Source organism: Scomber scombrus, chromosome 24 (assembly GCF_963691925.1).
Source record: "Scomber scombrus chromosome 24, fScoSco1.1, whole genome shotgun sequence".
Classification (NCBI taxonomy): Eukaryota; Metazoa; Chordata; class Actinopteri; order Scombriformes; family Scombridae; genus Scomber; species Scomber scombrus.
This window is the reverse complement of record NC_084993.1, coordinates 294605-348917: the sequence shown is the minus strand read 5'-3', so window position 1 is coordinate 348917 and position 54313 is coordinate 294605. Positions and strand designations below refer to the sequence as shown.

General features: G+C 39.3%; 3 protein-coding genes and 1 non-coding gene across 4 annotated transcripts; 2 read left to right on the top strand and 2 right to left on the bottom strand.

The window, feature by feature from the left end:
- Window positions 1-12407: 12407 nt before the first annotated feature.
- Window positions 12408-22074, bottom strand: LOC133976570 (adhesion G-protein coupled receptor G7-like). The gene is made up of 15 exons (XM_062414793.1): window positions 21988-22074; window positions 21231-21335; window positions 20946-21055; window positions 20351-20491; window positions 19970-20058; window positions 19026-19174; window positions 18540-18653; window positions 18054-18241; window positions 16982-17134; window positions 16173-16285; window positions 15043-15377; window positions 14509-14590; window positions 14111-14269; window positions 13837-13993; window positions 12408-12604 (listed from the first exon to the last, which is right to left on the bottom strand). The coding sequence occupies exons 7-15, from the start codon at window positions 18589-18591 to the stop codon at window positions 12413-12415; spliced, it is 1431 nt and encodes a 476-aa protein (XP_062270777.1). The 5' UTR covers window positions 18592-18653; window positions 19026-19174; window positions 19970-20058; window positions 20351-20491; window positions 20946-21055; window positions 21231-21335; window positions 21988-22074; the 3' UTR covers window positions 12408-12412.
- Window positions 22075-28578: 6504 nt separating this feature from the next.
- LOC133976641 (adhesion G-protein coupled receptor G7-like) lies at window positions 28579-35468 on the bottom strand. The gene is made up of 13 exons (XM_062414902.1): window positions 35319-35468; window positions 34725-34865; window positions 34344-34432; window positions 33359-33507; window positions 33158-33265; window positions 32714-32901; window positions 31555-31704; window positions 30887-30999; window positions 30276-30610; window positions 29677-29758; window positions 29293-29451; window positions 29019-29175; window positions 28579-28850 (listed from the first exon to the last, which is right to left on the bottom strand). Exons 1-13 carry the CDS (start codon window positions 35466-35468, stop codon window positions 28659-28661), a joined length of 2013 nt encoding a protein of 670 aa, XP_062270886.1. The 3' UTR covers window positions 28579-28658.
- Window positions 35469-41506: 6038 nt separating this feature from the next.
- Window positions 41507-48148, top strand: ftcd (formimidoyltransferase cyclodeaminase). The gene is made up of 14 exons (XM_062414505.1): window positions 41507-41627; window positions 42940-43123; window positions 44040-44168; window positions 44473-44561; window positions 45128-45307; window positions 45384-45521; window positions 46158-46289; window positions 46367-46428; window positions 46665-46791; window positions 46881-47042; window positions 47122-47165; window positions 47340-47478; window positions 47596-47691; window positions 47866-48148. The coding sequence occupies exons 1-14, from the start codon at window positions 41574-41576 to the stop codon at window positions 47947-47949; spliced, it is 1620 nt and encodes a 539-aa protein (XP_062270489.1). The 5' UTR covers window positions 41507-41573; the 3' UTR covers window positions 47950-48148.
- Window positions 48149-48805: 657 nt separating this feature from the next.
- On the top strand, window positions 48806-48877 carry trnat-cgu (transfer RNA threonine (anticodon CGU)). The gene has a single exon. It is a non-coding gene; the product is annotated as a tRNA-Thr (tRNA).
- Window positions 48878-54313: the final 5436 nt, after the last annotated feature.

The following is a 54313-nucleotide window of genomic DNA, read 5'->3' as shown; positions in this document are numbered from 1 at the left end:
ATTTTACGCGTCTGTTACTCTACGCGCCTGTTACTCTACACGTCTGTTACACCGAATAAAAGCATGAGCACATCATGTGTAATGTGTAATATACTGAGTCTCACTTTAAGGATTCGTAGGTTGGTATCCAGCTGCAGAGAAGGAAAAAGGTGTATTTATTACGTAACGTGCAGTGAAAAGTCAAAAGATGAATAATCTAACGCGGCGCTGCAGGTGTTTCGTGGGGGGGGGGGGCGGGCACATGATTAAAAACCCTGATGTTGATCACGTGACGTTCAGGACCGAGCTGCTGCTGCTGAAACTCCAACAGTGAAACGCTGCGGAAACAATTAACAGCTAAACCTCGACGGACAGATAACTTCCTGTATTGAGGTGGAGGGGGGGTTTGGGGGGCAGAAAACACTTCCTGATCTGAGCTTCTTTTGTTTTAAGGAAAACTCTGATTTGGCCAAGCTGTGTAAACATCTGGAGAAAGATTTGAAGAATTATTTTGAACGTTTCTGAAAACAATCTTTAAAATAACGACTCTTCTCTTTCAGTCCTGAGCATGAAGCCTGGCAGCTGGTCTGGGGTCAGAGGTCAGAGGTCTAACATGTTATTTGGGTGTTTGACTGTAAACTTGACGTGTTATTAGCGTGTGTGTGTGTGGGGGGGGGGGGGGAATTGGGGGTTTATGACTCTGGCTGTTAAAAACCAACCGTGTGTTTAGTTTAAAGCTCACAGACGTCCTGCAGAATGTGAAGCAGAGCAACTCAGCTGACACACATGGAGCTGATTTGTGAGCGTGTGTCGATAACGGAGGGAGGCGTTCAGGGGAAAAAGAAGAAGAAGAAGAAGAAGGAGCTGTTATGTCACACATGGCCGGAGGAAAAGCCAGAATCCTGCAGTCACAAGAAGAAGATTTATGTCCCGCTGGATGAGTTTGTTTTAGTCTCCGGACTGGAAATAAAAAGTCTTGAACCTCAAACACGTCCAGGTTTTTAAGCCCTCATTGTTTCAGTGTTAACCCTTCACCTACTGCTAAAAAATGGTCATAAAATGCTAAAAAAGAAAATGTAAATTTGCAGCTGATACACATTTTTATATGCAAATGTACAAGTTGGACCTGCATTTATTAAAATAGTTTACAAAAATCAGCATTCAAACATGTTACATTCATTGTATTCTATAAAAAGTTCCCCTGGATTATAAAATAATGATTGTGAATCAAAAAGATGGATTACTTAAACATTCATTAATAACTAATGGTGAATTTATGAATGTGAATTAATGTAGAGACTAATTACGAGTGATAATATGAACAGTGTGTGAGGCTTAAATGTTATTATCCTCTGACACTGATGAAGAACACTGACCACAGTTTAGTCAATTTACTGTAAAATTGAACCTCTTTAAAAACCTGAGTGGATGAAATGACCTGAAGTGACTCATAATTTAACTGTCGATATCATTTAGCAGCAGAAACATGAATGAAAGGTCAGACAGACGCTGGTGCATGAGACACGTGCTAACAGGAGGAAGTCCATGTGTAGAAAGGAGCAGAGTCCTTCACCTGCAGAGCTGCTATCCATCACACTTACGTAACACCTGGACCTGCTTCTTCCTCTGTGGTGGTTGTGGTTGTTTTAGGCGGCGTTCCTGCGTCAACCTCGATCGTTACTGACGGGACACACACGAAGACGACGAGTTTGTGTGTTTTCATTTTTGGTCACTTCCTGCAAGTTTTTCTACATTCTTAGTTCAGCGCCTCCTAGTGGTCGCAACTAAGAACAGCTCATTTTGTCATGATGGGTATCGGTTATTATTACGTTATCAGCCATTATTACGTTATTGGTCATTCATTATTGTCTGTTATTGCGTTATCGGCCTTTATAGTGTTATCGTCAATATTACGTCATCGTCAATATTACGTTATCGTCAATATTACGTTATCAGCCGTTATGTTATCGTCATCGTTACATTATCGGCCATTATTACGTTCTCGTCATTGTTACGTTTTTGGTCATTATTACATTATCATCATTATTACGTTATCGTAATTATTACGATATCATCATTGTTACGTTATTGGTCATTGTTACGTTATCGTCATTGTTACGTTATTGGTCATTATTACGTTATCATCATTGTTACGTTATCGGCTTTCACTCCGTGTCAGGTTCTTCTTCTACGCCAGGTGAAGGTGGTTTACAGAAGCTTAGAGCTCCTCCTAGTGGCTGACAGCAGCAGTTAATGACTCAGTGACTCATTAAAGGACCGCAGCACAAAGGACGAAGTTAACGATTATTCTATTATTCGGTAATTCGGTTGCGATGACCCGTCTCTCCGCTCAGAGTGGGGTTTTTTAAGGTGGACTGAGATTTATTGAGAGAGGAAAGCTTTGTGTTGCTTCTTTAAGAGCAGCGAGTGTGTTCGCCATCTGCTCTCATGGAGATTTTCCTCAAACAAAAAGCCCGAACCAAGCAGCTCTTCCAAAAGTCATCACTTAATCAGCGCTGGCCCCCGGATCTCCCACCGGGATCGTCCAAAACCGAAGCGGCCCCGGCGGCTCCAGGAACCTGATTGCTCAAACAGACGTGAAAAGAAAAAAGCAGCTTTCTTTTCTTTCTTTTTACCTGATTGTTTGAGCAGAGCGAGGCTTGACGTGTGTGTGTGTGTCTCTGTGTGTGTTGTAATGTGTGTGTGTGTGTTGTAGTGTGTCTCTCTGTGTGTGTGTGTGTGTGTGTGTGTGTGTGTGTGTGTGTGTGTGTGTGTGTACATCTTGCAAAACAAGCTTCGTCTCCTCTGTGTGAGTCTGAGCTGAGATGTTTACTGCCCTCATGTTGTCAGATCTGCCGCTTTACAAGCCACACACACATTACAACACACACACACACACACACACACACACACATTACAACACACAAACACACAGCCTTTTACAGCTCCCAGAATTAGTTAAAAAAAACTCTTTTAAAATATAATTGGCGTTCGTTCCTTCGAGGCCTCACGTCGTTTATTGGACCGTTAAACAGCCGCCGCGGGTGCAGCTCTGCTTCTCATTGGTTGCAGCGAGCGGCGGTGTTATGTAACAGCCAGGCGTCCAATCAGCAGCGAGAATGGGCAGCGGAGACTGACGGACGAGGTCACTCAGCGACATGACAAATACTCATTAATATTATTAATATGAATAATAATGTGTTTCCAATTCCATAAGAAAAAACAGCTGATTCAAAACAATAAAAAGAACCAATGAAATAAAAGCTTTCAATTAACATTAAAAAAACATGCAGTAGGTCACAGAGAGAAAAATATATATTTATGTGACTGAAAAGGTCTGTGTGTGTGTGTGTGTGTGTGTGTGTGTGTGTGTGTGTGTGTGTGTGTGTGTTACCATCACCAACAGTACCTTCAGGTTTGATAAATCACAATGTGTCTAATAAATTAACACATTTACATTTTCTTCTCCCTGTATTTTACACACTGGAGTAAAAACAACTCATATTACATTCATTACGGTAAACTACTAATATTACATTCATTACGGTAAACTGCTGATATTACAGTCATTACGGTAAACTGCTAATATTACATTCATTACGGTAAACTACTGATATTACATTCATTACGGTAAACTATTAATATTACAGTCTTTACGGTAAACTACTAATATTACAGTCATTACGGTAAACTATTGATATTACAGTCTTTACGGTAAACTATTGATATTACAGTCTTTACGGTAAACTATTAATATTACAGTCTTTACGGTAAACTACTAATATTACAGTCATTACGGTAAACTATTAATATTACAGTCTTTACGGTAAACTACTAATATTACAGTCATTACGGTAAACTACTAATATTACATTCATTACGGTAAACTACTGATATTAGAGTCATTACGGTAAACTATTAATATTACAGTCTTTACGGTAAACTATTAGTATTATATATGAATTCTCAGAAACAACCGTTCAGTGAATAAAGAGCCAGGTGAGGCGGTGTAGCTGCAGATCTGAGCTGTCAGGACTTCCTGAGTGTAAACAGTGTTTAAGGTGACGGCTCCGTCACAGGAAACAAAGAGATGAATTCACAGCAGCTTCTGAACCAATCATCAGCCGTCTGTCAGCGAGAGGAGAGAGTTTCACAACCGCTGGTTCAGGTTTCAGAGACGAAGACAAACGTGTCCTCGGTCAGGAAGAGGACGCTCATTAGAAACAAGCTGCTGCTCTAATTAAGAAAACCAATTAAAAACCAACGAGATGCAACGTTGGTTTAAACACTTTTAGTTCAGATTATATACTGAAGACAGTTTGTCATTATTCATCAAAACCTCCAAAAACACATCAAATGCAATTAGTTGTATTGTCCCCAAATAATAATGTAGGGTTGGGTTAGGGTAAATATAAATATGATACAATAAACTAATTTAAATCAACTTTTGTTTGTTGAGAATATAAAAACAAACAAACTTACAGATTCACTGTTTTTCTAACAAGATATTTTAATTTTTAAGTACAATTAAAACTAATAAATGACAAATGAGTTTTATTCCAGTAGAGACTCAGAATATTAATATAAAGCTGGAGATGTGATATGTAGTTATTTAAAAAAGCTCCTGTGAGGAATCAGTTGTTTTCAGGTTGAGAGCAAAAAAATAAAGAGAAATATTTTCCAGGAGGTGACGATTAGTTTCCTGCTCGCTGCTTTCTGTCAGCGGCTCCGCTTCCTTCACCCAGGAAAACAAAACGCTGTCAGAGCTTCATCCATCAAACTCTGAGGCATCAATCTTCATCTCCTCCACTGTCCTCAAGGGACAGTTCACCTCCTTCACTCCTTCACTCCTTCACTCTGTTCTCTGTGTAGCTGAGATTAAAATACTAGTTTACAGTTTATCAGTGGTACAGTCTGAGGTACTAGTACTTTACTGTAGTACAGTTTGAGGTACTTGTACTTTACTGTAGTACAGTTTGAGGTACTAGTACTTTACTGTAGTACAGTCTGAGGTACTTGTACTTTACTGTAGTACAGTTTGAGGTACTTGTACTTTACTGTAGTACAGTTTGAGGTACTAGTACTTTACTGTAGTACAGTTAGAGGTACTAGTACTTTACTGTAGTACAGTTTGAGGTACTAGTACTTTACTGTAGTACAGTCTGAGGTACTTGTACTTTACTGTAGTACAGTTTGAGGTACTTGTACTTTACTGTAGTACAGTTAGAGGTACTTGTACTTTACTGTAGTACTGTTTGAGGTACTAGTACTTTACTGTAGTACAGTCTGAGGTACTTGTACTTTACTGTAGTACAGTTTGAGGTACTTGTACTTTACTGTAGTACAGTTTGAGGTACTTGTACTTTACTGTAGTACAGTTTGAGGTACTTGTACTTTACTGTAGTACAGTTAGAGGTACTTGTACTTTACTGTAGTACTGTTTGAGGTACTAGTACTTTACTGTAGTACAGTCTGAGGTACTTGTACTTTACTGTAGTACAGTTTGAGGTACTTGTACTTTACTGTAGTACAGTTTGAGGTACTTGTACTTTACTGTAGTACAGTTTGAGGTACTTGTACTTTACTGTAGTACAGTTTGAGGTACTTGTACTTTACTGCAGTCAGTCTGAGGATCAGAAATGATCTGGACTATAAAGCCTCTCAGCTGGTCTGGGATCAGGTTGCTTTTTATTAAATCCAGATTTTATTCATTGTATTTCCATTTCATCGTATCTAAACGTCTTTTTCATTGTTACTGTTTAATGTAAAGCACTGTGAATTGTTGACATGAGCTGTGCTAATAAAGCTTCATCACAAACATCGACTCATTACACAAAACATGTTTTAACGAACTGACCAGAAACTCTGTAAAAAACAAACTTCATACAAACACTCTGATTTTCCATCCAGAGAGTCTGCTTTATGAAACCTGCCCCAGGACTCTATTGGATGTGACTACACACACACACACACACACACACACACACACACACACACACACACACACACACACACACACACACACACACAGCAAAGGAAAGCCCCGCTAACAGCGTTTTTTCATGATGTCACCAAACTGCACACTTTAACTCCACATCTGTTTCCAGTCAGTGGTTTAACCCCACCCGCCCCGCCTCTCCACCCCTGCAGAGGAAACAACCCCCCCCCCCCCCAGGCAGAGGTTCACATCAGGATGGATTATAAGGAACAGAGGACTCACTCTGTGTAACATCTGATAAACATGAAAAAAAAGACATTGCTTTAGTTTTTAAACACAAATCAAACAAATAATCCTCATTAAAATGTTTTTTCTTCTATCTTCACTAAATAAACACGTTGTGTTTGCAGGAGTTTAGTCTCTCAGACGATCAGCTGATTAATCGATTAGTTGATCAACAGAAAAATAATTTGCACCGATTCTGATCATATATTTAAGCAGAAATGTAAAAACGTATATATATAGTTTTTTTTCCCCCTTATATATGCATGGTTATACATCCCCAAAATACCAAGGTTCTTATAAATAAATAAACCTAAAAATGTTGGCTTCTTCAGCAAAACTAAACTAGTTGTTTTTAAAGCAGCGTCAAACTGTCCCAACGTTACTGCCCTCTAGTGGTCGTATTACAAACAGCACACATCCACAATGAAGACGCCACATGCTTTTAAAGAGGCTGAAATCACATGAAACTGTGCAGATGTTTAAAAGTAAAGACGATTAAAAGAAGCTGCAGACACACAGACAGCAGCTCTGACACTCTGCACACCATCACTAACAACACCTTATCAGCGTCAAATGCATCTTGGGAGTCGTAGTTCTTCTGTGTACAGACTTGTAGCATCTATTTTATTTTATCAAAGAACCAAATATTATTAACACAGTTGTTGTCAGGGAGTTTCAGTCAGATGTTTCCAGCTGTGAGCAGCTCAGTATTGATCGATGATCAGCTGCAGCTGGTCAGCGGGAAACCCTCCGACTCTCTGCTGACTCATCAGCTGTTTTGGGAAACTCCTGAACTGAACCGCAACCTAATCTATCATCATCAGTATCAATGAGGTTTATATGTGTCCATGTGGTTTCATTAAATTTAAAGGGTTAAAATGTGAAAATAAACGTATGAATAACTTCACATATTCTTTTTTTGTGGACCCAGCATCAAATTTCTGCTTTTAATCCATTTAGAGAGAATATATTAGAGGATTATGGTAAAAATGTCTAAGTGGTGTAACCATAAAAAACTTTGTACCAAATAATTAAACTTGCTTAAAAACAGTAAATAGTCAATAAAACACCATATCAACTAGTTTGGCATGATCTTACATTATAACTTTATATTAAATAAAGGTAATGGAATACAATTGTTCTAAATATTACATTTACTCTGGTTACCATGGAGATCAGGAAACATTTACATGTTTTTGTGGTTACACCATTTGACATTTTCAGGAGCATTCAGTCTTACTTTTGGTATAAAATGGTGCAAATGTCATTTCAAATGATATAAAACCAACAAAAATACTAAATGTACATTTTAACAAACCTGATGCTGCTTTTAAATCTAGTTTAACTGATTTATGAATTGTTCATTATGCCGACCGTTATTTGTTACCAAGCCTTCTTCCTTTTGTTCATACTGACTATTAAAAGATGCATTTTAAAGGCATCTTTTAATCATCAGTATGAACAGCAGGAACCTCTTTATTGTTTATATATATTTTTGATTTGCTCATCTTTCCAACCCTTATTTGTCACTGCGCCTTAAATTATGATGTGATGTCTTCCCTCCTTTCCCTCTTTCCTCTCTCTGAATCTTTGCTCTTTTTCCCTCGTCTTGGATGCAGCTGAGCGGTTGCCGTGGTTACACTGTGTTCTGTTTGTGCGAGCTGGAAATGTGTTTTACTGCCTTGGATGATGTGTGACGGGGGATTCTCTCTCTCTCTCTGCGGTGTTTCCTGACTAACATGACGAGGGGATTTCACTGAGACCAACGCTGTTTTTACGCTTTCAGCTCGATGACCTCAGATCAACCGCCTTCATCTGAACCTCCAACCTGCTCACATCTCGGCCCCGTCGGACAAGTCCAGAGAGACGAGGATGAGTCAGTTCAGCCGCTCAGTTTGGAAACAAGAGACGAGATATAAAACACTCATGTTGCTGCCTTTATGTGTGGACCTGACAGCTGCTACGGCAACACAGAGGAGCCAGATGGTTACATAATTCCTGCTCTTAGTTTGGTGAAGCTGCTGGTTAATTTTAGTTGTGAAAAAAACAAAAAAAACAAACAAAAAAAGACACGAGTGGTCCATCACGACTCTGACAGAGCTCCAAAAACATGATGGAAGATTCATATTATTAATAAAAACATGATTTCCTGGCGGAGGTCAAAGTTTTCTGACCTGAACCTGCAGAAGCATCATCGCTCCACCCACGACAACCACCTGGAATCAACCCCAACGCCATGGCAACCATCCAGGAAAGCCATGACAACCACTTAGCAACCTCCTGCAAAACCCGTAAAAGCAGCGTGTGAAGTCACGAAACACAGCCACCATGAACGCCATAGCAACCACCCTAGCAACTGCTCAAAAGGCCATAGCAACCATTTGGAGACCAACATTATCCATCAATAACCAATTTAGACCATTAATAGACTGGTTTCAACCAATAATAACCATCAAAAGACCAGTTCAGACCTTTATCAGAACATTTTAGACCTGGAAACACCCCCAACACCATGGCAACCATCCAGAAAAGCCATAGCAACCACTCAGCAACCTCCTGTAAATGCAGAACCAGCTACTTAACCCCTAGCAACTGCTCAAAAGGCCATAGCAACCATTTCGAAATCACCTGCAGCAGTGTGCGATGTCGTAGCGACTGACTGACACACCTCAGCGTAGCTACCAGCTAAAGGAAACACTTTGCAAATATTTAGCATCTTAGTCACCTCGCAACCACCTGACACCCTCAAAGCACCAGGACGGTAACAGATAGACGTGTAAATCATTTGATTCTTGTTGTTTTGTATTTAAGTCAAACTGCTAACAGATGAATTTCCCTCCTTCGAACAAAGATCAGCATTTTTTCAGATATTTGAACTCATTTGTGCAGCAGCTCTGGCATCACGCTGATGAAGCAGCTGCCTCCTTTTCCATGGAAATCTGTCTTTGTTTGGTCCACATGTTGGACCTCTGCTCGTCTTTTATCCTGGAAACCAGTTTTATAACTGAAGTCAAATCGAGGGAAACTGAGAGGAATCGTCTGTCGTGGAAAATTTATGGAGTATTTTTGATCTTTCAGGCTCGTCCAGCTGCAGCCTGGAGTTCAGCTTTCTATTCAATTTGTTGTGTTTTTTTAAATCTTCGTGGTTTTAACTGTGACTGATGAATCAGGATTCAGTCTCTGCTCCGCGAGGTCAGATTTGATGAATTTCAGCTCTTTTCTGAGATGAACTCGGCTCTGAGTGGATGCAGGCAGAGAAACACTAATGACTGATCATAAAATGTGAATATGTGCTCGTTAAAGACTGAAAAAGCTTTGTCAGCATTTCTCTGACACACTGGCTCTCGTTTGTGTTTCCACGTAGAGACTGAAGCCCATCAACACTTCAACTTCTTTATGATCATATCTGACCTGTTTACGAAGCAGCCGTTTGGTTTAGATATTCTAAAAGGAATCAATAATGTTTTATTTATTGTTAAAAACGTATGGAGATTAACTGAGAGCAGCAGAGTTCAGATCTGAGCTTTAAAAGACTCATTTTAGACTTCAGACCATTAAATCAATGATTTCTTCAGACTGAACCACTAAGAGAAACTGGAGATGACCCAGTTAAAGACTACTTTAAAACTTCACTGAACATTCCAATAACCAGTTTAGACCATTAACAGACTGGTTTATACCATCAACATATGTGTTTGGATCTTCAGTCACATTTGATAAACTGGTTTCAACCAATGATGACCATTAAAAGACCAGCTTTCACCATCAATAACCAGTTCAGACCATTATCAGAACATTTTAGACTATTAAAAACCATTTTCTCCATCACTTATCAGTTTTGATGATTACCAGACCAGTTTAGGTGATTAAAAGACCAGTTTATACCGATATAAAACTAGTTCAGGCCTTCATTAGCCATTTCTAAATTGGTTAAGACCATTAACAAGCATTAAAAGTCTAGTTTAGACCATTAAAATACTAGTTTTAGCCTATAGATACACAGTTTAGACCACTTAATGACCAGTTTGAACCACTGATCAGGACAATATAAAGTGAAGGAAAGCATAAAAGCAGCAGAACTTATTAATGAAATATATAAACCCCTAAAATATGCAGAATAGTGTGTTTGAATGTGAGATACTGCAGGGTTAGAGCTCCTCCTGCTGGCTGCTGCTCTCCACTACACCAAACTCCTTCAGAGGAAGAACAGGAACATTAACAGTGATGTGAATCAGCTGTGAGCAGCTCAGGTCTGCAGAGGAGCATCACTGAAACCTGATGATTCCCAGGTGAGTTCTGCAGCTTCTTCTTTCTGCTCTCTCAGTGGATTTATGGAGGTTTAATGGTGATAATCATCAGAGATAATGAAGAGTGAGTCACACTGAACCTAAAAATGTGTAATTCATGTCTGTGTGTTCAGATTCAACAGAGTCAGAACTCAAAGAAAACAACATGAATCAAACTAACCTCAGCCCAAAAACATCTAATATCAAACATTTCAACATTTAATCAGCAAAACTATGAAAAGCATCAGAATTAGCTGCAGTGTATTAAAACACATCTGTATTCATTTTAACATCAACTCTTTATATTTTAAATTGTCATTGTGTGGATTGAAGCCACAGAATCAGGTTGACAGTTCCTCCTTCTGTCACTTGGGGGCGCCAACACTCAGGAATAAAGAGATGGAGCTCATTAAAAGCAGTTTTTAATTAAAGTGACTCAGCAGTGCAACACTGATCCACCAGGCTCCTGAATCATCATCATCATCACAACTGTTTTATTATCTACAACAATATACAAAAGCATCACATAGTGAAGATTTTTCTAAAACAGAATATTATCAGTAAAATAAGATGTAGAAATACAGTCAGTATAAAATCTGATCATGTAAAGCACAAATATGTTGCTATAAAGGAAATAAAGTGCAAAACAGAAAACAAAAAAAGTAACAAAATGCAAAAATGTTGCTCTGTAAAACTGAAAAAAATCAGCAACTTATCAATATAAGAAACTTCAGACACTTAAATTGTTCAGATCTAAAATCTTTCATGTTTACATTTATAAGATGATGCTCATGGCAGCGTTGATCATTTTACTAACTTTTTATCTTTTTAAAGTTAATATTTTAACAGTTTCAGCTTTGTTGTTTATGAATGATGATGTATAAATGTTATTATTTTTATATATTTATTTATTATTATTATCTATTATTTAACATTGTTGTGACTATTGTTAATATTTTATATATGTGTATATATGTTTAAATTATATATATAAAAACGAGAGTTTGATTCAGTTTTTAACTGGACTTAAGTTTTATTTGTTCAGAAACCGCTTAAATGTGCAATATGTAAGAGTTGAAGTTTAAAACATACAGTAAGTAATAAGTCTTGTCCCGTAATGCCAAGCTGAACAGCACTGTGTGTACGACTGATTTAATTCTAATAAACGGGATATTACTACAACTACCATCTTGGATTTTGAGGTTGAGGCTGGTGAGGTTCGTTTCCGACTTTCCGAGTCAGAAATCCGACATCAGGAGGCGCTCCAGTTGAAATTTCTGACTGGGAATTCATAACGACTTCCAAGCACAACTGGACCGCACCATCAGTCCAACATGAGAAGAAGAAGAAGAAGTACTTCCTCTTCTAGGTTAGATTCATTCAAGCAAACGTTAGCTCAACATTAGCACTGAATTACTTACTCAAAGTCCTACTTACCTAGTTCCTAGCTAACAGAGCACTAACTAGGGCTGGGTTTCAGTACTCTGAAATAAACCAATACCAAATAGTATTGAAGCATCTCTCGTCAAACGATACCTGCAATCGATCCTTTCTGCATCCAGAACTAGAAAATATGACTATTTGTATGGACTTGCTCACAGCCAATCAACACAAGCTTTCTTGGATTTAATGCAACATGATTGGTATCAATGATGTATCAGGGTCACTTTAAGGGTACTTGGATTGGTGCTGGTATTGTCATTTTTTAAACCCAGCCCTAACACTAACATAGCACCTCAACTTTCTGGTGATATGCTGCTCCCAGCTGTTCTGGAGTATGAATTATATTTTTTAACATATTGCACCTTTTAAAAACAAGAAAGAAAACAAAGAAATTCTGCAGTTCAGAATATCTGACCTCAGTGATCTTCTTCAGTTAGTCTCGTAGATAGAAAACTATAATCGGTTGGGATGTATTTCCACTCTAAAGAGTTTTGCTGGAGGTGTTACGGTCTCTGTAGGACTCAGAGCCGGTTGACCTACCCCAGTCCTTCCACAGGACGTACTTTGTGTTTTGGAGCTGTATGTTGACAGACGAGACGAACTGAGCAGATTTTGACATGTAGTCTCTGAAAGTCCTCGTTCTGGCTGTGAACAGGATGAAAATCAGAAACCCCTGAAGAAGAGGAAGAAGAAGAAGAAGAAGAAGAAGAAGAAAAAAGACAAGAACATGAGCTTCAGTTTTTCTTCTTCTTTGTTTGTTTAGCTGTGTAACTGTCAGGGAGCTCAAACTAATGAGGCTTTTCCCTTATACAGTTCTAGCACTACTCAGCTCGACCCGACTCTGTTATTTTGGCTTCTCCATCAGGGATAGTACCTGGTACCTGCTGCTCCTCCATCAGGGATAGTACCTGGTACCTGCTGCTTCTCCATCAGGGATAGTACCTGGTACCTGCTGCTCCTCCATCAGGGATAGTACCTGATACCTGCTCCTCCATCAGGGATAGTACCTGGTACCTGCTGCTCCTCCATCAGGGATAGTACCTGATACCTTCTGCTCCATCAGGGATAGTACCTGGTACCTGCTGCTCCTCCATCAGGGATAGTACCTGATACCTGCTGCTCGTCTATCAGGAATAGTACCTGATACCTGCTGCTCCATCAGGGATAGTACCTGGTACCTGCTGCTCCTCTATCAGGGATAGTACCTGGTACCTGCTGCTCCTCTATCAGGGATAGTACCTGGTACCTGCTCATCCATCAGGGATAGTACCTGGTACCTGCTGCTCCTCCATCAGGGATAGTACCTGGTACCTGCTGCTCCTCCATCAGGGATAGTACCTGATACCTGCTGCTCCATCAGGGATAGTACCTGGTACCTGCTCCTCCATCAGGGATAGTACCTGATACCTGCTGCTCCATCAGGGATAGTACCTGGTACCTGCTGCTCCATCAGGGATAGTACCTGGTACCTGCTCTGGCGAGGTTCCAAGTGAGCTGAGCCGATACTAAAATGTGACGTCAACAGACTGCCGGTCACTGATTGGTTAGAAAGTCGTCACTGGAAGAGTCTTGAGTGCGAAGTCCAACACAAAGATCAAACCCGGCATTTTTAAATACCGGCAACAGCGTTACAGGGATGGGTTTCTCTTCTCTTGCTTTGTGTGTCACAAAAAGCCACAGACCGAGCAGAGAGTACACCATCGCCTCCATGTCCTCTGTTGTTTATGTGTTTGTGTCGCGTATAAACAACTTCACTGCAGTTTTGTGCAGCCGTGCTATGACGACCATGCTCACTTGAGGAGGAACTATAGTAATGGAAAACGACCTGGTACCAAAACCGAGTAGAGTCGAGTCAAGTAGAGCAGAGTAGTGCTAGAACTGTAATAGAAAAGCCCAATTACACACCTGTGTGGTTGTGCAGATGCAGAAGAAAATGCTGAAGAACAGATTTGCGTCTCCTGTTGTGGTGAGGACCAGGTACCCCAGAGTCCAGGACAGACCCAGTAACACCGCCAGGGACAAACTGGTGAGAAACTTCTTCCTCAAAGATACAGGGTTGGAGCTGCACAACGGAACAAGAACCATGATTAATTAATTTACTGTGAGAAACTGAAACTAAAGAATCCAGAAAATATTCACATTCAAGAAGCTGAATCAGAGAATTTGGACTATTTTTCACCTGTTTAGTCTGGGGTCTGTCCTGCATGTGGTCAGAGAGACGAGCACCAGCAGGACCACGTTGTAGATCAGGATCAGACAAACCGGAAGCAGAAACCCCCAAAACATCGGCTTCCCAAAGTCAAACTGGTCGTCCTCGTTCAGAGCTGCAAGCCAGCAACTTGACAACGGAGAGAAGGAAGTAAAACATGAGAACTGACACGGAAACGGCTTTGAAAGACAGACAAAAAATATTCATCAGATGGAAAAATTCACCATTAAAAGTCTTGAATATGAACATTAGATGACGTGATACAGTGTATTTACATTCATGTTGTACTGTGAGAATGAATTTAAAGAAACTTAACAAGAAAAACTTAAAGATGAATGAACAAAAGTAAAACTACACAAATAACCCACAATTCCTCCTGTCTGTATCCCAGAGGATGTTTGACCCTGTAGGTTGCTCCTAGCGTGATCGCCATGACAACGGCTGGGATTCCTGAGAGGAAACAGGAAATCACAAATAGCAATTAATATGCAAGAAGAAGCAGAAGCCAAAAATATTCAGTTTACTGTCACATGAGACAAAGAAAAGCAGCAAATCTTCACAATTCAAAGACTGGAATTGGAGAATTAGTCACTGAAACAATGATAATAAATGATTTCTCCTTGTTTCAGGTCTAAAACAAGGGAGTGTGGGAGACTGTCATCATCAAACATCTGGAGACTTTAAATTAAGTGAATTCTGTGAATACTTGGGCTGGGTATCGGTACTCGACTGAAGTGGCAGCTTGACTTTTGGCCTCCGTAGATTCTCCTGCACTCAGCTGAATCACCACTAGATGGCACTACATCCTAACCACTGGTCTATAAATGGTTTGAACAAACAGCCAAAGCTGTGTCCTGCCTTTTAAATGTCGTGCTGTCTGACTGTATGAATGAATGTCGTACCCCATCCAGCAGCGGCGCTGATGGAGGTCCAGTGTGGCGGCAGGTTGCGGCGTATCGTCCTGACCAGCAGCATCACCTGCGTGCCGTAAATGGCGTTCCACATGAAGGTGGCGAGCAGGAAGAAATGGAGGAGAGCCGTCAACGCCGTGCACGAGCCGCGATCGGGTTCCACGTATTCATCAGACTCAGGGACTTCATTTTTTCCCATGTTGGGTTCCTCCTCGGTGTCGTTTCGGTTGGAGTTTTGGACTCCAGAGAGGAAGGTGATGATGAAGGCCAGCAGGCTGATACAGATGCAGAGCAGAGCCATCTTTGAGTTCTTGTTCTGAGCGTTTCTGTTGAAGAAAGAGTTTATTTAATGTGGAGCCGGAACACCAGAGAACACTTCACCAGGTATTTCTTTAAACTTAACTCTTAACTTCACGTTGACTTCCATTTCCCACCTTTTTTATTCTAAATACATTTTTCTGTCAACCTTTAGACATATCATTAGAGTTCATGCTCAAACATAAAAAAACTTCTATGTCAAAACCATAGACTGTATATATAATGGACGTAACATCTGTGACGTCACCCATTGGTTTGTGGACTGCTGCTCGGTGGCCAATAGTATCGGATCTGAGCAGCGCCATCTTGAACATTTCCGGTGCATGCTGGGAAAAATAAAAACCGGGATTCTACTTATATGGGCATCAGGAGGAGCATGAGGCGCCCTCCTGAACCTGTGAACCAATCAACCTGTCAATCACCACGTAGCCACGCCCTAATGCATACCCTGCTTTATCGTCACATATAAAATCAGGGAGGCCAAAATGTCCCAAATGAACATCATACTGCATTGAAGAAGGCTTTAAACTAGCGATTGAGACCATAAACACATTTTGAAAACGTTTACTGAGGTTAGAAATCAAGTGAGAAGTTGGTGACTTGTCCATTGACTTGTATAGAGACGGAAGTCCTTTTGACACCAAAACGGCCCCCTGGTGGCCTTTTGATAGAATGCAGTTTTAAGTTGCTTCCGCGTTGGCCTCATTTCAGAGGACTGGAACTCCCCGCCTGGTCAAAACTTACTTCAACAACCAGTAAAACAATACAATATTTATATGTGTATATATGAAACAGGATCTTACATCTCTCTACCGTGATGAATGATCGTTACGACCAAACCGAAAATAGATAAGGAGAGTCCAACGATGGAAAGCACACTGAGGTGCTCTGCATACTTGTGTTCCTTTCTAACAGACTGAAACAGAAAGAAACATTTTAACATTTAATTTTACATTTGGTATGTGATGCAAATACACATTTTTATTTTAACAAGTAGCTTCGTGTCTAGTTTCTCTTTTTTTTTATCGTGGTTTAATATCAGCCACAGTTGATCAGAACCTTTCCAACAAGGAGTTTAACCCTTTGTGCCTCACTAAGGACATCTTCATTTTTGTATTCTTGATCATTTTGGGCTGTGTTCATGCATGTGGCAAATTCTGCAAGGATTTAAATTAAAAAGTCAATCAATCACTTATAATAATATTATAATAAATTATATAAAATATAATAATCACTGTGTTCTGGGCTTTTATTTTGGAGCCCCGGCTTTAAAATGGTAGTTGCTTGTTTTGTCCACCAGATGGTGCCATTTAGCTGTATTTGCCTATGGGAGAATACAATGCAGTGTTCCTCAGTCATGCTCGTCCTGTATCATAAAGCAAAGCAGACCAAAATGACCTGGATGTGTTGGTATGGGTGTCAGATTGTGGTGTGTATGTGTGTATTGAAAAATGAATACAAATCATAATATTTTCATGGCGGTCTTTTAACGCAGACATTTTTGTCCCTAATGATCTCCATGTATCACTTTTTGAAGTGATACACAAGGGATACGTTGGTTATATTTGAGCAGTTCTGAGTGAAACTGGCTGTGCAGATGTGTCCTGTTTACCCAGAGAGCAGCGAAGTTGGTGGTGTGGTTGCAGACGCATCGCAGGACGCCGCCTGAAGTGTTTTGTTTGAAGCAGCCGGCGGTGCTCCAGTCCTCCTCACTGTAGTTCCAAAACACGCAGGCGAAGTCGTGCAGCAATGTGCCGTTCATCAGCTGAAACAGCAGCAGATATCATATCAACATATAACATTTATTTTTTTACAGTAGCAAAACTTAAAGGAACTTCAGCGCCTGTGAGGGAAAAATCTGAATAAAAATAGCTTTAAAACACAATAACACAACTTTTGCATTAATGATAAAATAAAAAGATTCATTGAACATGTTTTATTTGATCTGGAGCCACAGTGGTTTCTTATCAGACTGATAAAGATTCATTAACTTTCGTTTATGAGTGTCAGTATTTACTGTCGGTAGGATTTGACCAAATCTGTGCCACAGTTTTTTTTCACAAACACATTTTGAGATTGAAAATGTTGCTTCTCTTCTTCTGGACTTTGGCGTCGTTACAAATAAACACCACGAGCAACAAAACAATTCAGTGTGCAGCATCATATTCATTAGATTTATTGGTGACATTAAAAAAACTATAAACAGTTCAACTGAAACCAGCTGGGACAAAAACAAATTTAGAGAAGTCATAAATCACAACCTGGTTTCAGTGTTCTATAAAACAGTTTATATCCTGTATGCCCTTTTGACCCTGACTGTCAGCCTGTCTATGCAACAAACACCATCATAACGTTTACAGACGACCTGACCTGTTTGATATTCCACTAATAATCTCATTCTGAACAACAAGAGGACAGAGGAGATTTTAGTGGACTTTGGGAAGAAGAGGAGAACCAATCACAACCCAGTCAAGCAGTGGAGAGTGTCTCCAGTTTTAAACCTTACTGTGGCCAGTGTCTCCATATGAAGACATTATTTATTTCATGTTCAAAGACGATATTTAGTTTTTGTATTTATCAGGTTCTACTAATCCTAAATATCTAGGAGAGATTAAAGAAGCAGAACAAACAACAGCTCAGGTCTCAGGAGGTTTAAACATCCACATAAAAACAGACGTTCTTACTGTTGGTCTGAACTGCATCTCGATGTGTTGTGGTACCACGCTGCGCTCCTGACCTCTGACACTGGCCGATAGGACCCTGATGGAGGTCTGTCGCTTCCTGTAGACCCTCGACCGGAAGAAATGGTCGTTCTGGTAGAGGACGAAGCCGAGCGAGACGTTTGTCGGCATCTGGCGACTACTGACATCTTCTGCAGACATGACAGACAGAAAACAACAGCTTTATTTGAACAGAGAAAAACACAAAAAAGTGCTGATTTATTTCTCTCTCATTCTCTCTCTCTGTCTCTCTCTCTGTCTCTCTCTCTCTGTCTCTCTCTCGCTCTCTCTCTCTCTCTCTCTCTCTCAACCCCAACCAGTTGAGGCAGATGGCCGCCCACTTTGAGCCTGTCACCAAGTGCTGCTCTATGTGTAAAGTGCCTTGAGATTTCTTTTTAAAGATTGATTAATTGATTCCTTTAACAACAGTTTATCAAAGCAGAAACTCACCTGGAGGAAATCGTACGAGTATCAGGGCATCGGCTATGACGCCGTTCTCCATCACAACTGATGACGTGTTGGTGTTCAGTCTAATTCGGTCGGCAACAAAATTTCCAGATATTCCTGAACAAACCAAGAAACAGAAGTTCTTTATAGAAATGACAAAGAAAGAAAGAAAGAAAGGAAGGAAGGAAGGACAGTGGGCCGGATTAGACCCTTCAGTGGGCCGGTTGTGGGTCACATGTTTAACACCCTTGCTTTAGAGGTTAAGCAGTTTGGAAAATAAATGAATGAATGAAGTTGTGTGTTGCAGATTGTGAGTCGTGCTTCTTTCATTTTCTGCCACACTCCATCTGAGACAAACTTGATCAGGATTACACACCTGAGCGCTGATTGAAAGATACAAATGAATTTTTACAGTTCTTCCGTCATAGTCTTTCATCTTCTATTTTTTCATGAACTAAACAATTCATCAAGAAAATCATGGTCACTGACCTTTGAGCGACGTGAACTGGACTCCCTGAGTGTTCTCCGCAGGTAACCGAGCCGACTGGACCACCAGGTTGGGCTGAACCACCTCAGACTGAGAGGAGTTGGTGTTGGAGCTGAGGTTCAGAGAGAGCTCACCCAGAGTCCTCGTCAGACTGAACCAACAGAAACAAAGTCAGCGTATACCTGCAACTCTGAGGATCCATCACATAATGAACATTCATCTGTTCTTTACTTTTTAACAGTTGTGTTCAAACGTGATTAATTAAACAACAGAGAATAACAGAAATAACTTTGAACCATGACTTTCAGAATAATTGATACCAGTGATCCAGACCTGCATCAGATTTAAATAACTCTGATCCCTGAACTGAACCAACAGAAAAGCTCCATCTTGAAAAGGATCTAATGTTGGTTTTCAATGCTTCACATTCTCCTTAACTATCTTTTTAATTGGACATTTCTTCATCTCTAAAGCAAAGAATCAGAGCACTTTTTCTTTGTGAAGGAAATCTTCTTGCAGAGTTGCTTTTAGAAACCGATAAATTTTCCACTTTATGTAAATGTCTTCTTCTGTGTTTCAGGCTTCTTTCGGCCCTCAACCTGAAGCCAAACCTGCTTCCTGTGACTATCCAAACTTTAATTAATTGCAGATGGGTTTCTTTTTTCTAAATTGTGAATTACATTCATATCAACATCCGAGTCATAACTATAACTTTGAAGTTTTCTGACTTTCTGCAGAATATGTTGTCAATGCAACGTCTTCTTAACCATTAACTGTAAAAAAGAGAAAGTAGTCAGACAATAGTTCTCAAAGTTTTAAAGGCTTAAACCACAGAAGTCGAGGATTGATCCTCTGACGAACATGAATCTGAGTCTATCCATCAAATAGTTGCTGAGATATTTCAGTGTGGACCATCCATAGAGAGAGTTGATGATATGTTTTTTACCCCAAAGTAGTGTTGTTTTCCTCGGTGTTGCTCGACACGCTGGCGTTCAGCAGCTGGCTGACTGTGGCTACTGCTGCCACCCTGACGCTCTGCAATGCAACACAGGACACACGGCTCAGTCATTACATCAAGAAATGTTTGAAAAGTCAAATACTGAAGCTTTTTAAGTGGGCTCTGTATTCTGTATTTTATATTTTATCTTTCATCGTCACCATCTGATCAAATATCATCTAACGTCGTAGATTTCTCAGATTTCTGCAAAATCCTTCAATTTTGTTCATGAACTGGTGCCATCATAGATGAGTGATGTTTAGCATTACTTCCACTGTTAAAGTTAAAGGTTAACTGAGCCAGGAGTTCTGTTTAAGTGATGTTTGGTACCTCTGTGGCGTTGGGAGACAGAAGCAGCGTGTTGGCGATCTGAGCTGCTGCTGTCACATTTTCAGACGTCAGCTCTTCAGGTTTGGACGTCAGGATTTGAGCGCTGGCCGCCAGCCTCTCGAAATCAGCTGGGCTGCTCAGCTGAAAATATGAAAGATATCTGTTTTGTATTTATTAGGTCAGCTTTATTTCAAAGCTGCACATCACATGTCGGAGAGTAGAAATCTTCTAAAATGTTTCGACGTCTTGGCAGAAAATGGTAAAATCTTGTTGTCAGATTTTCAGTGTTTAAATAGTCTTTTAATTCTGGATCTTAAAATGTTAACAAGTTCATTTAAAATACTTTATTCATCCCTCAAGGGGCACAATATGAGGCAAGCAAGAACAAGTAAGAGCAAACACATTCATACCCATATATACCATCTGAAAATACAAATATAATGATTGACCTGTTAAAGGGTTAATGGCACTCTCCAATCTCCATCTCCTATGTGTGATGGTTAACATATCACAGTATTTATTTCTAACCCTGTTGGTGACAGCTGAGAATGACCAATCAGCTGTTTTCATGGTTTTGAAGGTAGTTAATTCTCACATTTTGTTTTAAGTCACTGAGCGTCAGGCCGCAGATGAAGATCTCTGGACGGCTGAAAGTCGGTTCTCCATTCTGGATGGAGCATCTGGTGGAGGCCTTTGGTTTGCCAGCTGGATGAAAGTGGTGGAAGTTACACAGAGTGAACCTCATTGATAGTATAATTAGTTTATTTATTGAGAACAGTGTTAAACGTTTGATGTTGTGTACCAGAGTTAGCTTATCGCTCTTTTTAATGTTGGACTGATGAGAAATGGGTTGATACCTTGTTGGATGTTAGAAACTCACCACTGCTTGTTCCCTCCTCACATTTTTCCTCAGAATATGCAAACCAGCCGACGGGTGTTTGCGGGAAATTATATCCTACCAACGTCTGACTTGGGCAGAAATTTCCTAAGAAGACAAATTAAATAAAAGATTAGTTGCGTTTCTGAAGGTTTGTTTGATTTGGAAATGATAAGTTGGAAAACAAGACATCTAAAGGTGTGTTCAGAGAGAAAGCCACTGAATAAAGTCAATGGAAGGACACGTGCGGGTTCAATGTGGGTCTGTGGCACAAAGCCTTTAATGGTAATAGTCTGACTTCTCACATGATCATTAACGGCGCTTTAAAATTTGGGAGCTTTAAAAACACCATATACACATTTCTGTCAGATTTTTCCTCATGTGACCCACAGTATTAAAAATTAGAAATAAAGTGCATACTTTTTTATTTTTGTGAATGTGATACACATTTTGTATGTGCAAATCGGACCTGTGTTTATTTCAAATAAATTCAAAAATCAAAAAATCGTAAAGAGTAAAAGTCAGAATATGAACAGTATGTGAGGGTTAAGTAGGATCTTGTAAATATTATATGGACTTCTTGAATTTGCATTAATGATTGTAGTTGCAAAGTTACAATTTCCTGTAAAGACTGATTAATGTGTATTTTGCAGTTTAAAAAAAAAGGGGGGGGGGTAATTATTCATTATTCTAAAGACCCTCTAGCAGCTGTCACCTGTAAAAACTCTCTTGTTAGCTGCTGCTGCTAAATCTGACTCACCTACTGCGCACGTCTCTCCAGTCCAGTCATCAGTACAGATGCAGACACCATCCACTGGTTTCCCTCCATTATGACAAATCAGAGCAGTGGTAGTTGGGGGATTAGTAGTAGTAGTAGTTGTAGTAGTAGTAGTAGTAGTTGTAGGTATAGTAGTAGTATCAGCAGGTGTAGTAGGAAGTATAGTAGTAGTAGGTGCAGTAGTAGTATTAATAGTAGTACTAGCTTCAGTAGGACTAGTAGGTTCAGGAGCTGTTGTGTAGGCTTCACTAGTAAATGTATCAGCTGGTGAAGTAGTAGCTGGTCCAAGACTAGTAACGTCAGGAATTGAAGTGGTTTCAAAAGGTAACTCAGTAGTTTGACTAATTTCAGCAGTAGATACATCGCTCATAGTGGCAGATGTTGAGATGCCGTCAGTAGTTTGAAAAGGTTCAGTAGTGATTATTTTGGTAGGACTAGTATTTTGTGTAACCATAGTGGTCCCAGTTGTTTCAGAAATAACTGTAGCAGGAATAGTAGGTGGCCTACTAGTAGCTAGTGTAGTAACTTCTACACTCGTGGTGCTTTCCTCAGTAGTAGATTGAGGAGCCTCAGTAATAATAGCAGTTGTTACGATGCCGTCAGTAGTAATTTCAGTAGTAGATACAGTGCTCATAGCGGCAGTTGTTAAGATGCTGTCAGTAGTTTGAGAAGCCTCAGTAGTAATAGAAGGTGCAGTAGTAGTATTAATAGTAGTACTAGCTTCAGTAGGACTAGTAGGTTCAGGAGCTGTTGTGTAGGCTTCACTAGTAAATGTATCAGCTGGTGAAGTAGTAGCTGGTCCTAGACTAGTAACGTCAGGAATTGAAGTGGTTTCAAAAGGTAACTCAGTAGTTTGACTAATTTCAGCAGTAGATACATCGCTCATACCGACAGTTGTTGAGATGCCGTCAGTAATTCCACTAGTAGATACTTCGCTCATAGTGGCAGATGTTACGATGCCGTCAGTAGTTTCACTAGTAGATACTTCGCTCATAGTGGCAGATGTTACGATGCCGTCAGTAGTTTCACTAGTAGATACTTCGCTCATAGTGGCAGATGTTACGATGCCGTCAGTAGTAATTTCAGCAGTAGATACAGTGCTCATAGCTGCAGTTGTTGAGATGCCGTCAGTAGTTTGAAAAGGTTCAGTAGTGATTATTTTGGTAGGACTAGTATTTTCTGTAACCATAGTGGTCCCAGTTTGTTCAGAAATAACTGTAGCAGGAATAGTAGGTGGCCTACTAGTAGCTAGTGTAGTAACTTCTACACTCGTGGTGCTTTCCTCAGTAGTAGATTGAGGAGCCTCAGTAATAATAGCAGTTGTTACGATGCCGTCAGTAGTAATTTCAGTAGTAGATACAGTGCTCATAGCGGCAGTTGTTAAGATGCTGTCAGTAGTTTGTGAAGCCTCAGTAGTAATAGAAGGTGCAGTAGTAGTATTAATAGTAGTACTAGCTTCAGTAGGACTAGTAGGTTCAGGAGCTGTTGTGTAGGCTTCACTAGTAAATGTATCAGCTGGTGAAGTAGTAGCTGGTCCAAGACTAGTAACGTCAGGAATTGAAGTGGTTTCAAAAGGTAACTCAGTAGTTTGACTAATTTCAGTAGTAGATACAGCGCTCATAGTGGCAGATGTTACGATGCCGTCAGTAGTAATTTCAGCAGTAGATACAGTGCTCATAGCGGCAGTTGTTAAGATGCTGTCAGTAGTTTGTGAAGCCTCAGTAGTAATAGAAGGTGCAGTAGGAGAAGTTTGAGCAGGTTTAGAAGTAATTGTTTCAGTAGGAGTAGTAAGTTCAGGAGGCGTAATGGGAGGTTGTGGTCCAGTAGCGGTAGTAAAGTTTGGGAAGTCAGTATTGCTGCTGGTCATGTGGGTTGTTGGTGTTTGTGCTTCTGTTCTGGAGGAGGCCAAAGGAACAGCTGTGAGGAGACAGATTCAGTAATTATTACAATAAGGAGTTTATAGGAAAGAGTTGTTGATGTGTCTTAATACTACTACTACTGTAAAGGTACAACTAGAGTCAACTTGTAAAGTATTTCTAATGTTATTGAAATACAGCAATCAGCAATATAGAAATAGAATATATATATTTATATATACATATATATTAGGGCTGCGTTAATAACGTGTCAACGCAAATTAATTGTAACGGCGTTCATTTTTTTTTAACACACGTACATTTTATTTGACCCTTGTCCCAGCCTGTAGTTTGGAAATAAGGAAGTGATGCAGCAGAAACGTTTAAGATAACAGAGTCTCAAATATCAAACATACAACTGATACAGAGAGACGTCCTCCTTCTCACCTAAGGTTTGTGTGTGTGTGTGTGTGTGTGTGTGTGTGTGTGTGTGTGTGTGTGTATGTATGAGCGGGGGTGTGTGTGTGATTGGGTGAGTGAATGTAACAGTTCCTAACTGATATATTGACAGCAGATTTTATTTTGTTCATATGTATCCTCTCCAATGTTAATAAAAGTATTAAAAACAAAAAATATTCTTTTAAAATACATTTACACAAATGTGTTTGCAGTTTGAAATTTATTGAAATTAAACCATATGAGAAGTTTAGAGGGAAAAATCACCAAACTGTACTAATATAAACTTGCATTATCTTACTGTCAATGTTGTAATTTAATATTATACAGTTGAACTTAAAACATAAATGTTTCCTATTTGAAAGTTTGAAGTACGAAGCCTCAGGAGTCCTGAAACAATCAACTTATGTATTGATCTAATGCATCATGTATCATAACATCAAGAGGAAATGAATCATGTCGTTACTGTTGTACTGTGCAGATAATAATCCAACACATACACATTTGTCTCTTAATGTTAAAGTTTTCTTACCCAAAGTGAGAACGAGCAGAAACCAGAAGTCCATGTTAATGCCGATCAGAGACGGTCCAGTTTGAGCTGAGCTGTGCTGCACAGGAGGAAGTGTTGGTGTGATAATATTCAGCTCAGATCTATGAAGGAATGACGGTGAAATCATAAAAGTCAGCACAGCAGCTCAAAGGTCATCAGCTGTTTGAAACAATGCTCTGGAGGTTTATTTACTTTTCTTCTATAAACATAACTGAGCTGTGTGAATCTGACTGGTTGGTACTTTTACCATATTATCATCACCAGACTTCACCGGTCTAATGAAGGTGCTACTGTATATCAATAAAGTGCCACTGATTGATTGATTGATTGATTGATTGATTGATCGGAGGGAAAACCACAAATCAATGAGTGAAGCTTGAACCTCGACTCGAGTTGTAAATCTGCAGCTTCTCTTAAACCTTTATTGTTTATTTTATCTGAAAAATATCACCAGTCATTTAAAGAAGAACCGTCTGAGTTAATAAAGTCTAATTATAATCTGAAGATGCTCATCAGACAAACAGAATAACGTCTGAGTTACTTTTAGCTCAAAAGTTCAAAGTCGGAGCTTGAAAACGACGTCAAACCCCAGTTTGAATCATTCCAGTTTAGAAGTCAGTAAACCAGTTGTAGCCACGTTAACCATTGATAGAAATACCAATAAAATGTCAAACCAGTGCTGTGTGAACCTCTGATTTAAGTCTAATACACAGGTTATTAGTGCCATGGGTGCGCAGCTCCGAGGCATCTCTTAATCTTCTCCATACTTTTTATTATTATGCATAACTCGTCCCGCTGCTTTGAGAAAACCCCGACAATATATACATCAATGTGCGGCTCAAACGGGAAAGGGGTGCTGTGACTTTTGGTGTTGAAATTCTAATTTTTCCTAAAGTTATTCCCAAAAAACTGGGAGAATTATCCATTGGAAATGAATGGGAATTTTTTTTTAACCCACAAAATTTCACCTTTTTTCACCTTTTTTCGGAGTCACCTAGCTCTCTCATACCTGCACGTAGAAATGTGATTCAAACGTTAAAACGGAGTAAAACTTGTGCTCTCTCCAAAGCACTAAACTGTTTTTACATAACATGTAAACTTTTCAAACTATGAGCAGTCAAACGAGGAGTGGAAATCACTTTTTCTTCAAAGTTAGAGTGGAAGCGTCAGTTAGCTTGAGTGCGAGAAGCAGTAAAAAATAAACTTAATTTTTATTTTTAACTCGAGCTCACGGCCAAACCGTGAAAAGGAGACAAATCATTTTTTGTCAAAATGTAGACATAGGTGTTGGGACTCATAAAATGTGATGTTGACAGGCGGGGTCTGCACAAAATTTAAATGGGGGGCCTTTGGGAAACACTGATCATCATTATTCACCATTTTCTGACATTTTATAGACAAAAATTAAATGATATATAACAAATGTAGAAATTATTACAAACTTCCTTTCTATAATGTTTAATAGCTTCTCTTTGAGGGTCTTTTGTGTGATCATTTTTAACTTTTCATATAAATCTATACAGAAATAGATGAACATCAACATTTAAACTTTGCTGATTACGGATGAGATCATGAAAAAAAGTCTTAAAAATTATTTTAAATGTTGCCTGAATCTGCAGAAACTAAACCAACATTCATTGATCAACTGATCGGCAGAAAAAGAAACTCAGTTTAGACCAATTAATGACCAGTTTGAACCACTGATCAGGACAATATAAAGTGAAGGAAAGCATAAAAGCAGCAGAAGTTATTAATGAAATATATAAACCCCTAAAATATGCAGAATAGTGTGTTTGAATGTGAGATACTGCAGGGTTAGAGCTCCTCCTGCTGGCTGCTGCTCTCCACTACACCAAACTCCTTCAGAGGAAGAACAGGAACATTAACAGTGATGTGAATCAGCTGTGAGCAGCTCAGGTCTGCAGAGGAGCATCACTGAAACCTGATTATTCCCAGGTGAGTTCTGCAGCTTCTTCTTTCTGCTCTCTCAGTGGATTTATGGAGGTTTAATGGTGATAATCATCAGAGATAATGAAGAGTGAGTCACACTGAACCTAAAATTGTGTAATTCATGTCTGTGTGTTCAGATTCAACAGAGTCAGAACTCAAAGAAAACAACATGAATCAAACTAACCTCAGCCCAAAAACATCTAATATCAAACATTTCAACATTTAATCAGCAAAACTATGAAAAGCATCAGAATTAGCTGCAGTGTATTAAAACACATCTGTATTAATTTTAACATCAACTCTTTAATTAAAAACTGCTTTTAATGAGCTCCATCTCATTATTCCTGAGTGTTGGCGCCCCCAAGTGACAGAAGGAGGAACTGTCAACCTGATTCTGTGGCTTCAATCCACACAATGAGAATTTAAAATATAAAGCTGTGCAACACTGATCCACCAGGCTCGTGAGTCCTTTATTTTTTTTATTTCGGTCACATGAACTCATGTACATGAAGACTAACAAAGCAAATAATCACATTTCCGCGCCCAGTGTCCCTCATCTCCACCACATCTACTAACAAGCCAAAAGGGAAACAAAAGAAACACAAAAAAACTAACAAAAGTATAAATAAATAAATAAAGCAGTTTGACCGAAAAGGTGCAGGCTGAAGCATAAGCACCTGCTTTCATTAATTATTCCATAGTTTCCAATGTGTGTAATCATCATCATACATGACATCACAACTGTTTTATTATCTACAATATACAAAAGCATCACATATCTACTTTCACTCACACATGCTGAAACAGATAATACAACAATACAAAAATATTCCAAGTGAAGATTTTTCTAAAACGGAATATTATCAGTAAAATAAGATGTAGAAATATCACTATATGTCAGTATGAAATCTGATCATGTAAAGCGCAAATATGTCATAAGAGTAATAAAGGAAGTAAAGTGCAGAACAGAAATATATCCGACCAAAAAAAGTAACTTGTTCTTTTATACATGAGGAAAAAAATCAGCAACTTATCAATATAAGAAACTTCAGACACTTAAACTTTTGTTATTTCTGAATAAAATCTTTCATGTTTACATTTATAAGATGATGCTTGTTATACGTGCTCATAGCAGCGTTGATCATTTTACTAACTTTTTATCTTTTTAAAGTTAATTCAATATTTTAACAGTTATTTATTTATTTTATTATTTTTAAGCAGTTTCAGCTTTATGTTGTTTATTAACGATGATGTATACATTTTATTATTTTTATATATTTATTTATTATTATCATCTATTATTTAACATTACTGTGACTACTGTTAATATTTATACTATATTTGTATAATGCCAACTCAGAAATTCTGACTTCCGAGCAGAACTTGACCATCAGTCCAACATGAAAAGAAGAAGAAGTACTTCCTCTTCTAGGTTAGATTCATTCAAGCAAACGTTAGCTCAACATTAGCACTGAATTACTTACTCAAAGTCCTACTTACCTAGTTCCTAGCTAACAGAGCACTAACTAAGGCTGGGTTTCAGTACTCTGAAATAAACCAATACCAAATAGTATTGAAGCATCTCGCGTCAAACGATACCTGCAATCGATCCTTTCTGCATCCAGAACTAGAAAATATGACTATTTGCATGGACATGCTCACAGCCAATCAACACAAACTTTCTTGAGTATGAATTATATATAATAAAATATATCAAATTACGCCTTTAAAACAAGAAAGAAAACAAAGAAATTCTGCAGTTCAGAATATCTGACCTTGGTGATCTTCTTCAGTTAGTCTCGTAGATAGAAAACTATAATCAGTTGGGATGTATTTCCACTCTAAAGGGTTTTGCTGGTGGTGTTAATGTCTCTGTAGGACTCAGAGCCGGTGGCCTTGTCCCAGTCCTTCCACAAGACGTACGTTCTGTTGTGGAGCTTTATGTTGACAGACGAGACGAACTGAGCAGATTTTGACATGTAGTCTCTGAAAGTCCTCGTTCTGGCTGTGAACAGGATGAAAATCAGAAACCCCTGAAGAAGAGGAAGAAGAAGAAGAAGAAGAAGAAGAAGAAGAAGAAGAAGAAGAAGAAGAAGAAGAAGAAGAAGAAGAAGAAGAAAAGAGACAAGAACATGAGCTTCAGTTTTCCTTCTTCTTTTTTGTTTAGCTGTGTAACTGTCAGGGAGCTCAAACTAACACACCTGTGTGGTCGTGAAGATGCAGAAGAAAATGCTGAAGAACAGATTTGTGTCTTCTGTTGCGGTGAGGACCAGGTACCCCAGAGTCCAGGACAGACCCAGTAACACCGCCAGGGACAAACTGATGAGGAACTTCTTCCTCAAAGATACAGGGTTGGAGCTGCACAACGGAACAAGAACCATGATTAATTAATTTACTGTGAGAAACTAAAACTAAAGAATCCAGAAAATATTCACATTCAAGAAGCTGAATCAGAGAATTTGGACTATTTTTCACCTGTTTAGTCTGGGGTCTGTCCTGCATGTGGTCAGAGAGACGAGCACCAGCAGGACCACGTTGTAGATCAGGATCAGACAAACCGGAAGCAGAAACCCCCAAAACATCGGCTTCCCAAAGTCAAACTGGTCGTCCTCGTTCAGAGCTGCAAGCCAGCAACTTGACAACGGAGAGAAGGAAGTAAAACATGAGAACTGACACGGAAACGGCTTTGAAGATTCATCAGATGGAAAAATTCACCATTAAAAGTCTTGAATATGAACATTAGATGACGTGATACAGTGTATTTACATTCATGTTGTACTGTGAGAATGAATTTAAAGAAACTTAACAAGAAAAACTTAAAGATGAATGAACAAAAGTAAAACTACACAAATAACCCACAATTCCTCCTGTCTGTATCCCAGAGGATGTTTGACCCTGTAGGTTGCTCCTAGCGTGATCGCCATGACAACGGCTGGGATTCCTGAGAGGAAACAGGAAATCAAAATAGCAATTAATATGCAATTCAATATATATAATATATACTTTGCTCAGCTGTTATCTCTTTCTTTCTGCTTTGGTTTGTCTGTCCAACAGTCCAGAAACCAAAAATATTCAGTTTACTGTCACATGAGACAAAGAAAAGAAGCAAATCTCCATAATTCAGAGACTGGAATTGGAGAATTAGTCACTGAAACAATGATAATAAATGATTTCTCCTTGTTTCAGGTCTAAAACAAGGGAGTGTGGGAGACTGTCATCATCAAACATCTGGAGTCTTTAAATTAAGTGAATTCTGTGAATACTTGGGCTGGGTATCGGTACTCGACTGAAGTGGCAGCTTGACTTTTGGCCCCCGTAGATTCTCCTGCACTCAGCTGAATCACCACTAGATGGCACTACATCCTAACCACTGGTCTATAAATGGTTTGAACAAACAGCCAAAGCTGTGTCCTGCCTTTAAATGTCGTGCTGTCTGACTGTATGAATGAATGTCGTACCCCATCCAGCAGCGGCGCTGATGGAGGTCCAGTGTGGCGGCAGGTTGCGGCGTATCGTCCTGACCAGCAGCATCACCTGCGTGCCGTAAATGGCGTTCCACATGAAGGTGGCGAGCAGGAAGAAATGGAGCAGAGCCGTCACTACCGTGCACGAGCCATGATCGGGTTCCACGTATTCTTCAGACTGAGGGACTTCATTTTTTCCGATGTTGGGTCCCTCCTCGGTGTCGTTTCGGTTGGAGTTTTGGACTCCAGAGAGGAAGGTGATGATGAAGGCCAGCAGGCTGATACAGATGCAGAGCAGAGCCATCTTTGAGTTCTTGTTCTGAGCGTTTCTGTTGAAGAAAGTTGTAAGAGTTTATTTAATGTGGAGCCGGAACACCAGAGACCACTTCACCAGGTATTTCCTTTAAACTTAATTCATAACTTCACTTTGACTTCCATTTCCATTTCCAGCCTTTTTTATTCTAAATACATTTTTCTGTCAACCTTTAGACATATCATTAGAGTTCATGCTCAAACATAAAAAAAAACTTTTATGTCAAAACTTACTTCAACAACCAGTAAAACAATACAATATTTATATGTGTATATATGAAACAGGATCTTACATCTCTCTACCGTGATGAATGATCGTTACGACCAAACCGAAAATAGATAAGGAGAGTCCAACGATGGAAAGCACACTGAGGTGCTCTGCATACTTGTGTTCCTTTCTAACAGACTGAAACAGAAAGAAACATTTTAACATTTAATTTTACATTTGGTATGTGATGCAAATACACATTTTTATTTTAACAAGTAGCTTCGTGTCTAGTTTATCTTTTTTTTTATCGTGGTTTAATATCAGCCACAGTTGATCAGAACCTTTCCAACAAGGAGTTTAACCCTTTGTGCCTCACTAAGGACATCTTCATTTTTTCCGGCTTTAAAATGGTAGTTGCTTATTTTTTCCACCAGATGGTGCCATTTAGCTGTATTTTGCCTATGGGAGAATACAATGCAGTGTTCCTCAGTCCTGCTCGTCCTGTATTATGAAGCAAAGCAGACCAAAATGACCTGGATGTGTTGGTATGGGTGTCAGATTGTGGTGTGTATGTGTGTATTGAAAAATGAATGTGTGTGTGTGTGTGTGTGTGTGTGTGTACATAAATGTGTGCAGACATTTTTGTCCCTAATGATCTCCATGTATCACTTTTTGAAGTGATACACAAGGGATACGTTGGTTATATTTGAGCAGATTTGAGTGAAACTGGCTGTGCAGATGTGTCCTGTTTACCCAGATAGCAGCGAAGTTGGTGGTGTGGTTGCAGACGCATTGCAGAACACCTGAAGTGTTTTGTTTGAAGCAGCCGGCGGTGCTCCAGTCCTCCTCACTGTAGTTCCAAAACACGCATGCGAAGTCGTGCAGCAATGTGCCGTTCATCAGCTGAAACAGCACCAGATATCATATCAACCCATAACATTTATTTTTTTACAGTAGCAAAACTTAAAGGAACTTCAGCGCCTGTGAGGGAAAAATCTGAATAAAAATAGCTTTAAAACACAATAACACAACTTTTGCATTAATGATAAAATAAAAAGATTCATTGAACATGTTTTATTTGATCTGGAGCCACAGTGGTTTCTTATCAGACTGATAAAGATTCATAATCATAACTTTCGTTTATGAGTGTCGGTATTTACTGTCGGTAGGATTTGACCAAATCTGTGCCTCAGTTTTTTTTCACAAACACATTGTGAGATTGAAAATGTTGCTTCTCTTCTTCTGGACTTTGTCGTCGTGACAGATTAACACCAAGAGCACCAAAACAGTTCCGTGTGCAGCATCATATTCATTAGATTTATTGGTGACATATAAAAAAAACTATAAACAGTTCCACTGAAACCAGCTGGGACAAAAAACAAATATAGAGAAGTCATAAAATTCTCTGAAAACCTGGTTTCAGTGTTCTATAAAACAGTTTATATCCTGTATGCCCTTCTCACCCTGACTGTCAGCCTGTCTATGCAATTAACACCATCATAAAGTTTACAGACGACCTGACCTGTTTGATATTCCACTAATAATCTCATTCTGAACAACAAGAGGACAGAGGAGATTTTAGTGGACTTTGGGAAGAAGAGGAGAACCAATCACAACCCAGTGAAGCAGTGGAGAGTGTCTCCAGTTTTAAACATTACTGAAGACGTTGGCATCACATTCATCCACTTTCTGCTGCATATCTAATTCTTTTAAATGATACTGAGCCCTTTAACCTACTGGTGCACTGTGGAGAGAATTATCACATACTGCATCTCAGCCTGGACCAGAGAGACTCACCCATGTGTTATTAAAACCCTATAACCAAGTAATGGTTTGGGGGTGAATATAATCAAATTTCAGTCTGAATTATTCAAAAACATCAGCTGTACGATGTTAACAGCGACGTTCTTACTTTTGGTCTGAACTGCATCTCGATGTGTTGTGGTACCACGCTGCGCTCCTGACCTCTGACACTGGCCGACAGGACCCTGATGGAGGTCTGTCGCTTGCTGCAGACCCTCGGCCGGAAGAAATGGTCGTTCTGGTAGAGGACGAAGCCGAGCGAGACGTTTGTCGGCATCTGGCGACTACTGACATCTTCTGCAGACATGACAGGCAGAAAAGAACAGGTTTACTTGAACAGAGAAAAACACAAAACAATGCTGATTATTCTCCTACTTTGAGCCTGGTTCTGTCTGAGGTTTCTTCAAGTGCTTCTCATGTGGGAATGTTGGGTCTCTTTCATTTAAAATTAAAGAGTACAGTCTAGCTTTTTTTTTATTGTGATTTGGCGCTTTATAAATAAACATTGATTAATTGATTCCTTTAACACCAGTTTGTCAAACCAGAAACTCACCTGGAGGAAATCGTACGAGTATCAGGGCGTCGGCTTCGTTCTCCATCACAACTGATGACGTGTTGGTGTTCAGCTTAATTCGGTTGGCAAAAAAACTTTCAGATGTCCCTGAACACACCAAGAAACAAAAGTTCTTTTTTAAAAATCAGCTATTCACAAATGTTGACATTAATACCAAAAACCTCCTCATCTGTCACTGACCATTGAGTAACGTGAACTGGACTCCCTGAGTGTTCTCCGCAGGTAACCGAGCCGACTGGACCACCAGGTTGGGCTGAACCACCTCAGACTGAGAGGACTTGGTGTTGGAGCTGAGGTTCAGAGAGAGCTCACCCAGAGTCCTCGTCAGACTGAACCAACAGAAACAAAGTCAGCGTATACCTGCAACTCTGAGGATCCATCACATAATGAACATTCATCTGTTCTTTACTTTTTAACAGTTGTGTTCAAACGTGATTAATTAAACAACACAGAATAACAGAACTAACTTTAAACCATGACTTTCAGAATAAAAAGTATTGATACCAGTGATCCAGACCTGTATCAGATTTAAATAACTCTGATCCCTGAACTGAACCAACAGAAAAGCTCCATCTTGAAGAGGATCTAATGTTGGTTTTCAATGCTTCACATTCTCCTTAACTATCTTTTTAATTGGACATTTCTTCATCTCTAAAGCAAAGAATCAGAGCACTTTTTCTTTGTGAAGGAAATCTTCTTGCAGAGTTGCTTTTAGAAACCGATAAATTTTCCACTTTATGTAAATGTCTTCTTCTGTGTTTCAGGCTTCTTTCGGCCCTCAACCTGAAGCCAAACCTGCTTCCTGTGACTATCCAAACTTTAATTAATTGCAGATGGGTTTCTTTTTTCTAAATTGTGAATTACATTCATATCAACATCCGAGTCATAACTATAACTTTGAAGTTTTCTGATTTTCTGCAGAATATGTTGTCAATGCAACGTCTTCTTAACCATTAACTGTAAAAAAGAGAAAGTAGTCAGACAATAGTTCTCAAACTAAGGTTTAGGAAATGAAATGTGTCAGCTCTGCAGTTTTATAGGATTAAACCACAGAGGTCGAGGATTCATCCTCTGAGGAACATGAATCTGAGTCTATCCATCAAATAGTTGCTGAGATATTTCAGTGTGGACCATCCATAGAGAGAGTTGATGATATGTTTTTTACCCCAAAGTAGTGTTGTTTTCCTCGGTGTTGCTCGACACGCTGGCGTTCAGCAGCTGGCTGACTGTGGCTACTGCTGCCACCCTGACGCTCTGCAATGCAACACAGGACACACGGCTCAGTCATTACATCAAGAAATGTTTGAAAAGTCAAATACTGAAGCTTCTTAAGTGGGCTCTGTATTCTGTATTTTATATTTTATCTTTCATCGTCACCATCTGATCAAATATCATCTAACGTCGTAGATTTCTCAGATTTCTGCAAAATCCTTCAATTTTGTTCATGAACTTGTGCCATCATAGATGAGTGATGTTTAGCATTACTTCCACTGTTAAAGTTAAAGGTTAACTGAGCCAGGAGTTCTGTTTAAGTGATGTTTGGTACCTCTGTGGCGTTGGGAGACAGAAGCAGCGTGTTGGCGATCTGAGCTGCTGCTGTCACATTTTCAGACGTCAGCTCTTCAGGTTTGGACGTCAGGATTTGAGCGCTGGCCGCCAGCCTCTCGAAATCAGCTGGGCTGCTCAGCTGAAAATATGAAAGATATTTGTTTGTATTTATTAGGTCAGCTTTATTTCAAAGCTGCACATTACATGTCGGAGAGTAGAAATCTTCTAAAATGTTTCGACGTTTTTGCAGAAAATGGTAAAATCTTCGTGTCAGAATTTCAGTGTTTAAATAGTCTTTTAATTCTGGATCTTAAAATGTTAACAAGTTCATTTAAAATACTTTATTCATCCCTCAAGGGGCACAATATGAGGCAAGCAAGAACAAGTAAGAGCAAACACATTCATACCCATATATACCATCTGAAAATACAAATATAATGATTGACCTGTTAAAGGGTTAATGGCACTCTCCAATCTCCATCTCCTATGTGTGATGGTTAACATATCACAGTATTTATTTCTAACCCTGTTGGTGACAGCTGAGAATGACCAATCAGCTGTTTTCATGGTTTTGAAGGTAGTTAATTCTCACGTTTTGTTTTAAGTCACTGAGCGTCATGCCGCAGGTGAAGTTCTCTGGACGGCTGAAAGTCGGTTCTCCATTCTGGATGGAGCATCTGGTGGAGGCCTTTGGTTTGCCAGCTGGATGAAAGTGGTGGAAGTTACACAGAGTGAACCTCATTGATAGTATAATTAGTTTATTTATTGAGAACAGTGTTAAACGTTTGATGTTGTGTACCAGAGTTAGCTTATCGCTCTTTTTAATGTTGGACTGATGAGAAATGGGTTGATACCTTGTTGGATGTTAGAAACTCACCACTGCTTGTTCCCTCCTCACATTTTTCCTCAGAATATGCAAACCAGCCGACGGGTGTTTGCGGGAAATTATATCCTACCAACGTCTGACTTGGGCAGAAATTTCCTAAGAGGACAAATTAAATAAAAAATTAGTTGCGTTTCTGAAGGTTTGTTTGATTTGGAAATGATAAGTTGGAAAACAAGACATCTAAAGGTGTGTTCAGAGAGAAAGCCGCTGAATAAAGTCAATGGAAGGACACGTGTGGGTTCAATGTGGGTCTGTGGCACAAAGCCTTTAATGGTAATAGTCTGACTTCTCACATGATCATTAACGGCGTAATAATTCATGACAGTCATAAATTTAAAGCATATAATCATTGACCTTACATCTTATACTGCTGACTGATTAATTTATTATATTTAATCATACGTACTGTTGCAGGTATTTATTTAACCCTTACACACTGTTTTACATTTGGGAGCTTTAAAAACACCATATACACATTTCTGTCAGATTTTTCCTCATGTGACCCACAGTATTAAAAATTAGAAATAAAGTGCATACTTTTTTTTTTTTTGCAGCTGATGCACATTTTGTATGTGCAAATGTGCAAATTGGACCTGTGTTTATTTCAAATAAATCAAAAATCAGCATTTATATATTCTTCATATTCTATAAAATGTTCTCATGGACCTTAAAATAGTGATTGTGAATGTAATTTTTTCCTATAAGATTAATCAAACATTTCTTAATGACTGATGAATGTGAATTAGTGTATAATATAATAAATATAAGTATAAGTCAGAATATGACCAGTATGTGAGGGTTAAGTAGGATCTTGTAAATACTATATAGACTTCTTGAATTTACATTAATGATTGCAGTTGCAAAGTTACAATTTCCTGTAAAGACTGATTCATGTGTATTTTGCAGTAAAAAAAAGGGGGGGGCTAATTATTCTAAAGACCCCCTATCAGCTTCTGGATCAGAACAGGGACATATCAGAAACTATTGTTGTTGTTGTTTTTTTGTTTTTTTAAAAATTAAACACTGTTGTTAGCTGCTGCTGCTAAATCTGACTCACCTACTGCGCACGTCTCTCCAGTCCAGTCATCAGTACAGATGCAGACACCATCCACTAAGGTCCCTCCATTATGACAAATCAGAGCAGTGGTCGTTGGGGGAGTAGTAGTAGTAGGTGCAGTAGTAGTATTAGTAGTAGTAGTAGTAGTAGTATTAGTAGTAGTAGTAGTATTAGTAGTAGTAGTAGTATTAGTAGTAGTAGTAGTATTAGTAGTAGTAGTAGTATTAGTAGTAGGTCCAGGACTAGTAGCGTCAGAAATTGTAGTGGTTTCATTAGGTCTACTAGTAAGTGTATATGTATAACCAGTAACCTCAGTAGCGGGTTCACTAGTTTCAGTAAGCATTGTGGTCATAAGTGGTTCAGAAGTAACTGTATTGGTGGCACCAGTAGGTTCAGAAAGTGGTTCAGAAGTAACCGTATTGTTGGCACCAGTAGGTTCAGAAAGTGGTTCAGAAGTAACTGTATTGTTGGCACCAGTAGGTTCAGAAAGTGGTTCAGAAGTTACTGTATTGTTGGCACCAGTAGGTTCAGAAAGTGGTTCAGAAGTAACTGTATTGTTTGCACCAGTAGGTTCAGAAAGTGGTTCAGAAGTAACTGTATTGTTGGCACCAGTAGGTTCAGAAAGTGGTTCAGAAGTTACTGTATTGTTGGCACCAGTAGGTTCAGAAAGTGGTTCAGAAGTAACTGTATTGGTGGCACCAGTAGGTTCAGAAAGTGGTTCAGAAGTTACTGTATTGGTGGCACCAGTAGGTTCAGAAAGTGGTTCAGAAGTAACTGTATTGGTGGCACCAGTAGGTTCAGAAAGTGGTTCAGAAGTTACTGTATTGGTGGCACCAGTAGGTTCAGAAAGTGGTTCAGAAGTAACTGTATTGGTGGCACCAGTAGGTTCAGAAAGTGGTTCAGAAGTAACTGTATTGGTGGCACCAGTAGGTTCAGAAAGTGGTTCAGAAGTAACTGTATTGTTGGCACCAGTAGGTTCAGAAAGTGGTTCAGAAGTAACTGTATTGGTGGCACCAGTAGGTTCAGAAAGTGGTTCAGAAGTAACTGTATTGGTGGCACCAGTAGGTTCAGAAAGTGGTTCAGAAGTAACTGTATTGTTGGCACCAGTAGGTTCAGAAAGTGGTTCAGAAGTAACTGTATTGTTGGCACCAGTAGGTTCAGAAAGTGGTTCAGAAGTTACTGTATTGGTGGCACCAGTAGGTTCAGAAAGTGGTTCGGTAGTAGGTGCAGTAGTATTAGGAGGGTCAGAAGTTTCAATTGTAATTGTTTCGGTGGTCTCATAAGCTTCACTAGAAAATGTATGTGTAGTGTTCATAACTTCAGGAACTGTATTGATTTTGTCAGCAGTTTGAGAAGGTTCAGTAGTAATTGTTTTGGTAAGACTAGTCATTTCAGTAAGCACTGTGGTACCAAGTGGTTCAGTAGTGGTAACACGACTAGTAGTGTGATAATGTTCAGTAGTTATTATTTTGGTAGGACTAGTAGTTTCAGCATTTTCAGTAGATTCAGAAGCAGGTTCAGAAGTAATTGTTTCAGTAGGAGTAGTAAGTTCAGGAGGCGTAGTGGTAGGTCGTGGTTCAGTAATGGTAGCAGGGTTTGGGAAGTCAGTATTGCTGCTGGTCATGTGGGTTGTTGGTGTTTGTGCTTCTGTTCTGGAGGAGGCCAAAGGAACAGCTGTGAGGAGACAGATGCAGTAATTACAAGTACAAGTACCTCAAACTATACTGCAGTAAAGTACAAGTACCTCAAACTATACTACAGTAAAGTACAAGTACCTCAAACTATACTGCAGTAAAGTACAAGTACCTCTAACTGTACTACAGTAAAGTACTAGTACCTCAAACTGTACTACAGTAAAGTACTAGTACCTCTAACTATACTGCAGTAAAGTACAAGTACCTCAAACTATACTGCAGTAAAGTACAAGTACCTCAAACTATACTACAGTAAAGTACAAGTACCTCAAACTATACTGCAGTAAAGTACAAGTACCTCAAACTGTACTACAGTAAAGTACAAGTACCTCAAACTATACTGCAGTAAAGTACAAGTACATCAGACTGTACTAATATAAACTTGCCTTATCTTACTGTCAATGTTGTAATTTAATATTATACAGTTGAACTTAAAACATAAATGTTTCCTATTTGAAAGTTTGAAGTACGAAGCCTCAGGAGTCCTGAAACAATCAACTTATGTATTGATCTAATGCATCATGTATCATAACATCAAGAGGAAATGAATCATGTCGTTACTGTTGTACTGTGCAGATAATAATCCAACACATACACATTTGTCTCTTAATGTTAAAGTTTTCTTACCCAAAGTGAGAACGAGCAGAAACCAGAAGTCCATGTTAATGCCGATCAGAGACGGTCCAGTTTGAGCTGAGCTGTGCTGCACAGGAGGAAGTGTTGGTGTGATAATATTCAGCTCAGATCTATAAAGGAATGACGGTGAAATCATAAAAGTCAACACAGCAGCTCAAAGGTCATCAGCTGTTTGAAACAATGCTCTGGAGGTTTATTTACTTTTCTTCTATAAACATAACTGAGCTGTGTGAATCTGACTGGTTGGTACTTTTACCATATTATCATCACCAGACTTCACCGGTCGGTACGAAGGTGCTACTGTATATCAATAAAGTGCCACTGATTGATTGATTGATTGATTGATTGATTGATTGATTGGAGGTAAAACCAGACAACCACAAATCAATGAGTGAAACTTGAACCTCAACCTCGAAAAAAAGTTGGGAATAGTTGAACTTTTTGTGGCAAAGTGTGGCGAGAAAAAAGCCGCAGCCAATCAATACACAGAGTCGTCTGATGTGTCGAAGTATGTTTTAATAAATGTATTCCCTCCTGAAACACATTTACATCACATAGACTATTATACATCACATAGACTATTATACATCACATAGACTATTATACATCACATAGACTATTATACATCACATAGACTATTATACATCACATAGACTATTATACATCACATAGACTATTATACATCACATTTCCATTGAAAACATAAAGTTTAGTGGAATGACATATCTTTGGCAACCTGTCTCACTTTAGAGAACAATAGATATGTCAGTAATGTTTTTGGTGCGTAACGGTAGTTTATTACTGCAGCACACAGAATGACAGAAATGAAAGGTAAACGCCCCCCCCCCCCCAACGTGAAGGATTTTCATGTTTTCACTCCAGTTTGAAAGAGTCGTGTCACTCGATTTGTAAAATGTGTTTTTGTTGGTCAAACACTGACCGGCCCTGACCTCTGACCTCTGACCTCTGACCTCTCGAAACAACACAGCAGGTCAGATTATTATAAACAAACGTGAGTGAAGACGTGTTATTGGTTCATGATGATCAAAGTAAAAACCATTCAATGTTTTTTTTACATTATATTTCCATCAGTCTGTGTGTGCGTCATGTGTGTGTGTGTGTGTGTGTGTGTGTGTGTGTGTGTGTGTGTGTGTGTGTGTGTGTGTGTGTGTGTGTGTGTGTGTGTGTGTGTGCTGCAGTGTTACAGTGTGTTATGGTTAAGCTTATCTTCCTCGGTAGCCAACGACACCTCCAAGCAATAAATTCATTTATGATACACATTTCAATGTCATTACTGTATCATGCAAAAACACACGAGATCAGTGTTTGCTTATGTAGCTGTTGAGCTGCACGCTAACCATGTGGTCTGTAGATGAGCTGCAGAGGCTGAGCGTGTGTGTGTGTGTGTGTGTGTGTGTGTGTGTGTGTGTGTGTGTGTGTGTGTGTGTGTGTGTGTGTGTGTGTGTGTGTGTGTGTGTGTGTGAGCTCTCAGGTCTCTGCTGCATATGTCCTCACTCTGATTCCAGCTGCATAAATGTGAATATGTTCTGGTTTGTTCTTCTTGATGACGTCATGTTGGACTTTGGGAAACACTGATCATCATTTTTCATCATTTTATAGATCGATTACAAACTTCCTTTCTATGATTTTTAATAACTTCCCTTTGACGTTTTTCTTTTCATATAAATCTATACAGAAATAGAAGTATACATTTTTAAGAATAATATATGATGAACATCAACATTTAAAGACTTTGCTGATTAACATGAGATCATAAAATAATCTGTAATGTTAAAAGTTATTTTAAATGTTGCCTGAATCTGCAGAAACTAAACCAACATTCATTGATCAGCTGATTGGCAGAAAAAGAAACTAAACTAATAACTGATTCATTGTTTTTCTTCATTTTTAAAGCAAATGAAATATCTGCTGGTTGCAGCTTTATATGAACAATAACAGACATTTTTATTAATGTTTCTGACATTTTACAGACAAAACAACAAGGTTATCTTTTAAAAAAATATTGAAAAATTGAGCCAAAGGTTTGTTTTTGTATGCGACATTAAACTGAATATTGTTGGTAAGATATTTAAATGTATCATGAGGAGGTTTTCACTATTTTCTGACACTCAAAGAAAAGATAAACTTTATTTATTTCATGATAAAACTTAAAATATGACAGCTGGATTTTTTTTTGAACTTCGTTGTTTATTGAATGATTTCACATCCTTCCCTCTGGCGCCCCCCTCAGGCCACTGTGGGTAAATTAAGTATCAGTAATGAATAATGAATGAATGCATTAATCAGTAGACAGATAAGCCTGTGCAGCCTGTAGGTGGCGCTAACAGCAGACCTGCTAATGATTGTCAGCTGACCTACATGCAGAGCTCAGCTGTCAATGATTGAACACACTGGACTCTGTTTAATGTTGGGGGGGGGGGGGGGGGGGGGGGGGGGGGGGGGGGGGGGGGGGGGGGGGGGGGGGGGGGGGGGGGGTTTGGGAGGGGGGGCAATGAGACCTTCAGACTGACAGTGTGAGCTTGTGGATGAGTGTGAAGTCAGTCTGCAGGCGCCATGGCTCAGCTGGTGGAGTGTGTCCCAAACTTCTCTGAAGGCCGAAACAAAGAGGTTAGATATTTCCTTTCATATTTCAAACAGTGTATTTTTTACAATCTGGATGTTTATAAATCATTAACTGCACATTCTTTACGCTCATTATCTCTGCAGTGACTTTAACCTCTAACACTAACCTGTGATAACTTGTCTCTTACCAGTTAGAAGTGTGTGAAGACGTGTTTTTACAGCTGTTTGTTTATTACTTTATCTGATTATACAGCAGCTTCAGGTGTTGTTGCTTTACCTGAAGATTCATTTTCCTATAAAACTAAACTCATAATTCAGTGAAAACAAACACAAGAGACAGATGATCAAAGCGACTTCAAAATTCACTCAAAAATGAACTTTAAAGCTCAAATTTCAGCGTTAACATGTCGGCAAAACAACCTCACTCAATGTCCACTCACTAAGAAAAGCTTGAGATGTCTGATTGTTTTAGATATTCATCATGTATTCATAACTGCTGGTATTGCGACATATTTAACAGAGTGTGACCTCTGACCTCTCCTCTGTGATGCAACACAAACATTAGTTAAACAATGAACAGATTGTAGTTAACATTCAGTGAAGTCTGTTTTATTTGTATTAAAATTACAATAATAAGCAGTTTACTGACCTGTCAAAGAAAATACATAAATTATGTTTTTTAACAGTTTCTAAATGTCAATTTTACCAATTATATAATTATATTTATTCAAAGTTGTATGACTTTATTTTAACAATGAACCCTTTAATGCTCCCGAAGTGTTTTTATTTCTCTGTAGGCATGAAAAACAATATTTGAACTCATTTAAAAAAAAGTTAGTGCAGATGGAGTGGTAGTGTTTGGTGTGACGCACTAAGGTTAGGGCTTTTGAATAGCTTTCCACGGTAGTGACCACTATGTGTGAAAGGGTTAATATGTGTTAAAAGTAAAAGATTTCAGGTTTCTTGTGAAACTACACATGATAGATGTTAATTATCATTTTCTGGTGTCCCTGCTGCCAGAAAATGAGTTTTTCTTCTTGTACAGTGTGTCTGTAAACATTTAAAATGCATTCTCTCTGTCTTGTTATTTTTTTGCTAAATGCTGAATTCTTTTATTGAGAATTCACTCTTAAAAATAGACGTTTCAACCCATATATATGTGGCCCTTATAGGTTTTCCACAGACTGGTTAATAAAGTTTTAGGTTTTCTACAGACTGTTTAGAGTAACATTGAAGACACTGACACAAAATACCCGATGTAAACATTGTACCCCCTAAAACTCAAATCACTTAAACAACATGATTATTTATCAATCTGTTCCTGTGGCAGTCAGTTAAAACTAAGTCTGTGTTCCAGGTGATTGATGCCATCTCTGCAGCCATCTCCGGCACGCCTGGCTGCAGCCTGCTGGACGTCGACCCAGGAGCCTCCACCAACAGAACCGTCTACACCTTCGTTGGCTCCCCTGACGCCGTGGTGGAGGGAGCGCTGAACGCCGCCCGCCAGGCCTTCAGCCTCATCGACATGAGCAAACACTCAGGTGGGCTTCGGCTCAGGATGGTAGCAGCACATTAAATGACCCAAAGATTCGGGGTCATATGGTACTTTACCTCCTAATTGGATCAGTAGGTCATTAACAGAGACCAAAACCCAAAAGAGTCACAATTCGTCTCAGTTTCCCAGACACCAGATCAGGGTTCATAAACACCTGGTGGAGTTTATTCATGTTGAGACGAGTCTTTTGGCTTTCAGTAATCGTCCACTGGTAGGATTGAGGTCAGCTTTGAGTTACAGACGCCACCTAGTGGCCATAGTATGCTAATTATGACCCAGACAATTAAGATAAGATGATATTCCTTTATTAGTCCCACAATGGGGATATTTGCATTGTTACAGCAGCAAGTGGACAGTAAAATAGAGAAGTAGAGTATATAATAAAACATAATAATAATTGAGACATTGTTTACATTATCTACAGCACAACAGGAATTTAAATAAAGTTGGTATTGAGTGGTAATGTTCCAGAGATTATATTGTTATTGCACATATTAAAGTGAAGAGGAAAAAAAAGAGGCGATGGGTGGATGGATCATTAGGTCACTCTTCAGCCTCATTTATAACCAACAGTTATCATGTTTAACCACATTTTAAATTATCATTTTGACCCAAACATTTGATCCCAAACATCATTTTAACCCAAACCATGATGGTCTCTGTGCCTAAACCTAACCAAACCAAAACCACAACATCAAACATCATGACTTTTAACAGCGTGGTACAGATTGATCTGTATCTACTGCTGGGTGCAATCGGCACGTCTGAAGCATTAAAATGGTCGTGATAACATCTGGTAACAGTCATTTAATGGGCTCATAACATTAAATGACTCACTCTGAAACAGTGAGTATTGGTCAGAGCCCTTCAGCAGGTCAGTCTGATGTGTGTTACCTGTGCAGGTGAGCATCCTCGCACTGGAGCCATGGACGTTTGTCCCTTCATCCCCGTCCAGAACGTCACTATGGAGGACTGCGTCTCCTGCGCCAACGTGTTCGGACAGAGACTGGCAGACATGCTGCATGTGCCTGGTGAGACATTGTGTCTTTAATTATTATTATTATATACTGAGAGGAGTTTAAAGCAAGATAAATGATCCAGAGTTAAGACATAAAGTAATAGAAGATGCAAAGAGACAGTTTATCTCAACAGAACATAATGCTCCAAGGAAAACATCCAATAGTGCAGATAAACAGATCAAACCCTCTTTTCTTTTGTTCTCACTTGTTAAAAAGAGTCAAATGTGTTTTACGCTCACTAATACTGAATGTTGTGAATATATGTTTTGTTTTTCTCTAAATTAAAATAAAAGATACTTTAACGTTTCATCCACAGTTTATCTTTACGGAGAAGCAGCACGGAAAGAGACGCGCATAAGTCTTCCAGCTGTGAGAGCCGGAGAGTACGAAGCTTTACCCGACAAGGTGATGCACTGCAGTACAGAGAGCTGCCACACGGCGGAGTAGAGAGTAAAACAGGCTGATTATGGAGACACTGGCTTTATTTTACTGTGTATAAAACTAATTATGTTCTTACATTTAAACCTTCACTTCGCATGAATCAGCAGTGTTGTAGCTTGTTGTTAAAATGAGTCATATTTGGACAACATATCAAACTACAAACGTTATGAAGCATAAATAAACAAGTTTCAACCATAATGTGATGAGGTTTTGTAGCTGCTCCACTTTTCATTGGAGAGCAGCTGTTGATTGACTTTTTGCTCTGATTTTTACACTGTAATGTGCTTTTGCGACCACTAGGTGGCACAAAAAAGCATATACGAATGAGGACAACAGGTCAAAGTTCAGCAGTATGAAGTATAAGGTCCAGCTAAACCAGAATGTAACGTTGTCATGTGAGGAAGCAGGAGGTTAAAACAGGATTTAAAACAGGTTTTTTCTGATATTTTATAGATGCAACAATGATGATTTATCGATAATATAACTGTTAAACTGAGATTATTGTGGATCATCTGTTTTCTCTCCTGCAGTTGAAACGTGACGGATGGGCTCCAGACTTCGGCCCCGCCTCCTTCGTACCGTCCTGGGGCGCCACGGTAACAGGCGCTCGCAAGTTCCTCATCGCCTACAACGTGAACCTGATTGGCACCAAAGAGCAGGCGCACCGCATCGCGCTGGACGTCAGGGAGCAGGGCCGAGGGAAGGACCAGGTACCTGCTGCTGCTCAGGATGTTTGGATGTGGTGAGAGCATCAGTTAGTGATCCGTCCTGTTGTGTGTCCACCAGCCGGGGCTGCTGAAGAAGGTGCAGGGGATGGGCTGGTACCTGGACGAGGCCAACATCGCCCAGGTGTCCACCAACATCCTGGACTACGAGCTGACGCCGCTCCACAGCGTGTATGAGGAAGTCTGCAGGGACGCTGAGGTCAGAGGTCAACACGCCGTCTCTTAACGTCTCACGCTGTATCTTCCCAAATACACTTAAAAAAAGGGTTAGGGTTCCGTTTAGTCTTTAATTTGTAGTACTAATAACTGACATGTTTCTACAAGCATCATCATACTTTGATAACAGATGTAAGAACAGTCTGGACCTTTGTGTTCTCTTTCCAGTCCAGCCTGTTAACCACAAAGACACCAAGCTTCCTGTAGTAGGGGACAACCTCAGTACTCATCACTAATAAGAACAGGAGACACCATAAGTTCTTTAGTCTTATTTAGATTTAAAATTAAGTGGTTTTCATTGCACCTCTTTACAAAGCTGTCGATGTCCTTTCAGTAGGACCTGCTGTAGTTTCTAATGATGCAACCAACAGAGTGTAGAGTCATCTGCAGTCAGTGACACAAACCCGAACCCTTATTCTAACAACCATCCTCAAGTATTCAAAATGTGTCACTAATTATAGCAAATAAAGTGTTAATAATATAATATATATCATATATTCATACAGTAGCACTCAAAGGTTTGGACACAACATTCAAGGATTTTACTGACAGTGTGCAAAGTTGTGATCAGCTGTGATTTGTTTTGTTACTGATGGTAATTATTGTTCATGTTGATCAGGATCTGAACCTGCCGGTGGTCGGCTCTCAGATCGTCGGTCTCATCCCTCTGAAGGCTCTGCTGGACTCTGCAGACTTCTACATCAGCAGAGACCGACTCTTCATCATCGAAGAGGAGCACAAAGTCCGACTGGTGAGAAAATACTTTTTAGTTTTTTACGTCACTTTCTGTCTCAGGATCTGAATTTGTTTTTTCTTTCTTTGTGTCAGGTGATCAGTAAACTCGGCCTCGACTCTCTCGGTCCTTTCAATCCAAAGGAACGAATCATAGAGTGAGTTTTAGATGACATCACACTTATCTCAATATTATAAGGACATTACACATGTTATTAAACTGCCTTAAATACTGCTGTGGACTCAGAGAAATGATCGTTTGCTGCCCTCCAGTGGTCACATTTGGTCATTTTTCTTTATGAAATTTGACACGTGATCTATTGGCAATAATGAGGTCTGATAAATGTATGTGAAGGTGTGTTAGAGGTTCAGGGTTGCTGTTGTGCGTGTGCAGGTACATGGTGAGGTCACAGGAGGACGGACGCCTGGTGTCTCTGTCTCTGCAGCAGTTTGTCCATAGCGTCGGAGCTCGGACGGCGGCTCCAGGTGGAGGATCCGTTTCTGCTGCTGTCGCCGCTTTGGTACAAAACAAACATCTGCATCTATTCCCAATCATAATAAATAATAAATAATAAAATGTCTTTGATGAGTCTGTGTATGTGTGCTCTAGGGGGCGGCACTGGGCGCCATGGTGGGCCAGATGACGTATGGGAAGAGGCAGTTTGAGAACCTGGACGGTGTGATCAGGAGGCTGATCCCTCCGTTCCATCAGGCCATGAACGAGCTGCTGCACATGGTGGACGCCGACTCCTCCGCCTTCAACAGCTACATGGTGACTTAGTGATCACTTTACTGTAGTATTTCCATTTAATGCTACTTTAAACATCTATTATTTGCCTCTTTTGTTGCAGGCGGCACTGAAAATGCCAAAGAGTACTGCAGAGGAAATAAAAAGGTAATCATTTAAAATCTGCAAAACATTTATAATCCTACTTACAATATACAATCTTCACAAGATATTAAATTCACTTCTCTTTATGGCCACCAAGTGGCTCTAAACCAGGAAATAACAGGGTACTGACAACTGTAAATTACACTGTTGTTTTTCTTAATCGTGTACCCTGTAAAGACGAGAAGCTGCGATGCAGGAAGGTCTGAAGCGAGCGGTCGGTGTCCCGTTGTCTCTGGCTGAGAGAGTCAACGTCCTCTGGCCGCCCCTCAAAGAAATGGTCGTCTATGGAAACATCGCCTGCAAGTCTGACGCTCAGGTGTGACAGAAACACTAAAGAGTTAAAAAATTAGATGTTTTCATGTAATTGTGACTTTGTTGTTTGAGCAGAAACACTGTCTACAGTAGCATCATGTGGTGTTTGTGTGGTTTACAGGTAGCAGCTAAAGCGTTGGAGGCAGCTGTTTTTGGTGCGTACTACAACGTCGTGATCAACCTCAAAGACATCACTGATGACAGCTTCAAACTGGCTGTAAGTTTGTCCACTAATAATGAATGAATAATCACCTTTACCTCAGACCTTCTGTCTACGTAGGAAGTGGGTCCTTTTCCAAAGATCCCGCCATGTTGCACCACCATATTTAGTACAGTAGCCTAGAACGGACAAACCAAACACTGGCTTTTCTTTTCTTGTTTTGTGTTGCAGACTCAGCAGAGAGCATCGGCGTTGCTGCAGGAGGCGAAGAACAGTGCCGCTGCTGTCCTCGATGCCGCCGAGAAGAGAAACTGAAAGCACAAAAAAGGAGTTGATGTTATATTAAATTAAACATAAATTCCATAAAAATTATAATAGCAATATTAAGAGGTGGACGCCTGTTTCACTGCAAATTGTAAACACCTCAAAATTGTACTTCAGTGAAGCATTTGAGCAAAGTTGCTGCATACATCATGAATAATAAATGTGTGAATGAAAGAAGTTAAACAGGAAATATTTGCCCAACCAACATTATTTTAATGTTTGTGTGATTTTTACTCATAATCAATAAAAAAAGATAAAAGCAGAAATAGGAAAACGAGCACACAATTGATTGTGGAGAGGTACAGCTCAGCAGGATGATCTCAAACACAGTCTGAGGACTAATGCTATTGACACAACTAAAGCAATGTGTAGGACAGACTGAAAACTGTGAGATCCAATGATTCCCCCCCAGGAGTACCAGAGAGGTGGAAGAAGTGGGGGAGTGATGTGAAACAAGAAAGCAGCATAAATCTACATCAGCAGAGGTGGAAGAAGTACTTGGATCCTGAAGCTGCAAAGAGTCCTCACAGAGATCAGATAGAAACTTATACACACTAAATATATTTAAACATCAACTTAACATAAACATGAACTCCCAACAGGAGATAAAACATCTATATGTTCTGTTATTGACCTGCAAACATGGATGCTTTAAATGCAGTGAGCTGTTGTACTGGCGCCCCCCGGTGGCCTTAATGTTCATTACACCTGAAAACTCAGCTCTGATGGATCATGACTTCTGCTGCCAGCAGCTCTGTGACGCTTTGACCGACATGCTTCTCACAGCACCAACACAACTTTCTGAATATTACATTGTAGATTTTTACTGTTTCAGGTCATTCAAAGAGGCGTGGTGGCCAAGTGGTAAGGCGTTGGTCTCGTAAACCAAAGATCACGGGTTCGAACCCCATCCATGCCTAAATGTCAACAAAGAAACGAAACACTTTAAAGCTCTGAGTAAACTCCTACAGTGTCGGACTTCATGTTGCAGAGAGTCACTTAAGCACTGACAGCTTTGGAGGAAACAAACATTTTAAGAAGTGAAGGTTGTTAGCTCAGGAGGTTAAAGCTCGTCCTCACAACCTACCAGCTTCTTATGCTTCTAACCCTAACCCAGCTTCTTATGCTTCTAACCCTAACCCAGCTTCTTATGCTTCTAACGCTAACCCAGCTTCTTATGCTTCTAACCCTAACCCAGCTTCTTATGCTTCTAACGCTAACCCAGCTTCTTATGCTTCTAACCCTAACCCAGCTTCGTATGCTGCTCAGTACGTTTTCAAGTCAAACTTCTAAAAGAAAAACTCAACTTTCATCCTTTCGCAGCTGTGAACCTTTTGATAAAACAACCAGATGAAGACAGTTTAAGCTTCATCAGGACCAACAGCTCAGCAGGATGAGTGACTTACATCGTGGCCTCATGACAGACTTAACGTTGGTTCCAGTCCTTATTCACATGCTCATCTCACTCTTTACTGTTCAGCTGCTTCTCAGATAAAAGCACAGATAGGAGAACGAGCACATAGCTGCATACAGCTCAGCAGGATAAGAGTTAGAAACTATCTACACTAACAAGTCCTGGTTCAAATCCTCCTTCAGGTGCTCTTCAACTTCTTTACTGTTGATCTTCTCACAGGAAACACAAATAAGAGATCCAGCACTCAGTAGCTTGTAGAGAGGTACAGCTCAGCAGTATGCGCTCCAACGCTTACTGAAACACAGTCTGTTTGGTTCACTTCCAGTCTGAGGACTAATGTTATTGACAAAACTAAAGCAATGTGCAGGACAGACTGAAAACTGTGAGAAAACAACAGACCTCAATGAACATCCAATGGCTCAGTGGGTAAGACATCTTCTCAGAGGTTGTGAGTTCAATTCCTGCTTGAAGCTTTTAAAGTCAGAAACCCCAAATAAAAAGTCAAAAGCTCTAAAAAAAAATCTAAGAGTGTCAGTCCAGGTAGCTCAGGCTGTTAGAAGACTGCTTGGGAAGCTTTGAGGTTGTTGGTTCAAATCTTGCACAGCTCTGAGTAGTTTTAAAGTCCAACATCCAAAGTGAAGGTTTAAATGTGCCCGGAGAACAGGTTTTAGTGTTAATGTCAATGTGGCCCCCCGACCCAATCTGGGAGATGGTTCCACAGGAGAGGAACCTGAGAACTGAATACTGTGTTCTAGTAGGTTCATAAGGTATTATAAGCTCTTTAAGACTTGACAAGGCACGGACGGGGTTGGAAGTTCTAAGGTTGTGGCTTTGATCCTGGGATAGTTTTGAGGTACGGGTTTGGGTTATCAACTAAAATATCTTAGAGGAGACTTTGATAAATGCCTGACAATGAATGATTTTAAGGAGCACCGGTAATGTTCATAAATGACCAGCAGATGGCAGTGTGGCTTTGTCTGATGACCAGTAACACCAGTAGTAGTTTACCTGTTGGGATCCATTAAGTCACCTGATGCAGGTCACATGACTGCCAAATAGTCACATGACTGACATCATTGAGTAAAGCAGCAGTTTGAACTCTTCACTGTAAGTTTGCTTTCTTTCATACTTAGTTTAACTTATTTTTCTACAGTAACTTTCCACTGTGTTTCTTGCTCTTTTATGTTTATGGTTCATCACAAACTTTGGAGAACATGTTGGAAGAAGATAAATCTAAATATCTACATCTTAATTATTGATCAACTTGCAAGAATCAAACAATATCAACCAACAGCTGATCAATATCTCCTTTTCTTTTTCTGCAGCTCTGAAAAATTAACCGATTTATATGTTTGAATATTAAATGTGTTGTAGTCACTGATGTGGAGGGACAGTCAGTCAGTGTCGAGTCACTCATTCACTGAGTGAAGAGTTAAAGCAAGAAGCATTTAACAGCGTCTAAAAGTAGAAAACATCCTTAAACAGCACTTTTACTTACTTTTATTTAATTTTTATTTAGTTGGAATGAATAAAAACAAGTCAAAATTAATAACATAACTTACTTGTTCATTCACCCTGCAAATATTTCCTCCTGCTGCTTCACCAAGCACACATCCATCCACCCAGTGAGTCCAGCACACACCTCATCTGTTGTCACTCCTGCAACTTTTCAAATCAGTCTCAAGTCTATAAACTCATGTGTCGCCATCTAGTGGACTGATGGTGGAACTGCAGCAACTTCCTCTGACTCGGTTCTATTACATTATCTATCACGTTAGAGCCAAAACAAGTCAATTAATCACACGTTTGATTGATTTTTTTGGAACTTGGAACAACTATTTTTAAGACAGTTAAGTATCAGAGAAGACCAGCTCCTAAATGTACTTATGCAGATGTTGATGATTAGGGTTAGGGCTTTTATGTGAGAGCTGCAAAATCACCACAAATTCTTCCCAGGTGAACATAAAAGAAAATGTATAAACACACAATAACTTGTTCATCCCTGTCTAACTCTACAGCTGCAGGTCTCTGTCCAGATACCAGAGGATCCTTTCCCTTCCTCTTTATCCCCATCCACTGACACCTCCTCCTGCTCCTCCTTCAGCATCATCAGTGGAACAACCAGCACCTCCTCAACCTGTGGCAGCGCCTACTGCTGTTGTGAGTAACTTGGTAAAAATGACATTTTAACTTTAATCAAATGGCGCCATCCTGTGGACATCAGCCGCAACTACAAGCAGAGCTGCAGGCAGATTTATAAACTGCTGGAAGGTTTTTAAATTATCATTTTATTAGATTGTAACATATTTATATATGTTTATTTTATTTTGGTAGTATGAACGCAGTATAAGTACTTCATAGGGCTTTATGAACGCAGTATTAGTACTTCATATGGCTGTATGAACGCAGTATAAGTACTTCATATGGCTGTATGAACGCAGTATAAGTACTTCACATGGCTGTATGAACGCAGTATAAGTACTTCATATGGCTGTATGAACGCAGTATTAGTACTTCATATGGCTGTATGAACGCAGTATTAGTACTTCATATGACAGTATGAACGCAGTATAAGTACTTCATATGGCTTCATGAACGCAGTATAAGTACTTCATATGGCTTCATGAATGCAGTATTAGTACTTCATATAGTACTATGAATGCAGTATAAGTACCTCATATGGCAGTATGAACGCAGTATTAGTACTTCATATGGCTGTATGAACGCAGTATAAGTACTTCATATGGCTGTATGAACGCAGTATAAGTACTTCATATGGCTGTATAAACGCAGTATAAGTACTTCATATAGTAGTATAAACGCAGTATAAGTACTTCATATGGCTGTATGAACGCAGTATAAGTACTTCATATAGTAGTATAAATGCAGTATAAGTACTTCATATGGCTGTATAAACGCAGTATAAGTACTTCATTTAGTAGTATAAACGCAGTATAAGTACTTCATATAGTAGTATAAATGCAGTATAAGTACTTCATATGGCAGTATGAACGCAGTATTAGTACTTCATATGGCAGTATGAACGCAGTATAAGTACTTCATATGGCTGTATGAACGCAGTATAAGTACTTCATATGGCAGTATGAACGCAGTATTAGTACTTCATATGGCAGTATGAACGCAGTATAAGTACTTCATATGGCTGTATGAACGCAGTATTAGTACTTCATATGGCAGTATGAACGCAGTATAAGTACTTCATATGGCAGTATGAACGCAGTATTAGTACTTCATATGGCAGTATGAACGCAGTATAAGTACTTCATATGGCTGTATGAACGCAGTATAAGTACTTCATATGGCTGTATGAACGCAGTATTAGTACTTCATATGGCAGTATGAACGCAGTATAAGTACTTCATATGGCTGTATGAACGCAGTATAAGTACTTCATATGGCAGTATGAACGCAGTATTAGTACTTCATATGGCAGTATGAACGCAGTATAAGTACTTCATATGGCTGTATGAACGCAGTATAAGTATTTCATATGGCAGTATGAACGCAGTATTAGTACTTCATATGGCAGTATGAATGCAGTATAAGTACTTCTTGTAGCAGTATGAACGCACTATTAGTACTTCATATAGTAGTATGAACGCAGTATTAGTACTTCATATAGTAGTATGAACGCAGTATAAGTACTTCATATGGCTGTATGAATGCAGTATAAGTACTTCATATGGCAGTATGAACGCAGTATAAGTACTTCATATGGCAGTATGAACGCAGTATTAGTACTTCATATATTAGTATGAATGCAGTATAAGTACTTCATATGGCTGTATGAACGCAGTATTAGTACTTCATATGGCTGTATGAACGCAGTATTAGTACTTCATATGGCTGAAAGCAACCAAACGCACCCAGCAGTGATCTAAGCTCCGCCCCTCCCACCAGCCGGCCCACTCTACCAAACGCACCCTGCAGCTCTGCTTGTAGTTACGACTGATGTCCACCGGAGGGCGACATTTGACCAGAAACAGATTTTTATATTTAAAATGAGAAAATATCTAATTTATAATATATTTAAATTGGCTGTTTAGAAAAATAAGACACATAAAAAGAAGTGTGGAGAGTAATTAAACATTTACACATAAATAAATAATGTTCTCTTTTATTTTATTTAGAACAAAATGTTTATAAAATTAAATATCAGTAAATTTTATTAATTTAAGTTTTCATGAAGTAAAATACATTTTTAAAATATTAATAAAATAAAATAATGGTTGTTTATTTTATTTTGTACAATATTTAAAACATGTCATGATATATGTGTGTATATATGTATCATATATTAGATATTTACTGATGTTAAAGTCAAAATCTGCTGTTTCTGGTCAAATGGCGCCATCCTGTGGACATCAGCCGCAACTACAAGCAGAGCTGCAGGCAGATTTATAAACTGCTGGAAGGTTTTTAAATTATCATTTTATTAGATTGTAACATATTTATATATGTTTATTTTATTTTGGTAGTATGAACGCAGTATTAGTACTTCATATGGTAGTATGAACGCAGTACAAGTACTTCATATGGTATGAACGCAGTACAAGTACTTCATATAGCTGTATGAACGTAGTATAAGTACTTCATATGGCTATATGAACGCAGTATTAGTACTTCATATGGGTGTATGAATGCAGTATAAGTACTTCATATGGTAGTATGAACGCAGTATTAGTACTTCATATGGCTGTATGAATGCAGTATTAGTACTTCATATGTCAGTATGAACGCAGTATAAGTACTTCATATGGCAGTATGAACGCAGTATAAGTACTTCATATGGCAGTATGAACGCAGTATTAGTACTTCATATGGCAGTATGAACGCAGTATAAGTACTTCATATGGCAGTATGAACGCAGTATAAGTACTTCATATAGTACTATGAACGCAGTATAAGTACTTCATATGG

Coding starts and splice junctions, on each gene's coding strand:
- LOC133976570 (XM_062414793.1), bottom strand. CDS start 18,591: ATGGAGAACGGCGTCATAGCCGATGCCCTGATACTCGTACGATTTCCT. Junction 16,286..16,981: donor CCAACTTCGCTGCTCTCTGG/GTAAACAGGACA, acceptor TTTCTGTTTCAG/TCTGTTAGAAAGGAACACAA. Junction 14,270..14,508: donor GGATACAGACAGGAGGAATT/GTGGGTTATTTG, acceptor TCCGTTGTCAAG/TTGCTGGCTTGCAGCTCTGA.
- LOC133976641 (XM_062414902.1), bottom strand. CDS start 35,468: ATGAGGTTCACTCTGTGTAACTTCCACCACTTTCATCCAGCTGGCAAA. Junction 33,266..33,358: donor CCAGTTCACGTTACTCAATG/GTCAGTGACAGA, acceptor TGGTGTGTTCAG/GGACATCTGAAAGTTTTTTT. Junction 29,176..29,292: donor ACAGACCCCAGACTAAACAG/GTGAAAAATAGT, acceptor TCCGTTGTGCAG/CTCCAACCCTGTATCTTTGA.
- ftcd (XM_062414505.1), top strand. CDS start 41,574: ATGGCTCAGCTGGTGGAGTGTGTCCCAAACTTCTCTGAAGGCCGAAAC. Junction 44,169..44,472: donor AGACATGCTGCATGTGCCTG/GTGAGACATTGT, acceptor TTTCATCCACAG/TTTATCTTTACGGAGAAGCA. Junction 47,479..47,595: donor CCTGCAAGTCTGACGCTCAG/GTGTGACAGAAA, acceptor TGTGGTTTACAG/GTAGCAGCTAAAGCGTTGGA.